Raw genomic sequence first — 70,365 nt, forward strand, 5'->3', positions numbered from 1 at the left:
AATCGGATGTTAAATAGGGAATCAGGGCATCCAATTTAGCCTAAGGAGGTCAAGTGGTGGTTCGGGCCGAGCGTCGCCGTCCCAACTCATTAGAAAATTTGACTTTTTCCAAAAATTATCAAATTTTACATGAATGTAGATCTTAATGAGAGGAGTAAGTTTTATACATGTGGCCAAGTCCAATTTGACCGAGAAATGCTCCAATTTGGCTATCACCCGTCGGAAACCCTAAGGTGGGTATTGTTCGATTTGACTTACTCGGTGTTCCAACGCCCCTATAACTGGTTGGGTCTTATTCCTAGGTCCAATGGGAGTTGATTAAGGGTGGTGGTGGGTGGTGAAACTCGCCGGATCGAAGGAATCACCGTCGAGCACCTCCAGTGCTCTAGTGAGGTTCTACACATAAATGGACCTTAAAAATCCTCAAATTTGGGTGGAGATTGTAGATGGGAAGTTGTGAAAAGGGTTGCAGGTGTTGGATGGTGGTGGTTTGACGGAAAAAATGGTGAAAACCGCTGGAAATGGGGTCTGGTTGGTGCACAGGTGACAGGGAAGGCTGGGAGCTTCCCTTTTTTTTCCCCTCTCTCTCTTTTTGATTGGTCATTTGATCTTTTAATTTGATTGGTCCCTTCAACAACAAATACCTGATTGGGCCGAAACCAAGCCTCTGATTGGTTCTCATTCCCACAAGATGGGAGTTTAATTAATTCAAAACCTATAGTTTAGTAAAACGATTTCAAACGTCCGTAACTATACCGTTATAATTAGGACTCGCAAACAACTTTCGCCTATGCATTCGTAGTTTCGATATCTATTCGAAAATATTACCCGTGACCTCAAAAGGTCAACGAATTTTAAAGATTAATTATGAAATTCAAACCCGATAACTATTCGATTTAATTCCTAAAATTAACAGAATTAAAAATTAACTAAAAAAATGTAACCCAAAATATGAAATTTAATAATGAAAATACGTAGTCAATAGTGAACTTTTGGGGATGGGATTTCACAGTTGGCCTTGAGATCACGCAACCCAAAAACAGTTAAAATCGTAAATTAAACCATAATTATAATCCGCACATGTTATACTAACATGATTTTACAAGTCCGTTCAATGTTTAAGATTCTAGAATCAATTATTAAAATGAATGCGTAACACGAGGTCAACATATCATAAGGTGAGATAGGATCCTCATCGGATTCACTTTGTGAGGATTTCGGAGATCCTGTAATCCTGTCATTTCATCGTATATCGTGCGGTCAAAAATTATTTTAAATTATATTATTTAAATTGAACACAAACAATACCTGATGAAAACTGATCGCACGATATACGATAAACGGACATGATTAAAAGATCCTAGAAATTCTCACAAAAAGAATCCGGGAATGATCCTATCTCTCATAAGGTGTTATATTCACAAATTTTATATTTCTTTATATTCGTCAACACGCATTACACATGCAACTAATATGGTACAATTAAGAATTATGATAAAAAAATATGAAGAGGTGTTCGGATTTTAAAAAATTGAGTGGCAAAGTCACTCACATTCAGATCATATATATTGTCGAATGTGGAGTAATGGCGTGTGGCCATGAATCTCCGAAATGCCAATCTTTCCACACACTTTTTGGTGTTCTTTTTGCTGCCGTGGAGACTTGTATGTGCATGGACCACTGCAACTTCACCACAACCATATATATGTGACAGGGGAGACTCCATTATTTGTGATTTTGGGTTAAAGACAATGAACCACTTGGGTGGTTGGAAGAGAATTCAAGTGTAGGCATGAGAACAATTGGAGGCTGCGATTTCCAAGTGTTTACTTGGAGCTAAACGTCGTTTTTCTTGTGGACTCCCTTGCCTTGTGTCATGTACAGTCCGGGTCACTCGTAATTTTGGGTTCTAGCAGGATGTTCGGAGACTTTCTAGTATATTCTGATTATTCTATATTATTGAGTTCTAACGTTAATTTTTTGGTTAAATATATCATGATCATTATCAATGACCGATTCAGGACTCTAACCTTGTACGGATGAATAAAAGATCTATGCACACGCAACACAAAATTTATTTTTCAGTTTTTTTATTGAGGCATTTTAATACTTAGTGTGCATGTCGCTATGCCTAGATTAGTTGAGGCTTTTATCTCTCCAGGACTCTGCATTGCCTACCACGGTTCCCAGGATTAACAAATAAAAGAGGCCATTGCACTTGCACGTAGAAGAAAGCTATAAGACACTCGCTCACGCATGCTTGGCTTGTTGGAGCATTTTCAAGATAGTTCACAAAACTGAATTTGAAGTGTTACATAAGATTTTTTTATGCTCCAACAGAGTTGTCAAATAAATCTGCAAATTTTAAAAAATGTCCTACACTCTCTAGAAGAGTCTCTATCCCACTCTTCAAATGTTTTTTTTCTTCTGATTATTCAAACATGTCTTTGTCAAGGTATATTAAATGAAATAATATAAAAAAAAAAAAAGGTCACATGATGGAAATATATAGTAAAAATAATACTAAAATTTGTGAAGTATGTTGGGATAAAGTTTTGAATCAGCGACTTTTAGTCTTCAAATTATCACGTGGTTAACAAACTTGTATTTGAAAAAGTCACATTTAGGGACACGGTTGAAGATGCTCTTAGGTAACCGTTAGTTATACTTTTTTTTTGGGAATATATACGATAGTATTTACATTAAGAAATGAGAGAGTTAGCTAAGTCTCACAATGATTTAGCCATAATAATTTAGTTCAAATTCGTTTTGACAAGAATCAAACTCTTAGCTGTACTTAAGTGTAAATAAAATAAGTATAACAATGAAATCCATATTCATCAACGACTATCTGTTAGCCAAACATGCATGGAAGATTATCTCTTAACAAAACGCTTGCACGTATTCAAACTTGGATGTTACTAATTTCTTTCAATAAAAATGATGAAATTTACACTCTACTGACGACAACATAACTAGATAGGCTGTATATATAGCTCATTAGTTTTGAAAATTTGACAACTAGAACCAAGAATATCTGATATAAAAAAGGTCAAAAGGTCAGGCAATTTGCTCGCTTTGTTAAGTCCAAATTCAATGCTCTCCCCAAATTGGACTCCATTGAAAATATAGTTTGGAAAAAATGAAAACGAAAAACAGGACTTTATTAGCCCAAGTTTCATAATAGTATAGTTCGGCCTAGGACCATTCTTCAAGACTGAGCTAAAACACCTTTGAGGACCTAATAACTCAACTATCATGTACTGTCCTCATTATAGATTTCCCCCCCTAAGCATAGCACCATGTGCATGGTTTGCACATGAGCGCAGTGACGGAGCCACTAAAGGGCCATAATGGTTCTTGTTTCATACTTATTTTTCTTCTTCTTCTTACTACACAGATTTTATTGATGTATATCAATTTAATATCCTTAAAACTCCTTTATGTTCCAAGCCAAACCTTATTTTTCTCTTCATCCCTCTTAAAGCGGTGCAGTCTTCCCTTCCACTCGTCATTCTATCAATTTTTATGCAAATTACTCAAATCTCTCAGATTCTGAATTCAAATTACCTATATATGTGAGCAGCCTTCGCACACATGAAATCTTCGTTGAGCCACTGCATGGGGAACTCATCACATCCGCTCGTTTTTAATTAAGCTATGAAAATGGAAGGATGGGATTTGATTGTGTTTGGTGCATGCGCACTTGATGCACACATGTGCCCAGAAGAGAAAACCTCGTCTTCACTAAGCTTATGGTGCAATGAACAACTTGGCTTCAACATCTCATAGTTTAGAACTTTGGATGATTAGGTCGCCCTCGTGATCTCAGACCCAATGACTTGAAAGAAAGTAACTTTTAGTATGTATCGTGGTAACCTTTGCTTTTCATGTCCTTTGTTTGTATGACATGCCACCCCACACAGCTACTTCGCACTTGCATAGTGCACAATATTACACATCATGAAAAGGGGTAAGAAAACCATGGGGCTAGCTTTACTTTTGTTGAAACAATCAACAATTGGTAGCATACTACAAGTGTAGTTTAATTAGGCCAATTAGTCAGGATGATGTGTTGTGTTCCTCCCTTAAATTTAAGTTCAAATTCTCGTATTAGAGTGTGATATAGAGAATATCACATTATAAACTAAAAATTTTTGAGGTTATACTATAAAACTAATTGACAATATAAGAAATAGTCTAACTACTTATAAGTTCATGCACAATCTTTCTTTTCCTGATGTGAGATTTACACTCTCAACATAAACAAACAAATAAAAAATGAATAACATACTAACCAAGATATAATCCACTTTATATATTTATTGTCAATTCGGTCTCCCTCATATTCTCTTTTTAATAAAAAAATTTGTTATCACAAATGGTGAATCGTCCTGATAGCTAGATAACTTTCTTCTTCAACTCAATGCATTTCAGGTTCAAAGTTCAAACACTCCCTCATAATTTATTTTAGAGGAGTAAAACAATTTGTAATAAAAACAAGAATAAACTTGATATAAGTCTAATTTTGTGAGTCATTATTGGGTTTAGTCTGCTTTGTTGGGTTAGATCCATTGAGTGATTATCCACATCATTTTCTTTTATTATCTTTTTATTAAATTGTGATGAATGTCATTTATATGTTTATCTTTTACTCAATTTTAGGATTAAATATAAGAAAGTTGTGGCCTTTTTCTCTAAGGAGAGTGCGACAAAGAGAGAAGAGAGAGTTGATATGGGATGTGTATTTCCTGAAGTAAACCGGAAATGATTACTTGCCTTGCATGTAACTATCGTAAAAGGATAATATCTTCTAGGATCCTAAATACAATCTATTAATGATTTACACAATCACATGCTAGAATTTTTATGTCACAACAAAGAATTAAGTATTGTTTCTCCTTTCTTATATACCTCCATCACAGGTTAACTTTATTAACTAATGTTGTGGGTACTATATATATCAACATATATACTAGTATGGATTTAGAAATGTATGGAAGATGAAATTTTTCATGGATGACAGGTAAATTAATTTTTTTTTAAAATTTTGTAGATACATTTATCTCATGTTAATTGTATTTTATCAATTTGTGACATAGGTTTTATACATAGTAACATATAAATTTTGATAAATTTTGTAAATTCTATGTGGGCAGAACGTGGGATGATAATGTGCACGTCTCTATTATTTATTTTAGTTTTTTTTGTATATATTTTTTTATGACAAAATTATCCGTGCGAATTTTGTTCTATTATTTTCAGTAAGGTTTGAATTTTTTTGTTTTACGGACTTTTATGTCCAAATTGTTTTGGTGAAGCCTTGAGACACAAAAACTCACTTCTGACGTTCTAATATTAGAAATGACTATTTACACTAAAAGGGAAATGATGGATTTAGTCTCAAAATGAGTTAACAATAATATGGTTTAAATTCATATTTGACAAGAATCGAGTCTAAAACCTCGCACTTACAAGTAAAGAAGAATATTAGTAAACCGTAGTAAGTGGTATGTATCCAATTATTAAAACAAAAGAAGGAAAATAGTAACGACAATTTGTACAGAGATACATACAGAGACGTTATTTGTCCAAACAAATAAACCTCTAATCACAGACATTCTTACTGAAGCATCTTTAATTCCCTACACCCTTCACTTCCATATCCAACAAATACTCGCGCTTCCCCATAAGCTTATTTTCATTTATGCCCCAATACTTCAACATTATTACAAAATCATCACAACTCGCTCCACGTTTCACGTCCACAGAGCGAGTACATTGTACCTCGCACTCGATCGAGTACCTTCACACCCAAAACGCACCCCGTCTGGCGAGGCGTATCTGTTTCCCTTTCCCTCGTTTTGTTTGTTCAAAATTCAAAAACGACCCATCAACTCCAATTCGTCACTCTCTCTCTCTCTCTCTCTCTGTCTATCTCTCTCTCTCTCTCTCTCCTGAACCAATAATTCACCTAAAAAAGAAGAACCAGGAACAAGCTAGGGTTTTGGATTCTCCCCTTTTTTCCCCATTTATTTTACGAAATCGATGTTATGCCCGCTGTTGAAGCGCGGAATAGGGCATCTGTGCAGATACGCGTTGAGGTTCCTTGACAGGTCGATTTCGCGAGCTATGGGCTGCTTCTTCGGTTGCTTTCGGGTCAAGGACGATCGCCACCTTCGCTGTCGGCCTCACCTTGTTTCTCAGTCCTCTCGTAACCCCCAGACGGTAAGGTTTCCGTTTGGTTCCCGAGAAAGTCCGGGAAAATGTTTTTCTTTTCACTGGCCATTTTTACTCTGCTGCGAATTACCAGTGTTTCTGTGAAAATTTGAGAAATTAGGGTCAATTGAGTGTTAAAGTACTAATCTTGATCTTGAATTTAGCCTAAGATTACAGATTTTAGATTTTTTGTAGTTTCAATTTTGATCTGGGTGCTGCCGGTATCATTGAAATTGGAATTAAAAAAAAAAGCTCTCTTCTAAAAAGCCCTGAATTCGTTCTGGTTTTTCCGCTGCCCTATGCGGCGGCACCTCTTCTTTTTCCAACTTCTTTTATGGCTCTTCCATCCACAGTGGTGATGGACTTTCCACCCTATATGGTGGTTCTCTTCTTTCTTTATCCCTGTGTAAATTTATCCTCCCACTTCAATCACTTCCTCCTTCATCTCTTCCTCCCATCTTTCCATTTCCCACCTCCTGATTCAGCTTTTGCGCCCTCTATTTTCCCCAAATCAATAACCCAACAATGAAATGTTGCTTATCGTTATTTCAATTTCATTTTCTCAGCTGCCAAACAGTAGATTAGTGGGTTGTGTATAATTTTACACTGATTTCTTGTTTTTCTGTTTCCTTTATTTTATCAGGAAGTTGTGATATCTCAAAACCGTTTGTCTTCTCTATTTTCAGCTGAAGGTAGATTATCTTTAGTCCATGCACATAAACTAATTTATTCGATCTGAATCTATATATCTCGTTGCTGATTTTATTTTTTCTGGTCTGATTTGTATATAACTCTCAAAGAGAAAGAAGGTTCTCCAAGCAAAGATTGGGAAAGTGCTTCTTATGGGACTCCACAAATTGACAAGGAGCTCAGGAAGGAGGTACGTTTTCCCTTGTGAGCTAGCGGATTCAAAGTTTAATGTAGGTAATATATTAAGTATAACAGTTCAGATTAAATTATTTCCGATGCGTAGTGCTCGGAAATTACATAATTCAAATGCCCATTTTTGCCAATCAATTTTCTAGGTGGTTTCAAATGTTATAACCTTACCGTCCTTATCTCAATCGTTTGAAGTGAAATAAGGCTACATTGTTGTCATGTACTCCAATTTATACTCTGAAACAAAGACTTTGTTTTCCAGTACATGGTGTTTAATTGGAGCAACACGCTTCAGTTCCAAAGTGTTGCTTCACAAGTTAGAACTTGTGGAAGTCAGTGGAGCTTTGACTCCCGTCTTGTGCAGTATGTTTAAGTAATGTCATTGTTTCTAGGTTACACTGTTTTGGATACATTTCTAGATTAAGTCTTTAGTTATATGAATTTTGCGTACTGCCAAAAAGATAATGCTTTTACTTATGCACTGCACCTTATTCTGCAGGCCAAGTTTCTTAAAGCTTGTGGTACCATAGCCGAAACACCAGCTGAAATTCATAAAGTGTCTTCAACGTTGAATGGCTCACCCCATCGTGATAGAGATTCAGAGCCTCCAAAATTCAACTCACAGCTTCCAAAGACATCCATTAAAAATCTTCAGCAAGAGTTGGATCAACCAGATCAGCCCCCTACGCCTATGAAGTTCAATGAAGAGTGGGGAAAGGGTTCAGGTCCTTCTGAGCATACGCCTAGCAGGTTCTACTTATAACTGTTTTGAATGCTTGAGCATTAGTACATTTGCTGCTTAAAGATGGGATGGGAGGTTTGCTAAACCAGAATTTCACTCTGTATTATTATTAGCAATGAAGTTCTTTTTGGCCATCTCATTGTTTTTTAGGAGAGAAAAATTGGTCTTTTTTTTGTTGGTGTGTTGCCTGGACTTTGAGGAACTATTTAGTACAAGTAAATATAACTGACATTTTCCCAATTTCATTTTGTATCTATAGTTTTGTATCGAACCAACAGAATAATGGTAGGACCACAATCAGCTCTTCTGGAGGCAGCGGAATAGGTACTGATTCAACAGTCAAGAGTCATACTAATCGGACTGAGAATATTACAACTCCAGATGTCCAGTTCAGGGGCAAGGCTGTTCGCTTTGATTGCAATAATGATACAAATTCCTCCAGAGGTTCTTCATCCGAAAATTATAACCAGAGTTCAAAAGTATGTGAAACTCCAGGAAAACAGAGCATATCAAAGCCTTCAGTTTATCCAACCCCACTAACCCTTTCTGATGAGATGCAGACACCAGGAACTGTTTTCCCTGCAAACCTGGAAAACTTTCCAAATGGAAAGGCTCGAATCAGGTCCCAGTACGTGTATTCAGTGCAAAACCCTGGAGACGGCATCTCTCAACAGAATGTACTGAAAGACGAAGATCCTATCTCACATGGACTTTCTGTTGAGCAAAGAGAATCTCTTAACCACTGGGGAAATGCAACCCCTATATCAGAAGAGGGGGCGAAACAAATTTCATCCGGACAAGAGGTCAATGTGGAATCAAGTTTGTCCACCTGGTTGAAGCCAGTAACTCAAGATAACAACAATCAGTTTGGTTATGTTCCCGGCCGAACTCGTCATTTTGGAAGAACTCCTGGGGACAGGCCTATCATTGGGCTTGTTGCTACTCACTGGAACGAAGATGAGCCTACTCGTGTCTCACCCAAGTGGTGGGATGGGAACGGAATCCCAAACTCAACAAACAAATACAAGGAGGTTTGTTTGACTGCCTTCTACTTCTTTTTTCAGCTTTGGATCTTTAAAGCAGTGTGTGAAGGTAGATTTTGAATTTGCAGGATCAGAAAGTGAGTTGGCACGCTACTCCATTTGAAGAAAGATTGGAAAAGGCATTGTCCGAAGAGAGTTTCATCTCTCAGAGGTAGGCATTGCAATCTGTTTTCACAATGTTCTTCAGTGCTAAAGAAGCATTGATTTTCCTTGACAGAAAATCGGACAATCAACTCTATTTGGTTTTGCAGAAAAAATATTGAGGGGAAGCCGATTGTTTTTGACGAGAATGATGAGAGCGATACAGCCCTTTCTCAGTTGCAATCTTCATCGCAGCCGAAATCAGTGGTTTCGTTCTGATGACAGTGGTGGTGTTATCCCATTTTGTTGCTTGCTCCACAAGATATTTGTTGTTGGTGAGAAAAATGAGCTCTTTAGAAAAACCCTAGATTTGAAGTTTGTTGGATATATGGTGAAATTGGTAATTGGCTTTTGCATCAAAAAGCCAATGAAGTGGATTCTGGAAAGTTTTATTACTGTGTCAATATAGTCATGCTACGGCAGCATACTGAGCTGTTTATAATGTGTACAGAGGTATTGGAATTTTTCTCTCAAAGTTCTTTGTGAGGTTCTTAATTTTCCGATGTGGGACTTTAACTTCTTGGCACATGACAAAACTAATTGCTCGTTAATATGGTTTGGGTGTTTACAGACCATATCAATGGAAAGAGCGATTTTCTCTTGCAACCATATCACCACATATTAAAGATTTATTGGACGGTTTCACTTTCTAAACACATGACAATTATGAATTGGTCCAGGAATGCCATTGAAATAAAAAAAACACGATTGTCAGAGAGAATCTCTATTGAAAGAGAGAAGTTTCTTACATCAGAATGCCAGTCTGACAGTATCAAAAGATAATTGAGCACTACGACATGCTTTAAGATATTTGTCAGCATAATAGTTCTTTATATGTACAAAGATGTCACAATTTCAAGAAATTTGATGTAATTTTCAAGTTTACGCAACTAATTTCAAACCTACCTAGTAGCCACCTACCTTTAGTAGTTTTATAATTTGATACTCCCCCTTGTGCTAAGCTAAGAGTTTATCAAAGTAAAAGAACTGGAGAGTCTATATAAGAACTGGACACAAAGTATGTTCTGCACAGACGAAATTCTCGGTTTAGCAATTTTCAACAACATTTGCAATGGTGGTAAAGGTGTATGGCCCTTTCTACGCTTTGCCGAAGCGGGTGCTAGTGTGCCTTGTTGAGAAGGAGATTGAATTTGAGACCAGCCCCATTGATCTCTTCAAGGGTGAACACAAAACTCCTGAGTTTCTCAAACTACAGGTTAGCTCTAGCTATTTAATCAATTTTTCATTGTTATTTCCTTGTCGTAATCTCTTTCGGAATTATGTACATTGATCTTGTCTGCATTGCTTTGCCTTTGTTTGTAGCCCTTTGGACAAGTTCCTGTCATACAAGATGGGGATTATACTTTATATGGTATATGCTGGTTTTAAATTGCCAGGGTTATGTAGTACTCAACCCAGTAATTATGTTTTATGTATTTAGTTTGCTTAATCTACAAAGTTTGATCACTAATTACATCCTGATGTATAAAATTTGGACGTGATTTTAAATATGTGTGAAGCATCAAATAAACATTTGAATGTTTGTGCAGCAAGAAATTTTGTGCAAATTGTTTGATGAAAACCTTGTTCTCCTTTTTCTTTTCTGCATAAATATAATGATCTAACAAGTTCTGCGATAAAACGGGTCAAATTTGGTCTGCAGAATCACGCGCAATCATAAGGTACTACGCAGAAAAATACAGCTCACAAGGGACTGATTTACTTGGAAGGACGATTGAGGAAAGAGGCCTTGTAGAACAGTGGCTAGAGGTTGAAGCAAGCAACTATCACCCGCCACTCGACAACTTAGTGATCAACATTTTGTTTGCCTCGGCATTGGGATTTCCTTCAGACCCGAAGATAATTCAGGAGAGTGAAGAGAAGCTTGGGAAGGTGTTGGACATTTACGAGGATAGGCTGTCGAAGAGCAAGTACTTGGCCGGTGATTTTTTCAGCCTTGCTGATCTTAGCCACCTTCCGTTCACCCACTACTTGGCAAATAGTATGGGGAAGGAGTATATGATAAGGGACAGAAAGCATGTCTCTGCTTGGTGGGATGATATTAGCAGCCGACCATCTTGGAAGAAGGTTCTCCAGTTTGGTGCTCCGTTTTAAGGTATTCGAAGAACTTGTTGTATGTAACGAGTGTATACAATGTTTGTCTCATAATATTGTCACGTTAAGAATATGATGTAAGAAGTTATTATGAGATGAACGTTGAATTCACTTATTAAAGGGTCTGGTCAAAATAAATAATTGAAAGTACTGGTGGGAATAGTGTAATCTGCCCCTGGTAAATTGCTTCAACACATAATAAAGCATTTCTGCTGGATGCGTAACTAATGATTTGAATCGATTTATGGATCATGAATGCCTATCACTTAAGCTGAATTTGGGAACTTTTTATAAAGTTGGTGGCCTATTGAGGACTCTGCCAATTTGGGCATAGGGTGGTTTGTCTTTAGGGATATCCTATTCCCGAACTGGCAATTGTTTCACGAGCTTCTTTATAATAAATCGAGCAAATGTACAATGGATTTCTAGGAGTGATTTGAACTCGGAATTTCTGTCTATGATCATTTGACCTATCGGTATTTAGTGTCTACTTTGGCGGGGGTGATTCTAGATCAAATTTCATGAATATCGGTTGTTGAGTCAAAAGACAAGAAATTGAGTTGAATATCAGAGTGCGCTATAAAGAAGAAAGCCGTTTAGTTGGATCATATGAATACAAAAGAGGGCAGATTGATTTCCACGACTTCAATGCATTTCACATGCTTTCTCATCACATTTGTCTCCTTTTTACTCGTTTTTGTCATGACCTCCATTTCATTATACGCCACATACATTGTACGTAATTGTCATTCCCCTGCTACCTTTAGGAAGCTACAAATGGATGGATGTATGCATGTGATGTGAGCAGTCCCACCTACCCTCCAGTCTCCACTCCAATTTTAACTTCTTCCACTCCAATTGTTGGCGCGTCACCTATATAATAATAAGTAGAGAACCAGAAGCTGGAGTTTGCAGAATATCACAAGAATGGTGGTGAAAGTGTATGGCCCTCTGTACGCCTCCCCAAAGCGTGTGCTGGTATGCCTTGTTGAGAAAGAGGTGGACTTTGAGACAGTCCCCATTGATCTCCTCAAGGGAGAGCACAAACACCCCGACTTCCTCAAATTACAGGTTAGCTAATTAATCACCTCTTAATCCAATTGTTTGTGATTGTTTTACTCCTAAACACTCTGAAAATTATATTTTCTTTAAATGCAGCCATTTGGATCCGTTCCTCTCATTCAAGATGGGGATTATACTCTATATGGTATGCTCTGCTTTCTTGCTAGCTCATGATTTTTTTTTTTATTGTTTTATGTTGAGAAAGAGGTGAATGCTTTTAACCAACTAAGCGGAACAAAATTTATCATCTTTTAAGACTTCCATTTTGTGGGTTTACTCAGTTCTTCATTTGAAACTGTATGGAGCATCAGATTGCCATAGGAATGTCTGTGAAGCTAGTTATTAAATTTTGTTTGACAATACACTTGCTCACTGGTTTCTTAACACCAATGATTTAACAAGTTCTTGTTAAAGAATGTAAAGTTGGACATCGGAGACCTGAAAAAATAAAATACAACACATAGTTAGTAATTCCACTACTAATAGCACCAAGGGCTTTTGAGATAGAACCCCGCTGGTCCGTCTCTATGAAATCTTACCAGTTCTTTGATAAAATCGTCTTTGATCGCAGAATCCCGCGCAATCATAAGATACTGCGCAGAAAAATACAAGTCCCAAGGGACTAATTTGCTGGGTAATACAATTGAGGAAAGAGGGCTTGTGGAACAATGGCTGGAAGTTGAAGCACAAAACTTCCACCCACCAATCAACAACTTGGTGCTTCACATTCTGTTTGCCTCAGTTTTGGGTTTTCCTTCAGACCGCAAGATCATTCAAGAGAGCGAGGAAAAGCTGGGAAAAGTGCTGGACATTTACGAGGAGCGGCTGTCGAAGAGCAAGTACTTGGCCGGTGATTTCTTCAGCCTTGCTGATCTTAGCCACCTTCCATTCACTCACTACTTGGTGGCTAATATGGGAAAGGAGTATATGATAAGGGATAGAAAGCATGTATCTGCTTGGTGGGATGACATTAGCAACAGACCATCTTGGAAAAGAGTCCTCCAGCATGGTGCCCCATTTTAACGTTGATGTACTATGTAAGAAGTTTTGGCGTACAACGGTTTACACAATGTGTTTTGAAGTAGTAATGATGTGTTGTGTGAGATGTTATTGCGAGGGGAGCGTTATATTCGCTTTTGTAGTTTATAATAACCTTTGTACCTTGGGGTTGGGGAAAATAAATAATAGTGCTTGTTGGAATAATGTGCTATCTTCTTTATCCTTTGCTTTATCAAGTCTTAGCCGATAAAGAGTATTTGATTCTTTTCTGAAAGAGATCACTTCATCAGCTTTTTTAGTGAAATGAGGCGCTCTATGATTAACTACTCCCAAGTTTCATTCAAAGTTCGGCACGTAGACGGCCGAACCATTTTACAATTAAGACACTCATCTCTTTTGAGTATCTATGTTGATTTCAATTAGGCAGACCTATATTCTCATAAATATAGTTGATATTGCCGAACCTGGTACAAAAGATCTAGAACTTCATAGGATTTGCATAACCAGAGGCCAAGAGGGTTCAATCCTTTGCTTAAGTTGCTCGGTTCAAAAGTCAACAACCCATATCACCACATCACCACACAAGATTATTCGCCTCATTGAGAGCGATATAGTATTAATTCATGTGCTATAATGTTGATAGATAATATGATTAATATGTCATTGGAATCAATAAAAAGATACAAATGTTAGCATAAGTGGATGTAATAACATGTGACGGTCGGCCGAAGTAAACAATAACGTTTGTGCAAACAATAAAATTTTGTTCATAGTTGTACTAGGGAAAAAAATATTGAAAGGTGGGTGGATGATCACTTTGGTAGTGATAACACTATACTAGTTTATGTACTTAATTTCAAACTTTTTATCAATTTATTTTGTAATTTTAAATTTTTTTAATAAAGTTATTTAGAGAAGCTTAGTTCACTTTCTCACATTTTAGTTTAGATAATATTATTTGTTAAAAAGAAAAAAAAAGTTGTATTAGGAGCCTAGTCAAGCATAATTTCAAATAACAACGCTTTTAAAGGAAGAGATTTTTCAGTGCGCTGGAAACGCGATTAGTCACCCAAGTGCCACAATACAATACAAGTAAACGGTTGTGCCCTTTACTTCCACGCTACTGCCATCGTATCTTTCTCTTCGTTTTTCAGTTCCTTTTCAGTGCTTTTAGTCGAATTTTTTCCCCATTGCGTTTGGTTCCCTTCTTTTCCAGCGGTTTGCTCTCTCTTCCTCTCTGCTCTCTTCGCCTCGCTTAGTCTCAGAGTGGATAGTTTTGCGGTGAGTTCTTCTAATCTCGCATCTGGGACCGTTTTCTTCGGACTGTATAGATTGTGTTCTCTTGATTTTTAAATGGTAGAAGCTTTTTGGGTTCAATTTAAATGGGTTGTTATCAACCATTGAATTGCTTTTTGCGCATTCTTCTCTGGGATACCTCGACTTCATTGGTTTTTCGCCCTCTATTTTTCTTCGTCTGAGATTTTGTTCTCTGTCGCTCTGCCGATTCATCGGTTTCTTGCTTTGTTCTCGCGTGTTTCGTGGGTTTCCTCGCATAGTTTTTGTGCACGTCTGATGTCGTTTGGTTTTCGATTTCAGAGATTTTTCCCCATTTTTTATTCGATTGGAAATTGGTTTGGACTGATCTAATCCGGCGTTTCCAGGTAAGTATTGCATGTTTATCAGTCTATATGGTTTCGATTTTCTGTGTTTCGTTTCATAGTTTCTCTAAATGTCTGATGCAAATTGGTTTTCAGTTTCAGGAAACGGTGCCTTTGAAAATTTGGGAGTTTCGATTTCGATTTCCCAAGTTCTCTGTGTTGAAGGTATTTGAATGTGTTTTAATTTAGTTTCCTTTGTTTTGCTTGCACCTGAGTTTTTTTTTTTAATTTTGTTTTGCTTATTTGGAAAGATTTTCTGTCATGTTTTTTCTATGTGTTTCGGTTGTGGGTGCGTTCATAGTATTTTTCTTTGTAGAATTTCAGGATTTAACACTGGTGGATTTAATCTTTTTGCTTAAAAAATTGCTGCTGTTGTGATACAATAAAATTTATATTCACAATTTCCAATTTGACAAAATACTTTATTGCCCTGTGTTATCTTTTGTGATAAACATATGAAGGCACAAAAACAACCACACAAGCCTTACCCATTTAGATAAGCATTTGTATCCATGTTTACACATCTATCTTAAATGCTGTCTTGCAAAATGCAGTGGTTAATTCCAAGTTTACCATCTAATGTGCTATTAGATACTTTTTTTCGTGAAATTGGATACTTTGTTTACAACTTAATAATTTGATTACCCCTTTAGTTGCATAAATTCAGTAAAATTTTGAGGTTGTAGACACTTAACTGCTGAATCTCTACGGTTTCTTTTGTTTTGTCCAATTGTTGTCATTATTCTAATTGGGTAATTTAAGGTTTTTTACTGTGTTTATTTATTTGCTGATAAATTAGTGGGTCTAAACTCTTATTTGAATTGAGGAAAACAGAGAACTATCCAAGCTTCGTAGAGAACATGCACCAGTTTCCTGTCATCCTATATTTATTCCTTCATTTGGGTAACACAGCTTAATGAAATAAAATTTCAAAAATATGTTAATTTCATGCTTTTGATTCGAGTTTAAAACTAACATTTACATTCACAGTGTATCTTTTGCTCAGTGGATAAACAACTGTAAATGAGCTTGACTATGTCAAATTGAATGTTTTAGTGCCCACCACCTATTTGATAAAAGATAGTGTCAAAACTCCTCCAATATGTGTTCAAGCTCTCCCCCTTCTCTTTCTAATTTATATTGTTTCCATACACTGAAACCATAACACTAAATTCCCAATTTCTTGCCCACAATGATGTGTCTTATATCTCATCAAGAAGCTCTCAAGTCCACCGCACTGTCCAACTTTTTTGCCCACTTCAGGTACTGCTTTTAGCATCAAAATCCTATGTATGTCTAACCTTTCTTCGCATTTTCAGTTGTTTTAGTGAAATGATGTGCATGAATTAATACAACATAAACTTACATAGTTTGTGAATTCAACCATTGAGGTTTCTAACTGGGTTTTTGATTGTTTCACTGAACTTTTATGCGTTTCAAATGTTTAAACATTGACGCTTCTAGCTGAATTTTCGTTGTTTGGTTAAACTTTTATGCTTCATGGTGAAATATAAGTTCACCATTGGTACATAATTAAGATTTGATTTGATATCATTCAGGTTTAATTCGTTCAACGCTCTTGATTGTTTTTTTTCAAGCCAACTACTACATTTTCCAACAAATTTACAAAGAACAACCAAGCTGGATTACAGCCAGATTCCATCAAATTATATCACTATTGGTATTGCAGCTGCCCACCTTACAGAAATTACAAGGTTTGCTCCACCCTATACTTCTTTGATACATTTCATTCAAATTCGTATATTTCGGTAAGAAACAAACTTCTATCTATTCCTTGAGTTAGGTAGAGTTGTAAATATAAGTTTCTACATGTTGGATGCTGTTTAAAAACCCGCAGCATCGTGCGAGCACCTTTGCTAGTAAGAACTAGACACCAAAGTCCGTTCTGCACAGACGAAATTCTCGGTTTAGCAATTTTCAACAACATTTGCAATGGTGGTAAAGGTGTATGGCCCTGTATACCCTTCGCCGAAGCGTGTGCTAGTGTGCCTTGTTGAGAAGGAGATTGAATTTGAGACCATCCCCATTGATATATTCAAGGGTGAGCAAAGAAATCCTGAGTTTCTCAAATTACAGGTTAGTGTTAGCTATTCAATCAACTGTTAGTTGTTATTTGCCTACCATAATCTCTTTCGGAGTATGTATTGATCTTGTTTGCATTGCTTTGCCTTTGATTATTGTAGCCCTTTGGACAAGTTCCTGTCATACAAGATGGAGATTATACATTATTTGGTATGCCGGTTTTAATTTTAATTTTTTCCCTTCTTACTTGCAGATGATAAATATTAATTTGTGGATTGGGTTTTCTTTGTTTGAGATGTAAGTTGAAGGTGATTGTGTTCTAGACCAGAAGCCAGATAACTTCATAGCCAGGGTTATGTAGTATTCACCCCAGTAATTATGTTTTATAAATTTACTTTTGTTTAATCTACAAAGCTTGATTAGTAATCACAACATACAACAACAACAAAGTCTTTATCTCATCAAGTGGAGTCAGCTTTATTGAATCCTAAAATGTCACTGCGCTTAGTTTTGTGTTAAGTCTTTCGTTAGCTCTAAGTATCCCATATATTTTCTTAAATTCTCTTTCTAAGTCTTCCTAGGTTTTCCTCTACTCCTTTTATCATGATCCCCTGTCTCATAATCGCATTTTAAGTTTGTCCTTCATGAGTTCTTATTGCAGTCCTTGCTCTATCTTACTTATCATTTCTTGCTTAGATATATGCTACTAGTACTCTTTTGTGCAAATTGTTGTATGAAAATCTTGTTCTCCTTTTTATTTCCTGCATAAATGTAATGATCTAACAAGTTCTTTGATATAACCGTTCAAATTTGATTTGCAGAATCACGCGCAATCATAAGGTACTATGCAGAAAAATACAAGTCCCAAGGGACTGATTTATTAGGAAAGACGATGGAGGAAAGAGGTCTTGTGGAACAGTGGCTAGAGGTTGAAGCAAGCAACTATCACCAGCCACTCGACAACATAGTCACGCACATTTTGTTTGCATCGGCGATGGGAATTTCTTCAGACCCGAAGATAATCCAGGAGAGTGAAGAGAAGGTCGGCAAGGTGTTGGACATTTACGAGGAGAGGCTGTCGAAGAGCAAGTACTTGGCTGGTGATTTTTTCAGCCTTGCTGATCTTAGCCACCTTCCGTTCACCCACTACTTGGCCAATAGTATGGGGAAGGAGTATATGATAAGGGACAGAAAGCATGTCTCTGCTTGGTGGGACGATATTAGCAGCAGACCATCATGGAAGAAGGTTCTCCAGTTTGGTGAATGCAACGAGTGTATATGTCTGCCTCGCAATATTGCCACGTAAAGAATATGATGCGGGAAGTCATTGTAAGGGGAACGTTGGATTCACCAGTTATGGGGCTTAGTCAAAATAAATAATTGAGGGTACTTGTGGTAATAATGTGATCTGCCCCTTGTAATATGTTTTCTCTGTCTGCACATAAAAAAACATTTTTGCTGGTTCGTCTTTAGGATAGTCTATGCTCGAACCAGCAATTGTTTCACGAGAACTTCTTTCTAATAAATCGAGCAAACCTACGGTGGATTTGTAGGAGTGATTTCAATTCGGAATTTCCGCCTTTGATCATTTGACGTATTGGCATTCACTGGGTCTATTTTGTCGGAGGAGATTCTTAGGTCAAATTTCATGAATAACAGTTGTTGAATCAAAAGAAAAGAAATTTGCATATCTTATACAATTTTGTGACAAGGCATGTCTTATTTACTGGAAAGGGATCCTCTCTGGATCCCTTCCATCTAATCATTCTCATCAAATAGTCGGGGCTCTTGAAATTTGATTCAATGGCTAAAAACACGAGTCCATTTTAAAAGTTATAATAACTCTAGCCGTTTAATCAAATTAAAGGAGCCGGATTGTATGATGAGGATGATTAGGTGGAAGGGATCCGGAGGAGAGGATCCCTTTCCTTAACTTACTAAGCCAAACATATAGCCTCCCTTCTGATCCGATGTGTGACTAGAGGGAGTCTAGAGATTTTATTGTGTAACCAAAGATATACCATGCGTGTATCTCTCATGGCTGGCTGTAAGGAAGACGGTTGTTTAGTTGGATCATATGAATACAAAACAGAGCAGATAGATTTCCACGAGTCTGGATTCTCTTTGCGAAGATTCTTGATATTCAAGAATCGTGTCCGTTTATCGTACATTGTACCGTTATAAATTATTTTAAATATTTTTTATTTAAAAATAAACATAAACATAAACATTACTTGATAAAAACCAACCATACGATGTACGATGAATGAACATGATTCACAAATTCTCAAAATCCTCACAAAAAAAATCCGGAAAGAATCTTGTAGGGATTTCCACCACTTCCATGCATTCACATGCTTTCTCATCACATTTGTCACCTTTTTACTCATTTTTGTCATGGCCTCCATTTTATATGCCATATATATTTTACATAATAATTATTCCCCTGCTACCTTTGGGAAGCTACAAATCGATGGATGTATCGAATTTTAACTTCCACTCCAGATGTTGGCGTGGCATTAGTTTCACATCACACCTTATCTACGTAATAAGTAAAGAACCAGACGCTGGAGTTCGCAGACTTTTGATCTAAATTCTTTGGTTTACATTGAAATATCACAAGAATGGTGGTGGTGTATGGCCCTCTGTACGCCTCTCCAAAGCGTGTGCTGGAATGCCTTGTTGAGAAAGAGGTGGACTTCGAGACAGTCCCCATTGATCTCCTCAAGGGAGAGCACAAACACCCTGATTTTCTCAAATTACAGGTTAGCTAATTAATCACATTTTAGTCCAATTGTTTGTGATCATTGATGTGTATTTAAACTAATCTAAATAATTAATTAATTTAAACCAAATTAAACTCGCAAGCGCACGAATCAATTTTAGAAATACATGCAAATACGAGATCGATCCCGCATGGATTGCTTTTAATACCAATTCAACCAGCTGATTACGAAAAAAATAATTAAAACTTCAACTTAAAATTAAACCAAGAATGTGAATAACGAAAACACACAACGAATGATAGTCTAAAGGAATTAATGGGATGAAAGCCTAAGGTCATGAATCCACCAATAACAATCCTATTCCCTTTTCTTCAAGCCGATTACTATCCAATTACCATGCCAATATTCTAAGGTATGAATTAATCCATGGTCAGGCATCAACTTGTGTGTCTATACGTGATAATTATATCCTATTGGTTAGGCATATAGTTAAACACATAAAAACCCATTAAGCACTGAAGAATAATTTCAACCAAGTATGACTAGTTTGACATTGGTCATCCTCACTAGTTTGTCTACTCTTCTTAATCTTAGTTCCAATAAACCTAACTGATATTGGTTATCCTCTTGGATTTATCTAGTTATCTAGAAACAAGTTCACAATGATGGCCAGTCACAAGAACGTTCGAAACTAGAATAGATTAAGCACAAAGATTAAGAACTAAACATGGCATGTAATTAGATAATAATCAACAAGATACTTCGGAAATAATCATATCATGGTTTCATCATAAAAAGTAGTTTAGTTACACATAGTCATAATAAAAATCACAAAAGAAGTCATGGAAAAGATAAAACCCGGAAAAGAATGGTAAAACATGCTAGACTTCCTTCCTTCCTTCCCTTTGGACGACTTTTCTCTTGTTCCGTTCTTAAGATAGCCTAGGGCACTCTATTTATTGTAATAAAATTCTAAAAAGTCTGATAAAAAAAACTCTCCTAAAAGAGAACAAATTCCTAAATAATCAATGAGAGAAACCAGGAAAGAATCCTTCTTGACTTGGGAAACATGGCATTTGACTTGCACGCTAAATTTGAGGTTGATTTCTCTTCTGGAAAATTCTGTAAAAATATGAGCAACATATCTTTGTCTCTTATCTTTCCAGGCATATATCACATGCCACTAGAAAAAATCGGGAAAACCTTCAAATCTTCATTCTCTACAGTCGCACAGTTCTGATGGGAAAACTACTTCTGCAGGATTAACTTTGAAAACTGGAACGTTTGGCTCCATGGAAAATTATGAAATGTGGACACAATGATCTTCCGCCTCCTAGCTTCCTTCTCCATTTATCCTTTCATCAAAACTCTTCCGAAAAGTCGAATTATCACCAAAAACGTCCTTCATGCGCAGATTGGCTGAAACAGAGAAAATGAAAGTAATAAGGCTCTTTTAAGACCAATTCCTTAAACAAAACTTAGGGATAATTAACATGAAAATGTGATAAATAATGCACCTAGCAATCGTTTTACTCTTAAACACTATGGAAATTATATATGTATGTATTGATCTTTGTATTGCTTTGTCTTTAAATGCAGCCATTTGGATCAGTTCCTCTCATTCAAGATAGGGATTATACTCTATATGGTAAGCTCTGCTTTCTTGCTAGCTCATGATTTTTTTTATTGTTTTATATTTGTGATACAAGCGATAGTGGTAGGGAAATGAAACACGGGATCTCAGTTGCAGAGGTGAACGCTCTTAACCAACTGAGTGACAAAGATACATCTTTAATTTTGGGGACAAATTTATCATCTTTTGAGATTTCCCTTTTGTGGGTTTACTTCAGTTCTTCATTTGAAACTGTATCGAGCATCAGATTGCCATTGGAACGTTTGTGAAGCAAGTTAGTTATAAAATTTTGCTTCACAATACACTTGTTCACTGGCTTCTTAACATCAATTATTTAACAAGTTCTTGTTTAAGAATGTAAAGTCGGACATCGGAAACCTGACAAAATAAAATACAACACATATTAGTGACTCCACTACTAATATCACCAAGGTCTTTTGAGATAGAAACCCGTAGGTCCTTCATATTCTGTTTTCCTCGATTTTGGGTTTTCCTTCAGACGCCAAGATCATTCAAGAAAGTGAGGAAAAGCTGGGAAAAGTGTTGGATATTTACGAGGAATGGTTGTCGAATAGCAAGTACTTGGCTGGTGATTTCTTCAGCTTTGCTGATCTTAGCCACCTTCCATTCACTTACTACTTGGTGGCTCATATGGGGAAGAAGTATATGATTAGGTACAGAAAGCATGTCTCTGCCTGGTGGGATGACATTAGCAACAAACCATCTTGGAAGAGGGTTCTCCAGTTTGGTGCCCCATATTAACGTTGATGTACCTATGGAAGAAGTTCTGGTGTACAACGAGTGCATACAATGTGTTTTCTCATAGATTATGTGTTGTGTGGAAAGTCATAAGAACGTTATATTCACTTGTGGGTTATTAATACTTTTGTACCTTAGGGTTGAGCAAAATAAATAAACAGAACTATTTGTTGGAATAATGTGCTATTGTTGACCTTAAAAACTACCAAGCCTACGTGGCGCGCAAGACGAGTTATTAATAAGAAAACTACGTCATTCGATTATGTGCGGGGCGTGCCAACTCGACAGCTGAGCTCGGCCGGGGAGTAAAATTTGTTAATGTTGCGTTAAGCGCACTGCTGACTTCTTGATTTTGCAACTGCGGTCGAGGAAGGAACACGTCTCGGCCTTCAAGTTCTAGAGCCTGAAGACAAGGCTACTAGTCTTGCGAAATTCATGGATCGTCGGCACCGGGTTCGGTCACGGTGATTATATTCATGAGAGTATAAGCATGCCGAACTGGCACCAAACTATACGGACACAAGTACTCAAAAGAGATGTATGTCTTGATAGTAAATGTCGTTTGGTCGTCAGAATGCTGAACTCTAAAACTTACTTGTGAATATCCAATCATAAACAACTCGGCTTTTAATATGCTAAGCCCAATAATCTGTAACACCTCACTTTGCCGAGAAGGCTAATGAGATGACCTCTGCCAACAAGAACTAAAAAATGCTTCTTGGCCGAGACTTGGATAGGTAACCAGTCGGCCTCGACGCAGTGCTGTTTATCCAAATTGAAGGTGCTCCATGGTCAGCTGATTCTACGACAACAATGTTGTTTATCCAAACTGAAGGTGTTCGCCGGTTGCCTTCACAGTGATGTTTATCCAAATTGAAAATGTGTTGGTGAAAGAGAAAATAAAAATCTCAAGGTTGTTAAGAGGTTTCGTGTAGAGCAAGAGTTTGCGCATGGCAGTTTATTTGAGCTTAGAATGATGCACCCCCTTCTTATTTATAGTAGCCAATCTTATCATGGCCAAACCAGAACTATACTCGGATTAGGATTCCTTAACCTAATCCAACCAGGTCTTGGCCAATCCTACCTCTATTAGGGCTTTGAACCAACCACTTTATCCGGCCACATTCACCTCTCAAATTTTAGCATGCTCATCCCATTGAGACTTCTTGTTATACTAGGATTTGACTTACCCCATCAATCTGCCTCATACTAGGACTCGGCCGAACTTAACTAAGCGGCTCATAATAACTAAAATTCGTGATGATTCTAGAAACATATTGACGGGCCGAGAATAACTCCTAACTCGGCTCACACCAATATTTTGGGCCCAAATAGCTATGTTCATCTTCCTTATCCTTTGCTTTATGTAAAGGCTTGTGAGAATTTTCTTTATTTTTTATTTCTCTGTAAGACACACGCATTTCACCTTCCATTTGCTGATTTTCTGATCTTTGATCAAGTTTCTAATTCATCTTTTGTTTATTTTCACTTAATGGTCAGTGTAAGAAGAAATTCTAACGTACAGACCCCAACGAGTTGAGCATAATAGTCACCGTATTGATATACGTCACAGAAGGACAATCCGCGGACATTCTTGAAGCATAATTGTTGCATGCCTAAAGCATGACAGTTACCGCATGGATACAAGTCCTAAAAGGATAATTCGCAGACATGAGAATTTTGATGTCTCATGCATGAAGCATGATAGGTGTATAGGTTCCAATGACTTAACTCCCGGAAGTGGAGATTAAAATCCAAGCTCTATAACACTCAAGAGGAGGTGATCCGCATTCTCTAAGTTATGACAGTCCTGGAAGAGATAGTGTAATGTCCTTGAAGAGGCAATGGATATCCAAAGAAATGAAAAGCTTTTATGTATGCGCATGCATATGAGAATATGGGATCATGGATTGATGATAACCAATAGTAATTTTGGTTTTTACAAGTAGCTACTAAATTCATCAATAAGATGTGTTGATATTGAGTCCCGTTCTTTTTTTGTCGATGAAAGGAAAAATTATTGGCCAAAAATGGAGAAGGCTTGTAAGAACATGGAAAAATGGACCTATATATGTATATAATACAAATGGCCAAAAGATGTTGAACCAAAGAGGTTACATATGTGCATTTGTAATACAGTGAAACACACTCACATGAGATATGACACAAAGGTTACTAATTGAAAACTGAAATTATACTCTTGTAAACAAGTTCATATGGATGGAGAATTATATACGAAGGGTTGTGAGTCGCCCACATCATATCTCCACATGTAAATTTTCTTAAGTATACATGGGAGCAAATTGCTCTGTATAAATCCAAAGGAGAATGTTTCATGAAGTGTAGAAAATCCGTGAAGGATTCAAATTACTTGAAGTAAACCCTGGAAGGGTAAAATATAAATTATGTACTCAATACCAATGGATGAAATAAATTGCCTTAGTGAATACTATTATTATGATATTGTTGCAACATACTAAAATCTCTTGCAAGAGTTTGATGATATTAGATTAGAACTCCTGAAGAGTCTAGAAAGATTATAAAGAGTTGAAAGAAATACTGTCTCGAGCTGCAGATCGAATAATATGCCAACACGAATCTTATCCATGATGTTTATGATATTAAAGGACTATATGGATTGAAGATTATGAGTTGATTACTCAAATGATTAACCAATATTTAGACACTAAGAAGGATCATTTATCTTTGTGAGGGAGAAGATGAATTGATATTTGGTCCAGAAGTACCACATCTTAGTCAAGTATATGCTTTGTTGTATTTAGCACAACATTATTCTTATTCGTTAAAAGGTTCATTGATTTATATTCTTAGAACTAGAATATTTCATCATTTCCTCATTTATTTATTGATTTTGGAACCAGAAGTTTCCATGTGTTTCTATATTTAACAATCTGGAATCAAAGTTTTCAGGCATAAGGGAGGAAATTTTTATACATACATTACTTGGCAGAACCCTGGAATGAGGAGGCACTGGAGACAGATCATGTGAAGCCTCAAGTACTTGGCAGAACCCCAGAATAGGGAGGCACTGGATATTGATCATGTGACGCCTCAATACTTGGTGGAACTCCAAAAAGAAGAGGCACCAGAGGTTGATTATTTGGAGCCTCAAAACTTGGTAAAACTCCAGACGGTGACGGTAATTGGTGCATTTGGAATAAAGCTACAAACCTCTGATGGTCACTATGAATCCGACTTTTGAATTCCAGCAACTGGTTAAGCTTTCTTTTCATTATTGTTGAGTAATTATTTGTAAGCATGTGCAACTCTATATTCTCATGCTTGAGCCATCTTGTATCTTGTCTAAGACTTACCTCCTCAGCCATTAATGATTCGACTTGACGAGTTCGAGAAAGTAGACGTTGACCCATATTGGACACAGAGCTCACACATTGAACACTGAAAGCCAAATAGTCTTGAACAGCTAATTCATCTAACCGTTTTGAAAGTACCCTATTATCCTTGGGATTGAAAAGATTCCTAGCTACCATTGTAGTGGTTATGTCATTCTTCATCACAGAATCCCTAACTGTTAGAGGACCATTAACGGATAAAAAGGATGAGTGCCATATATTGTCTTGAGTAGACATGTCTGCATCTTCCACAACATTCAAATTAAAATAACGGTTAGATGGGCAAGCCATTTTCAGAAATGATAAAGGAAAATGAGGTCAGATAAATTGAAGTCTCAGAAATGAAAAAAGGAGAAATTTCTACAAGTAGCAACTTTCTGAGTGTGCTTTTGGACACAATTGATGCCTCTATAAAAGAGGAGGAAACAAGGCACTTGTTCAAAAATCGAAGAGACACCGCTTTCCAAATTTCAAAAGCCATATTTTCCTGAATAAAGTTCGTTGACACTTTTCAGACGCAATCTCAGTTTTTCGGATATCACGGGTAACTTTGTCAAAAATCTCTGACAAAGTTGAAACTCGTGAATTTTACAGTTCCAATTACACACTATTGCCGACAAGCGTAAAGGAACAACACCATTACTTGCTTAAATCCTTATATATGTTGACCTCCGTCTTTCATGGCAAGGCATACCTGAAAGAATGCCTAACTCTTCCTCCTCTCTGAGAGTGCATTTTCAACGAAGCATCTCGAAATACTCAGTTTTCTTCCTCACATCTTCAACCAAGTCACTCAAAATGCTCAACTTATTTCCTCGACAAGAAAATAGTTTTGATCAAGAAGTTTTGCATCAGTATCAAAACCTTCTACCATTTTCTTCAAAAGCAAAAGTATCTCATATGATCAGGGTCGAAAGCAAAGTATCTCATATCATTCTTTTTTTATGTCTTTTCCTTTGTCCTTGCTCTTACCTGCAAGACAAGGAGAAAGAAAGCAATCAGTCGAAACTTAAAATCAAATTTTCAGTCAAGAATCGATTACCTGAAACATTTCCCTGATTGCTTACCTAGCATTGCTTTCAAGTAGTCATCTTCAACTGTTGATAAGTCTAGGATTTCCTCAGCAAATGTCTCAGAACAGTTGATATGATGCTGACTCTTTACACTAAAGATGCCAAGTATGGATAAGTCGTTGAGAAGTGATGTTTTAAAGGATCACTCAAAGGAAAAAGTTGCGCATCACTTCTGTTATGCAAGAGACTGAAGCAGAATGATAAATGATAAGCCCACATAAGTTCAAGTATGGCGTCGATACACATCATCCTAAAGAATTTGAAATCAGAAGGAGATACTCATCAGGGGGAGCATCCAAAACAAATCAAGATTTTAACGAGTCAATTGAAGATTTGTGACCATCCAAGGGGGAGTGTTGTAATTCATAAAAATGTGGATGGCCATTCATCCATTACAACTCATCCCACTTCCACTCTACAACTTATCTCACTACCACCTACAACTCATCCCACTACAACTTTGTCTAAAACTTTGCCTATAAAATGAATGAGAAGGAGGAGAGCATACACACACAAAAACATACGGATGGAATAGGAAAGGAAGGGAGGAAGAAGAAAGGAAGAAGAGAGAGAATAAAGAAAATTATCTTTGTACTCATATTATTCCAGATTATAAATAAAAGAACCAGTGTTGCCCCGAAGACGTACTACAGTCACACTGACTGTAGATGAACCTAGTAAATATTGTGTCTTGTTTCATTTATTCCACTTAGGGATGGGCAACGGTTATGGCTGGCGGGTAACCGCGGTTATTTACCCATAACCGTTTATGCTCATACCCGCATAACCGTTTACCCGTTGGGTAATTGCCTAAACAGTTATATCCATACCCATAACCGTTTATAAACGGTTAACCATACCCATAACCGCATACCCATTTAACCGTAACCGTTTAATACCATTTTACCCATTTATCTTTTTTTTTTTACCATTACCCCTTTTTCACCCGTCTATATGTTTTTTAACAACTTGAAAATTAAAAAAAAATTGTCATAATTTTTTTTCTGACAATTAAACACCGTTATAGGTACATTCATCATATATTTCCATATTTTAATTTTTTAAGTCCTTATACCATTCCAATAATTGAAATATTAGTTTATGGACGATATTTTTAACTGTTACCAATGAAGGTAAATATAATATTTGCTAAGTATTATTGGGTTACAAAAATTGTTTAGAAGACATTTTTGTCAAAGTATTTCTGTCAATTTTACGGTTACCCGGAAGGAATTTAAATTAATTTGGCCAATTCCTTGATGATGAGAATCATCATTCCTGTAGCAGTGTTGTTGAGAGAAAGACCGATGAATTCCTTGCTAATTTATTGGGTGCTAAGTATTATTGGATCGAGAACATGATTTGTGTTAGTTTTACATATATAAAATAAATGGGTAAACGGTTACCGGTTTATAACAGCGGTAAATACCCATAACCGCCCATTTAAATTTTACGGGTAAACGGTTATACCCGTAACCGTTTATTTATCTAAACGGTTACTCATAACCGTAACCGTTTAATTTAAATGGACGGGTAACTGCAGTTACCCATAACCAATAGGTATTTTTCCATCCCTAATTCCACTGCACACATACCGCTGATTTTACAACACTATATAATATGTATGATTCTAACATTATGTGGCATTGTCACCGTTATCCCAAAAAAATCTTTAGTTTGAAAACTTTGGAGCTTGGTTTTGCTAGAAAGGGTCATGCTTGTTCATTGTAGGTTTATGGGCCTTTTTTCAGGCTGGTTTTGTTTTTGCAGCTTTCCTGGTTTATTTTAATTACTTTTGAAAGCCTCATTAGTTTTGTGAATGTTTGATATCAGATCATTACGAACAAAGCTAAATGAAATTATTTATTCAATCTAAATATGAAAAGCAAATGTATTCAAGAGTGCATGATATTAATCAAAATCAAATTACAGACATATACATCTAGTACATTTGGATTATGAGCTTTACATATAGAATAATGTTCGACTCCTCACAAATAAAAAATATTTTGACTTTATACTCACAAAAAAAAAAGTCTTACACACTTGTTAAAACTGTAATTTGTCTAAAATATAAATTTCATACATGTAAAAGTAAAATATCTTTGTTATGTTAAACCTTAGCCATGTATATGCGAGTCAGCCTTACGAACTCCAGAATTCTTGTAGTAGTTCTACGAGGAACAGAAATCTTTGTCGTGCACCTATCAACTTGAAACGTAACATAGAAAATGATAATGGTCAAACTGATCAAGCAGCAGTAACATCAGAAGTCTTGTTTAATTGTCAAAAAAAATAATAATAAACCAGCAGGTCTATGTTCCCCACAATACAAGAAATGCTTTCTCATGAAGTTTACCTTAGGGGGCTATGGACCATTTGGTTCACCAATGAATGAGATATCTACGACTTTGCGTGTTATGCCCGACATATGGGTGTTAAATTCCCACTTTAGGGTTTTAAAGTGTGGAAAAAAGGCTGCGAGTTTGTTGTCCCGGAATGCATGTTCGTGTCTTCTTATCTATTTTTTCACACGTGTCTTTACATTTCACAAAGCACTGACACTGTTAAGTATTATTAAAACATAATAAAAAAAATTAAAATTCTCGTCTTAACCCAGTTCACCGCAATCTTCTCCGTTCTGATTTGCTGCCATTTGTCTCTTGGAGCTCCAAGTAGAAATCCACTCTTCCCTCGAATTGAAAGCATAATATTTTAATTGATGCCACAGAACATAACTGGTATGCATGCAGACGGGTATAATAAACCTGACAAATCCTCTGAAACTGTACTTGTAGCTCCCAACTGCTCAGTTAAAGACGAAGAGCCATCACTTTGGCTGTCAGGAACAAGCATTTTCTTCGACGCAGCACCGCAAAAGATGGCAAATCAGAATCATACGAAGACTTACCAGCTAAGATATTCCCTACAAACAAGCATCAATGTATCGTAACACACACACACACAACAAAACATCGAACAAAAAGTACGCATTCATGGTAAAAGAAAACATTTTTAAGCTAATAAATTCATCCCTTAAGCACAAAACCGACTAAAACAATACCTTTTTTTTTTCTAAAATTTTAATTCTTTTCAACAAAAATAAATTCAAAACCGCGTAAACCCAGATTATGCTATATGATCAGTTGCAAATTCAAATCCAATATAATGCTACCCAATCCTTCTGTTCTGAATCATCATTGCATAATCTGGAATTGTAGTTTCATACCCAAATTTTTCATTCAACTATTTATCCTTTTAATGTTATCATTTAGATTGATCCTAACAATATGTTTCAAAAACACGGTAATGGCGTCTCGATCATACTCCCAGATCTCTAACTTGCAAATCAAACGCCAATCACGTGTTTTTTTAACTATGAAGTGGAGCTTTGAGGAACTTATTTGTGAAGAGCCCATATTTATTCGAATATATACTTATCAAATACATGTTTGTTTTTGTCATTAAAAGGAATCAATACTCATTAACCGCTATTCCTCCCTACTGAAAAGATTGATAATCTCGATAACCTAAACCAAAATCATAAGTGAGCGTACCCCTTATTTTTAAATTTATTTTTTTAATATTTAGTTATTTTTATTTGCCACGTCATTAAAACAATAGATATTGTATTTGTCATGTTATTACTTAATGGTCAAATTGACAGTTTGATTAAAGAATGTATAAAATTACAAAAAATAATAAGTAAATGTATGAGATTGAAATGTTTTAAAGATGTTGTATGATGTTGTGCTTATACCCAAATCTGAGAGGATAAAATGTAATTTATTCTTTTTTTTATTAAACCTCACCCATCTAAGTTCACTTTACCAATAACTTTAATTTTCTTTTGTTTTTTTTAACAAACGATATTATATACACTAAAAGACTGGAATGGGCTAAGCCTCACATTGGGGTTAGCCATAATAATGTGGTTCAAATTCGCCTTTAACGAGAATTGAACTTAATTTCTCACTTACAATTAAGTGAAGAGAAATACCACTAGACCGTAGTACTAAAAAAAAATATTTCCCAACATATTGCTAACCCATTGTGAGGCTTAGCTCACCTCCTCTTCCTTTAGTGTAGATAATATTATTTACAACAAAATTGGCAATATGAAGTAACCCAACATCTTATAACCCACAAAGTTTATACTTTCACCAATATGAGACTTTTTCCCTTTACATTCTCACATGTGAGTATGTGGTGTGTGGTGTGTGAGTGTTTAAGGGTAGTTTGGGAACAAATGTGGTGCACTAAGAAAAAATTTAAATTCTAATTTTTTTAGTGGGGTGTAAATAAAATTGTGGTGAACTAGATACGTAGTGGGGTTTAAATAGAAAATTCTTTTGTTAAAGTCAATATAAAGCGTGGATGTTTTTGTATTATTTGGCTGCAAAATAATGCATATATATATGAGCAAGAAATATTTATGCAATTAAGGTCATGGTAATCATTTTACTTTAGTCTTTAGTTTAGGTTTACTTTTTGTACTTGTGATGTAAGGAATTAAAGAATACAAAGTAATGAGAACAATTTGAAAGTAAAACCAACTTGAGATAGTTTTTGTTTTCAAGTTTTATTTTGGGTGTCTTTATTTATTTATTTGTTTATTTTTTCGGGCTGTATCCTTATTTGTAAATGTCTTTTTCATACATCTCTTTTACCATCCTTCCTCGTATCTTTCATTTTTTTTCCATGTAATTCCTCTCTATTTCTAACAAAAAAAAAACAAAAAACAAAATAATTATCAAACAACTCTTACTTAGCTCTACATAATTAAACGTTTAGCTTTTCAGTATATGACAAGATGTTGAAGTATCACAATCATAGGAAGCGTCAAGTTCATATCCAATGCAATTATTAAGCTATAATCACGTACGATGAACTTGAATTGAACATATCAATTATCAAGTTCTATGAATGAAATTATTTGTAGCATATGTACATGTATCTATTGTATAATATAAGCGCTTTGCACTTAATGATTCAGTCATGGAATTACATTTCTATACGGTATTAGATGTTGGAATTACATTTCTACACAAGAAGAAGAGGAGGCCTCTTGACTTGCCAATTCTTCGTTTGGCCAAATTTTGGTTAGGAAATTTTTATTTGAAGCCTAAAAACTTCTTTCCACACTCAACTTAAATATTTTTATCATTGAACTCTCCATTTTACCCCTAAATTAATGTGAGATAAGAAAAATATATTGAAATTAACCTATATCAGCCCCACCAATGCCCATAGCTTTCCGACGTCTTCTTCACTGACGCAGGTGAATCTTTTGTGTCAACGTCTTCTCTTTTCAGGCTTTTTTCTGTTCTCTCTGTTCTCATCCTCTATTCTCCTCCTCCTCCTCCTCTTTTTGCTCACTTCCTTCAACCGACAAATCTCTGGTGGGGTTCGAGGTGGAAGATGACGGTGGGTGTGGAAAGACATTTTGTTTTGCTTTTTGTTTTTAAGTTTTATACAATGGTGAAGTAGGAATTTGAACAACATATATATATATATATATATATATATATTATTTTTATGTATGAATTCTTACCATTATCTTGTTCTTAAAAAACTCATTACCTAAACATTGGACGTATACAATGAAGTCATTATACCATCCTCTTGTTCTTGTAAAAGCACTTTGCAATCATTTTTGAGTCAAAACATAAGTAAAAGAAAACTTAGAGCTCGTTTGGAAGTGCTTTTAATTGAATGAAAACATTTTCGAAGAAAATATTTTGGGTTCAAAAAACACTTGAAGTGCTTCTTGGAATAAGCACATAACTTGTGCTTCTTCCAGGAAGTACTAATGTTTTTTCAAAGAAGCACCTCAAGTACTTTTTTTTTAGGAAGCACTTGAAGTGTTTTTCCAAGATTCACTTGTATTTTTACTAAGGATCGGTTCCAAAAACATTTTCATCAAAAACGCTTTTAGTCATTTTAAAAGAGTTTCTAAACGAGCCCTTAGTTTAGGTCACAAATACTTTCGGAGATTTAAGAATGCAATTTTCAAGAGGCCCTAGTCTTGTTTATGGAAATGGAGGCAGATTCTCTGCCCTTCCACTTCTTGTGCCCTCCCATTTTGTGTGGTCATGGTTAAGCCACGTCAACATTTTATATTATTTTTTTATAGAGATAATAAGACAAAAAGGAATAGTAATATAAAATGTTGACGTGGCTTAACCGTGACCACACAAACAGGAGGGCACGGGAAGTGGGAGGGCATAGAATTTGCCTCCCATGGAAATATTCCTTCCCTTTTTCGATTGGTTGGTTTTTCACCATATATACGCAAAGGTGAGACTGTTCTAACTTCCTTTACAAAAAGACTGTTCTAACTTTCAACAACTATCTTTTACAAAAGGTTGACACGTTTGCTCTCTCTCTCTCTCTAGAAGCCCAATTGCAAAGCCTTGTCTTCAGCTTCAAGTTTCAGTCGTCACCCCTTGCTCTTGCTCAGGGTAGGTGGCAGTCTGTTACTTCCTCCTTCCTCCTTCTTTTCTCCTTCCCTTGTTAGCCTTTTCCATCTTTTTCCTCTCCTCTCACTTCCTCTACCCCATCCCTCTCCATGCATCAACCACTTCTTCCTCTCCCCTTTCCACTCTCCTTCTTTCATTTTATTCCCGGTTTGTCCTAAGTTTATCTCATTTTTTTCTGAGTCGAATCTTAACTATCCCTTGAGCTTGTCTCAGATTTAGGCTTCATGCCCCTTATATGACGTCTTTTGCCTACATTTACTGCTTTATGTCTTTTACCTTTTCTTCCTCCTTCTTCCTTAGCTGTGATACTCCATCCCCATCCCACATGTACTCATATCAGCGAGCTGATCAGAAATTGGATACAAAATCTACTACACCCTTCACTTCCCCTCCCCCAACCGGCATGCCGAATCCTTATCAAGGCCAAATGTTAGGTGTTTTACATACCCCTTTGCCTCATTCTCTACCCATATGATCATTTGTTTGTATATATTTGCAGGGACTCGTAAAGGGGACTTGGATCTAGTGTCTACTTTCTCGGTTCAGAGTTTGACTTCCTCCAAGGATGTGACGATGGCGGTGGTCTGGTTTATGTAGACTGAGATTAGGGTTTTTTTGTTGTTGTTTGTTGTTCTAGCCTTCGGGCCTAAGTTTGTGAGGACCTCCTGTGTATCTTAGGTTGCAACTCTCATTTTACTTGGACCTTTTACCTTATCTGTTATTTGTCTATCGGGTTCCTTTTGGACCTTGTACTAGTTTTTTAACGTAATGAAAGTTATTTTAATGTAATGAAACTTCTGTTGACTAAAAAAACAAAAAAACTTCTAACGACTAGCTAGCTAGGGTGATGAACGTTGTCTCGAAGAAGAAGCTTCTAAACAGACCTGACTTTTTATTGTATGAGACATCAATTCTCGATAAACACACACACACACACATATCTATTTATACAGGGACTTTTCTTGAATTATTATTTTCAGGGTAACATTCTTCAATTATTTTATTTAAAAATGAATTAAATTGTTGACGTTGCATGCATGTTTGACTTGAGAATTTGCAATCAGTTTTGGTCATTTAGAAACTATCGGGGCTTCTACTTCAACCGTCTGTTTTGTGTCTCTGCATTATATGTACTATATTTTCTTGTTTCCAGTGTGGTGTGCTGGTGCTGGTGTGCGGACCACATTTGATTTTCTAAGTTACTACTTATGGTCTGATGCTCAAGCTTTCTTGAAAGTATATACGGAGAAGAAATTTCTATGTTGCTAAAATTTCTAAAATGCACATGCAACATCGCAATCCGGCGATTCTATTAGTAGGTGGTGCCAGAATAAGACAACTCGAGACCATGGACGGCAGATGCCCCCACTTAAGTATTTTTCGTTGAAAAATATATACTCTTTTAGTTACTTGTGACATTAGCATTAACTCTTTGATGCACTATTGCCATTGTTGGATGAGCATTAACTCTTTGATGCACTATTGCCATCGTTGGATGAGCATATTCAGCCGTAAAATTTATGTTGAGAAATTGGATGAGAGATCAATGGATTAATGATAACATGATTATGTTTTTATAGAGAGAGATTTGATGGTATTAGTAATGAAGTTGTCATTCAACATTTGAAAACATGAAACGCGTCAAGGGATATTGTAATAAGTTGTATAAAAAACCAGGTATAGATTAATATATAAGTGTTTTGTTGAGTACATTCTTGAACTTTTTAATTTGTTACTTTGTTATTTGAGGATGCCCCCATCCATGCAGATCTCTAGCTTTGTCCTTGCTCGAGATACAAAGAAAATGGGCAGGATCGATGTAAAGAAAGGATATATTGAAATATATTAATAATAAAGTGAGATTTGTGAAATACATAATACATTTTAACCAACGAAAATAAGATATATTTTATGTGTATGTGTGTGAACACACTTGCACAAATTTTCGTTTTTCTCCCTTTTGTGCTTATCTTCGTGTCAAGATCTTGCACAATTACAGATGTGGAATTTTGGACTGTACATTTGTACTAGCAAGACTAAGACCCTATCATATCATCGAATATCATTTTCGGAGCTTTTAAAAAAAATAGGGTCCAATTCCTTAACCTAACTTTGTTATAAATGCAGGAAAACCTAATAGGGAGTTGCGGTCCAACCATTTAAAACGTATGCCACGTAGATATATAATAGGTTTTCATATCGTCTTGATTTTACCTTCATACCATTAGCCCCCAAAAATAGCCTCCGTTCCTCATTGTCAATGACAGAACAAGAAAACCTAACAATGTCCGTAGTGATAAAATGATATTTTTTTGGCTATTTGAGGTGAATTTGCAAAAATCGTTAAGGTCGTTTAGATTTTTTGATACAAGTTATTGGTTAGTTGAGTGAAAACTTGTTATCCAATATCTATATGTTTCAATGAACTTAATATGCAGATAACCTTTCTGATATATAGGCAAGATGATTTAAAAAACTTATTCATGTGCATTATAATGTTAATGAATCTGCGTTGAAAGGTGGTGGACCTTTAGTGTAAGTTTAATATGTGAATCAACCTCTTCCTATAGGTCCTAATGTTAAGTACCTATAAGTGAAGGGGATGGTGGGTCTCCAGGGTTAGTTGATGATGTGACCTGATGTAAATATGAGAATTGCAACAGCAAAATCAATAAAAAGTTTGTATATACAATGCATATATTAATGCCTCAAAACATATAAAGAATAAAAGTGAAATTCAAAAGTTGTAAATAAAAAGTAAGTAAATTGTTGTTTGACTTCTTTAATTGTTTTTCTTAGTTGAAATTGATCTCTGAACTAATTTTTTGGTACATCAACTCCTTGAATTATTTGAAATTAGCCAATTAACCTCTTACCGTCTGATTCGATAAAATTTTATTCACTTTGTCGTCAAATTAATACTAACACGTGACTAGCACATAATTCTCTATTAAGTAAAATTGTGCCAATATTAACTCAGAAAATAAAACACAATTTAGTAACTTAATTTATTCTTTTCTAACAAAGAACAATACTTGGTAACTTAAAAATGAATAGGAACTCCTACTCAGAAATTTTCAAAATTGTTCGTTGTCAATTTATAGAATTTCGTGTTTATAATCAGTACCGTTTATATTATAAATCAACCTATAAAAATCGCCTCTACAAAAAATCAATTAAAACTAAGGTCGTTTGATCATCAAACTATTTAAAAACAAATGAACGGTATTGGTAAAAGTATTACGAACCGTCTATATAGTTGCTACAATAGATTGACTAAACAACCTTAGTTTTAATTTATTTTTTGCAAAGATGATCTTTACAGTGTGATTCATAATATGAACTGTTCTGATCATAAGCACAAAGCTTTGTGATTAAAACACTAAGAATTTTCAGTAGGAATTCCTACTCATCTTTGAGCGGCCAAGTATTGTTCCCTAATAAAGGGGAATAGCAAAGTTTATTTAGTGATAAAAAGTATGAATAATAACAACTCCATAGTTACTTTCACATACAACCTCAAACCCTATCATCGTAAAAAGAGAATGACGTATTATGAGCTCAAAACGAATGTCGTGACTTGTTGATTTAGAAAATTTATTATATGTATTTAGAAAATTAACATTAAGATGAAAGAAACATAATTATATCGTCCAAATGTGTCTAACTTGACAATGGCCTGATGTGTATAGGAGGGCATATAAATAAAGGTAATGCTAAGGATATCAAATTTGGAGGCAAAATTTGCAAACTAAATTACGTATCATCAATAAGAAATAAGCACGTTAACCAACACTTAAATAACAATTCAATCTCAACTTCTATGTCATTTAGTTTATAAAATTTTATCTATAAATTTAATCTTCTTAATATTACTCTATAAATAATTCTGTTTGATGCATTAAAATGGGTCAATATACATTCTAGACGAAATAGATTTATATGGTAGATTTTTAAATGTCTCTCTCATCAATAGTTAGTCTTTAACCAAGCTTCTGGTTAGCTCTAATCAATATGGTCCCAATGCAAGAGGAAAGATACGTGGCCTATATTAGTCAAGGGTGATGCCCACACAGGTGGACTTTATACTATTTCTATATCATCCGTAGTACCAAATTTCAAAATATCGTACATCACATGTTTCTTTACTTATCATGATGTATTAACCTTTGGATAATACTTGGATCCTCACCGGGGAGGATGCAATATACTGATATTATTATATGATCCAGTTACATATAGCCACGTGTAATTTATAAAGCTCTCTAAACCTATAACCAAACAACCAACTATAACCTTGCACCTGTAACCAAACAGCCAGTTTCTCCTTCAAGCCCATGCCCCAGATTTCATCCCGTCCCTCTCACTTCCGTCGAACTTTGCTCCGTCGATCTCCTTCTTCCAACCTCTGGTTACGTCAAATCCAACCAAATTTTTTCATCAATCTCTCTCCTCCGTCTACCTTATCCTAATCCCTATCTTCTTAGGGTGACCTCACCCCGAATCCCTCTTTTCTCCATCAACCTCATCCCAATCCCCTCCTCCAACCCGTTGCCCCATCCACTGTAGCAGCTCTCCAAGACAATGAATACAGAGATTATGAATATTAAATTTTTTGATCTCAAAAATCGATCTTTGGCCTTTTTGATTAATAATATTTACAGAATGATTTTCAAAAAATACAGAGGAAAGAGAGGGACTGAAGGTGCGTCTCCAGAGAAGAGAGGACTGGAAGCGGGTCTCTGGAGAAGAGAGGGATTCAGGGTCAGGTCTCCCGGAGAAGAGAGAGATTGGAGGCAGGTCTCCGGAGAAGAAAGGATTGGGGCTGAAGAAGAAGCCCTGTCATAGAATAGAAGCACTTGATAGACTTGTTGGAGTTGGAGAATAATGAAGACCGGGTGTGTTTGGCCACGTGTTTAAAAGAACAGTCGCGTGTTTGGTTATAAGAATAGTAGAGTGCTGGGTGAAACTTGAAAGGACAGGTCTTTTAAAATGGTTGGTCGACATAAGAAGTCACTGAAATTGGGTTCTCCCCGGTGAGTACCCAATTATTATCCATAACTTTTTCAAGCTTTCTGATGGAGGAGGATTTAAATGTAGCGGTTCTCTGCATCGTGACGACATTAATAATTAATATAAGATTATGAGAAGACAATCTTATACTTTAAAGATACATTAATTAGTAAATTACAATAGAGTGCAGTTCAGTGAATCGGTGAAAACAATCTTATACTTTAAGATACATTAATAAGACGTTCCAATAACTTGTAGTGCAGTGAATTGATTTCATGAAAATCTTTTCTTTTATTCATGAGTTACTAGTAATGAATCCCGTCTTCACTTTATTCCGCAAACACAATTAGTCACACATAATTAGTACATAAAAGACTTGATTAAAAAGAACAAAGATAAAATTGTACTTATGGTCAAAGGCTGGAACGGTGGAGCTCGATCGAAACCCTTCATATATGCATGTGTGGACAGAGTTACACACGGACCAGCATATCAAATAGACGACTACTTCCTTCCAAGACCTTTTACGAATCAGCATATGATGACTTGACTATGGCAATGACCGCTTGAGACATTATAATTATAATATTCTTTGATTTCATTATTTAAAATTTGTGTGGGCAGAAAAAAATAAATTATTGTTCTATATATAACTAGCTAAGCGCAGAGAAAAATAATAGAATTGAGAGAGAGAGAGAGAGAGAGAGAGAGAGAGAGAGAGAGAGAGAGATGGACGTGACAAAGGCGGTGAGAAATTCAACAGAGAAGGTTGAGGATGAAGAGGAAGTGATGCTTCCAGGGTTTAGATTTCATCCAACAGATGAGGAGCTTGTTGGGTTTTATCTAAAGAGGAAGGTGGAGAAGAGAGCCATTCGTATGGAACTCATCAAACAGATTGATATCTACAAATATGATCCTTGGGATCTCCCAAGTAAGACCCCTCAAGGCTCCAGATGTTTAGTTAATTATTTTGAGTTAATTAGTTCACATGTGTACTGATGGTGTAAATATATATCTTGGCATCTTACCATACTAAAATATTTTGAAACTAATATCTATATACAACTAGTATATATAAGCGATACAGAAATTAATATAAGAACTGCGTACTGAATATTTAAAATTATAGTTCTAGGGTTTAGATTAAATTCCGAAGTAAACTAGTGATGCGTTCTTTCAAGGTTAGTATGAGATTGAACTAGCTTAATTAGCTTATAGTAATTACTTGGAGATCGCAATAAAATGCTCAAAGCTATATAAAAAATCTTAGTTATGATTAAGGAAACTTCTCAATCTAAAAAGTTTTGTGTATCTATCATGATTAATGTTATTCATACCATGTTTTTTTACTTGTGGTATACGAGGAATCTTTCTCCTTTATTTCCTTGGATTTTGCAAAATTTTCAAATGGATACTTTGGATGCGGTCCCTAATTCTTAACATTTTTTTACTAAAACCTTAATAGTATTCAAAGTTTGATCAAAGTCCCTTGACTTTGTACACCTCATTATATTACAATTAATATTTATATTTTTATAGTTTTGACATTAATTGTTTGATATTTTATGAGATTTATAATCTTATAAATTTAAAATCCCTCATTATAATACTATTAGAAACGGTTACAATTCAAACATTTTGATTGAATAAATGGATAAAAATTATGTAAAATTAAGAAATAATAAATGGCAAAAGAATGTATCCATAGTGTTAAAAAAATTGGTACATTTCACATATAACAAAGTGGAACATTAATAAAGAAGAATGGGTACATTATAAATATATTAGGGTACATATAAAAGATTAAAAAATTATGAGTACAAATGATTTTTTAAAAAATATAGGCGCTAAAAGAAATTAATACATGGGTACAAAATAAAACTAAAAAGAAAATACTACAAATTTAAAAAATGTTGCAAATTAAAAGTGGGTACAAACTAAAAATATAAATATATGATACAAAGTTTAGGCATAAAATATAAATATACCATATGTAATTTTTCTATAATTGATTAAATATACAATGTTACATGACGATATACACATGGGTACAAACACAAATAAAACTTTAAAAAATATGGGCACAAAAAACAAACTAATATATGGGTACAAATTAAAAATGAAAAAAAAAATGGTACAAATTAAAAATAGGTACAAACTAAAAATAAAAATATATGATAAAAAATTTAGCCATAAATATGAATATACTAATTGTAATATTTTTAACACTAAAGGAATATATTTAAAAATAAAAATATTTTATTATTCAAATAATTAATGATGTTATTAATACCAAGGACCTTGATAAAAAATTAAAAATGAATAGAATTTTAATTAATGGAGTAGCAAAAAGAAGAATGTGGACCTAATTTCTCATTTTTCAAATGATGTGGTTGTCCATATAAGATGCCACCTAAGGTGATATAGAAATGTGGTATAAAAACATGGTATGAATAGCATTACTCTTCTATCATATGCTATAAAAAGTTGTGTCCCACTATTCATTAAGGAAACTTATCAATTCTAATTCTTCTTAGAATGTAAGGATTAATTAAAAGGAATAAATTTATTTCGTGTACAGTCCTCTTTTAATCATGTCAAAATGAAAAATCATTCTCCTATGCCTATATATACCTACACACACACACACACAACACTAGTGCTCAAGCGTCAAGCGTAAACATGCATTTCGTCCATTGACTTAATGAATCTCCTTTTCCGGTAACAATGAACAAGCTAGCAGCGTGGGGGACAATGAGTGCTACTTCTTTTGCAGAAGAGGAAGAAAATATAGGAACAGCATAAGACCTAACAGAGTCACAGATTCTGGATTTTGGAAAGCCACTGGGATTGACAAGCCTATATATTCGGTTAAAGATCCCCTCGAGTGCACTGGCCTCAAGAAATCATTAGTCTACTACCGTGGGAGTGCTGGCAAAGGCACCAAAACTGATTGGATGATGAATGAGTTTCGCCTTCCTCCTAAGGGCCATGGGAAAAATGCCAAGTTCCTAAAGGCCAAAGTCGACGTTACACAAGAAGAAGCTGTAAGTTTCTTATAATTCTTATGCTTTTTATAATTACTTGAGAACCCAATCTATGTGTTAATTTTCATGCCATGTTGACAATAGTCGAGTTGGATTAAAGAATTTGGGGAGTCTAATAACACTTTTTTTATTAACCGTTTTTAGTATAATTACATGAAGAGTAAATTGTAACAATGTCCCTCAACTTTAACCCAATTGGAGCAATGATTCCTAAACTAAAAATTAATTACCATTAGTCCCTCAACTCATCAAAATGTGCAACTATGATCCTTTTTGTCAATTCCGTTAGAACTTCCGTCAAAATGAGTCACGTTTCATGCATCTTAGGCTAAATCAAGTGGCAAATATGGAAAATTAAATAAGGAAAATTGTATCAATAGTCTCTCAATTTTAACCCAACTAGAGAAATGATCCTTTAAGTTTAACACAATTGGAGCATTGGTCTCTGAACTTTAACCCAATTGTAGCAATAGTTCTTCCAAAATAACTCATTTTGACGGAATTGATGAACATGGTCATAGCTAGACGTTTTGATGAGTTGAGAGACCAATGGTAATGAATTTTTAGTTGAGGGACTATTGCTCCAATTTGATTAAAGTTGAGGGACCATTTCTACAATTTACTCTTATGTGAAAGTTTAGAATTTTGTAAGCCAATTACATAGAGCCACATGTACGTAGGTTGGGGGGAAATGGCCACTTCCAGTCTGCATGTACATTCGCCTCTACATGTTGATGGCTAGTGTAGTTAGAATTATTAATTATCCTATGAATGTAGGGAAAGAATAGTATTTGCATTACCCTTGGGGCAAATCCCCCACTTGCAAATAATGCATCTTCACCATAAAAAGTTCATAATTGGAACCGTTCGATCTCTTAGTCTTTATTTGAAGATCATCCCTATAATAAAATCATTCTAATTGAATACTGTTCAATCTCTTAATCTTCATTTGATGATCATCCAATCATTCGAATTTGGACATTGTTTAGTCTGTCATACACCACATATGCGTTCATGCTATATAAATTAACTTATCAATATCTTTTCTATATAAACAAAGATTATAGTGGAAGTCCAAATACAAACACCAATTATATATCATGACTCATGATAAGATAGTTGCTTACTGATTGTAAATATATGAAATTCCCACTTCAGTTGAGATTAAAAAAAATTGGAATATCAGTTGCTGCGCTCCCCTAGAAGTATACTGTCCTTCGGTTTTGATGTTCTATTATGCAATTTTGCATCATACATGGAGTTGCGTTACCCTTAAGTTGCCTTTTTCTTTAATTAGTACCGTCTTCTCATGCATGGAAAGTGGTCCAAAACTAATTACAACGTACAATTACGTGAATATGATTTGCAGGAGGTCTGGACACTCTGCCGAATTTTCAAACGAATCCCATCTTATAAAAAGTACACACCAGACTGCAAAGAATCCACGACCAGACAAAACCCTACTGATTCAAGTTCTAAAACATGCAGCTTCGAATCTGGGAGCTACTGCAGTGAGCTACACTTTGGTCTCGAAGATTCGGTCATTCAACGCATTGAAAGATCAAAACCAGTTCGTGTGGATGAACAAGTTGACGAAACAAATCACTGGCTTGGAGGGGAGTTGGACCCTATATATGACCCGACTCCATTTGCAACAACTTATTCAAGCTTTAGGAACCCGAGCGAGGGCGATTTCTTTACTAATGGAAACTGGGATGAGCTCAGATCAGTGGTTCAGCTGGCTGTTGATCCGTCGTCCCAAGTTTATGACTGTAGAATGCAGATAGGCTAGGTATACTTGAAGGGCTAGTGTGCACTTGGAAGCTTCGTTAATTTCTTTCTGTTATTCTCGTTTTTTTTCTTTCCTGTGAGCCTTTTTTCCGTCTCATGGTAGTACGTACATAAACTTGGTTTTATACTGTAATAACATCGTAGCAACTATCATATATAAATAAGGGGCGTTTTGAGATAGGCGCCTTATTTTTCAATTTCATTGATTAAACATCTTTTCCTTTTAAGAATTTGATTGAACATTTTTTTTACAATTTTATTTAGAGGTACGTTTGATTACCTATAATAAAGGTACATTTGATTGTATGGTGCATTTGGATTTTTGGTACATTTTTTTTTTTTGGTACATTGAGAATCTAAACGTACCAAAAATTGTGTACATTTATTTTTAAATGCTTACCAAGGAAAACACAGAAAATATGAAAGTGAGTATTAGAGAAAATGCTTACCAGATCGTCCTTGAAATTTAGGATTTCTGGGTTTTTAGTCTTAAAGAATGAGTGCGCATTCTTCCTTAGCGCATCGTTTGCACATTTATTTTCAGGATTGCCAGTTTCAGATGAAGAAATCATACAGAAAAGGCATGGAGGAGAGTGTTTTGTACGGAAGACAAAAATGTGTTTGAGAAAATCATCCAATTTTCCCTTTTGTATGCTTTGTGGGGATCGAGAACGTGCGATAAATGGTTGTTCCATGTCGGGTCTATCAACCGCTGCAGTTGCTGCTCTGATCGTGCGATAGATGGTTTCCGTCTTTCTACCTGTGAGTGTTTATTCACACAGGATGTGATCCAAAGGCTGAAAATGAACTTAAAGTGTGAGTATCTTATCCAATGGTTGTGATTTAATGTCGTTGAGAATTCAGTTCTATTATGTTTTTAACCCTATTTTTAGGACAGTTATTTTTTGGTTTTTTGTGTACGAAGTGAGGGCATTTTAGGCATTTCTGAATGCTTCACCAAACTGGCCTTCTCCCTTTATATATATAGAAGATTCCTTTTCTTTCTCTCCCGTGGGCCCTTTTTTTCATCTCACGGTACGTAGTAGGTATTTAAACATGGTTATATACTATAATAACATTGTAGCGACTACCATTTATAAATAAGGGACGTTTTGATATAGACGCCTCATTTTGTAATTTCATTGATTAAACATCTCTTCCTTTTAAAAATTTGATTAGACATTTTTTTACATTTTTTTTTACAATTTTATTTAGAGGTACGTTTGATTACCTATAATATAGGTACATTTGGTTTTATAGTATATTTGGATTTCTAGTACATTTTGTTTCTTGATACATTGAGAATCTAAACGAAGGTTTTAAATACATTTTTACGATAGTATTAATGGCTTATTAATAACATTTTTTAATGAAGGTAGAGAATAATTAAATATAATAACAGAAATAAAAGTTACTTTTTTAGTGATAATGAAGAATTAATTAAATTAGTTTAATAAAACCATAAATTTAAATTTTTTAGATTGTAGAAAATTAGTTGTTAGCTAGCTTAAGTGGATATATATAAAATAAATAGAAAAATGCTAAGTTGACAATTGATCAAAGCATCTTAATCAAATTTTGTAAACCAATAGATGTTTAGTCTAAACAGTTGGAAAAAATGTAAGGGATTCCAATTAATCCTATAAATAAAGAGTAATCCTACACTTACCTTCTATTTGTACAATCTCTCTAATAAAGGGGCTCACAACACGTGTGGAGTTTCTTCTTTATTAAAGAGATAGTACAAGTAGATAATAAGAATAATATTTTTCATAAATAAATAAGAATGTATACTTGTCCACCTTATATAATTTGTCAAATCAAATACTTGATTGTTCAATAAAACTTAATGAAGTTTTCCATACAAGTTAGATTTTAAGTTTACAAGCCAATGTTCTGATCAACAGTAACTTTCAAGGGAGATTCAAACTTGAGCGCAATATCTATATTCATTAGTACTATCATAGCAATCTATGTTGCCACCCTCTGTAATATTTAAGAGCATGATGGTCCCCATTACGTGAATGGAAAGATCGAGTTGATCGAACTAGATGCCTCATGATCACCATTTTCAGATAGGGGGCTCATGAAAGGAATGAACAGCTGCAAGAAAGGATCTGTAGTTCGTACGATTCATGTGAAGTCACGTGATTATACTTCGATAAACAAGGGAGGGAATAGAAACCATGTTGAATTTCAGGATTTCTGCAACACCTTTGGCAGTGTAGCCCCGGTTTTTCAGAGTCACGCAGTTTTCAGGTCTAAACTAAATTACAATCCGTGAAAATTTCCAATTCGTTTACTTGGTGGAGGACTTAGGAGGACTGAGGAGCATGCATGCAGTGATTTTGAAAGCGTCAAACTACTAGCACCAGCCACCAGCTGCGTGCAAGTGGGCATTGCCACCCTTGGAGCCACAATTGCACTATTACAATATTAGCTTTAGGTGGCGGATGATGGTGACGGATATTAGAAAATCCTGTCGGATAAATTATATCCGACACATCATTTAAGTACTAGCGGATATTAGAAAAATCATGTCGGTTATATCCGACATAAATTCCTGGCGGATATTTACTGGCGGATATCAAGAAAATATTGTCGATTATATCCGACAGTATTTTTGAATCTTTTTTTTTTAATATTTTTTTTCATATTTTGGCGGTTTTTAAGTTAATGGTGACGGTTATAACCGACAGAAAATGACTATTTTATTATTTTACTTTATGGCGGTTATTATTTTAGTATTCTGGTTGTTATAACTGACATAAATGAAAATTTTATTATTTTAAAATGTTATATTGATTAAAAATAAATAAATAAACACATATTTTAATTTTTTTTTTTTTTTACTCATGACCCTAAAGTCTAATGAACCCAATTCCCACGATCCATAAATTTTCTGAGGGAATAATAACAGACTAAAATCTAAAGCTCTATCACTTTTGTAATGAGGATTATGCTCCCTCACAGGCAAGCAACAAGATACAAAGAAATTTAAACAATTTTTTCCAATGCGTCACAATGCACATTGTCTGGCACATAAACACACATGAACATCTGGTGTACTCTATCATGTCTGATTTTATTATTTTAAACTGTTATATTGATTATAAATAAATAAACACATGTTTTAAATATTATATTTTTTTGCGATTTTTTACACATGCTATCTCGGAGTATATATGAACATATTTGACGGTTGGATTGTTGAAAATAGTTTCGTAGAATGCATATCCTATCAAATTGATAGATTTAACAAACACTTAAGAGTTAATGTTATACTTCCATTAAGTACTAGTGTAAATATTTTAAATTGAAGATGAATTCATTCATTGCATTCTTATAGGATCGAGGAGTGTAGCTGCAAAAAATCATCAAAATCAGAACTAAAATAACCGTTAAATTGTGATTTTTCATTTATAACCGTCGAAAACTTTTGTTTTGTTACCTAATCTCTGAACGTTTGTTTTTTGTGATTTTTTACGTATGTGATCTCGGAGTGTGTACAAACAAGTTTGACGGTTAGATCATTGAATAAAGTTTCATAGAATGTGTATCGTGTCAAAACGGTAGATTATGGTAGATTAAATAAACACTTAAGAGTTAATGTTATACTTCCATTAAGTATAAAATAAGATTTTGTAGTATCCACTAGTGTAAATATTTTAAATTGAAGATCAAATTCATTCATTGCATTCTTATAGGGTCGAGGAGTGTGGTTGTAAAAAATCATTAAAATTGGAGCTAAAATAACCGTTAAATTGTGATTTTTCGTTTATAACCGTCGAAAACTTTTGTTCCGTTACGTAATCTGTGAATGTTTGTTTTTTACGATTTTCTACGTATGCAATCTCGGAGTGTGTACAAATAAGTTTGACGGTTCGATCGTTGAAAAACACTTCGTAGAATGCATATCGCATCAAAACGGTAGATTAAACAAACACTTAGAGTTAATGTTATACTTCCATTAAGTATAAAATAAGATTTATCCACTAGTGTAAATATTTTAAATTGAAGATCGAATTCGTTCAATGCATTCTTATAGGGTCGAGGAGTGTAGCTGTAAAAAATCATCAAAATCGAAGCTAAAGTAACCGTTAAATTGTGATTTTTCATTTATAACCGTTGAAAACTTTTGTTTTGTTACCTAATCTCTTAATGTTTGTTTTTTGTGATTTTTTACGTATGCGATCTCAAAGTGTGTACAAACAAGTTTGACGGTTGGATCGTTGAAAAACGCTTCGTAGAATGCGTATCGCATCAAAACGGTAGATTAAATAAACATTAATGTTATACTTCCATTAAGTATAAGTGTAAATATTTTAAATTGAATATCAAATTTATTCATTAGACAATATTTATTTATGTTTTTCAAGTATTGATTAGACAATATTTAGTTTGTGTGATGACATTTTCATTGTACAATTCTTTTTTTGTTTCTTTATCGCATATTTTACATGGATTATTCTCTATTAAACCAAAAGTGTAAAAATTACCTATTAAACCAAACAATTATTTATTTAATTTTTAAAAACATACTCTATGTAAATACATATTATTTATTTATTTATTAAACCAAACAATTATTATTTTATTTTTAAATGGAATAATAAATAAGTTAAGTTCAAGTTAAAACTTGAAGTAGAAAGCAACTAGCGAAATTAAAAAGTGTCACATCTCGGCCCGGGCTTTCACCACATTCTGGGCTCGACTCCGCCGTAACACGATATTGTCCGCTTTTGGCCCCAACCACGCCCTCACGGTTTTGTTTCTGGGAACTCACACAAAAACTAACCAATGGGTCACCCATCCTAGGATTGCTCTTGCGCGAACTCGCTTAACTTCAGAGTTCCTACGGAACCCGAAGCCAGTGAGCTTTCCAAAGGCCTTGTGCTAGGTAGAGATGAGAATATACATTTAAGGCTCTTACAAGATCCTCACCCATGGGCGATGTGGGATGTTACAATACATCCCTCTTAGGGGCCCGACGTCCTCATCGACACACTTTCGGCTAAGAATTGGCTTTGATACCAAATTGTCACATCCCGACCCAGGCCCCCACCACATCCCTGGCTCGACTCCGCCGTAGCACTATATTCTTTGCTTTGGGCCCTGACCATGCCCTCACGGTTTTGTTTCTGAAAACTCACACGAGAACTTCCAATGGATCACCCATCCTAGGATTGCTCTTGCGCGAACTCGGTTAACTTCGGAGTTCTTACGGAACTCGAAGCCAGTAAGTTCCCAAAAGGCCTCATATTAGGTAGAGATGAGAATATACATATAAGGCTTATAGAATCCTCACCCTTGGGCGACGTGAGATGTTACAAAAAGTTACATCCAAAAACCAAAATAACAAGTTACAAATTATAACCCAAATAAAATAATAAGTTACAAACAAAAAAATAACACTAATATATTATATACTCATAATAAGAAGAATAATGATGATGATGATGATGATGATGTAGTTATAATAATAATAATAATAATGATAAAAATAAGTTTGGTTCTGTTTTGATAAAACCGTACCCTACAAGGTTTGCTTATTAAAACTGAACCGAAAAGTTCAGTAATTTTTAGTTTCTGTAAATTTCGGGTTCGGTTTGATTTTGGTATTTAGTTCAGAAAACGCATGTCCTAATTGTACCATGTAATGCAAAAAGAAAAAAAAACTCATGCAAAGGGCTTCTAGCTCAACTGGTTAAAAACATTCACTCTATGTCCCAAGGTCCCCAGTTTCATTTTCCTCCCTCAATATCGCATAAATACATACATATATATATATATATATATATATATATAAACATCTTGGAACGATTCTCAGAAAAGAGAAGACAAAGAAAGGTAATAAATTAAATGAAGCCAGCAAGTTGGAACAAATTTCAGATGTCATGCATAAATTTTCACTTTAGGTTCTTTACAGAAATAAGACAGAAAAGATAGTTGAGGGAGAACGGGAGAAGCTCCACACATAAAATTTCCATCTCAGTATAAGAAGACCTCTGATAAAAAGGATTGGAGTACCACAACATTATATGGAGACAATCAGGAGGATTCTTTTATGTGCTCAGCCAGATCACATGGAACTCATTACACACAAAGATACTCAACACAACGCGCCGGTTGATAAACCCTCGTATGATTGAATCTTTGCTACATTAGGAAGGTCCTTCTTGGTTGATTTAAGAAGGGAAATAATAATTTTATTGGAGCAGGTAGTGTTTTAAAAGAAAGTTTCTAGGTTTTGCACCAATCTTGCCAATGCAACCTTCGGCATGTCAACATTGAGTTTTTTTCCGGGTAAATTACACAAAACTACCTCAACTATTGGGTCAATCACAGTTTCATATCTTATCTTTAAAACATTTTAATGTCATACCTTATCTTCAAATTTATTGCAATGTCATACCTTCTGTCAGTTTATCAGTCAATTCCTCCTTTAAATGCTGGTGTGGCTTGATGACACACCCTGACCCGGAATGTCCACTAGGACTTCGAATCGAGTTGTGCTGGCCGACACTTGGAAGGTGATGAAGCCATAAAGTGTGATGATGTGGAAATATTGTGAATATATTTAAACCTAAGAGTGCCTAAATACCAGAGTGTACTGGTGAGCGGGAATGAACCCATTTTACACGTGACGTTAAAGCATAAGCAAGTACAGAAGAGTGAATTAAGAATCGTACCCTCGAATGATCCCTAATACTAAGAACCGCCACGATTCCTCGACGATAAGAAAACTCAGCTAAGAAGACCTGGAAGGTGAAGACAAAACAAAGGTGAGTGGCCCAGTAAATAAAATTTTAATAGAAACCATATAATTTTCTATAACCTCTCGCTACAACACCTGTATAATTTCCAGACTTAGAATATAAAAATATACATACATATATATATATATATATATATCAATTCAAGTCATGCTTCACATATCTATAATCATATGCTAACTTATCGCATAATCATCATGTCTGCTAGCTCATCACGTATTCACCACATATGCTAACTAATCACATATATTCATTATGTATGCTAGCATTTCATCACATATCCCATCATAATTATATGCTAGCAATTCATCACATATCCCATCATAAATATATACTAGTATTTCATCACATATCTCATCAATCATGGCTAGCATGTAAGTCAGAGTCACCTCTAGTGACCTATACGACATATTCATATCTCATCACATATCTCATCAATCATGGCTAGCATGTAAGTCGGAGTTACTTATAACATAAATGTAGTCATACCATAACCCCATCAGTTCAACTAATACTGTAAACTTCCTTGAACTTACCTAAACTTACCTGAACTTACCTGTGTGTCCTGTGTTCACCTTTGCACTTCAGAGCGTTCACAATAATTATGTGCAAGGAATATACGTATGGATATGCCATGATGAAATCTAAAATAAAAACATTTCATAGTATTTTCAATTATATAATACGATGTACTAACTATTAATCACCAAAACATAAAGTTAAAACACACATTTTTCACCAATATCCCTCACATTGCTCAATTCCTTAAACAAGGCTATTGTCTTGATTATATAATCTCATTTCTTATATGGCTGCATCTAACGCCTCGTTAGACTGCTTACGTACCGTAAACAGGGATCAAGACATTCGTAGTTCGCAATAATCATTTATTGTAATACGCATATGGATGTATCACGATGAAATCTAAACTCAACTATCTCATAGTATTTTATAACATATAAATATATATATGTCATGGCATAAATTTCTCAGTTTTTATTTAAAAGCATTTATAGAATTTTCAATCATGAAAAATACAATAAGCAAGGAAAAATTCACTCACTTGGAGTTTACGCTACAACTTCCTAGCACAAACATCAAGGCATCATGAATGATCGGCGCCTGTGACCAATTATCAAACCATATCTCAGAATTCTTGTCGATACAGTAAATAATTTACATCGCATATGAGTCTACGTAATTCGATCTAGAAGATCTACAAATCAGATCTCTGATTTGTAACTTCCAAGGATCTAAATTATGCTTCTAGAATAACATACTACAGTTTCAGAACGATCCAACGATCGGATCTCCGCCAATTGCCAAAACCAAGTGACGGTTAATATTTTATTTTACGAACTTACAAATCTAATTCGAGAATATTCGTACGTCGGATTCCTAATCCGTAAGTTCCTATATTCCTCAAATACTATGAATAATAACCTACTAAAGTTTGATGACGATCCAACGGTCGGATCGTCAATTCATATAATGGCTTATTAACGTATCTTAGAGAATTTTGGTTCTAATGATCAATCTACGTCCTTAAATTCTCAAAACTGAATTCCAGGCATCAAACGGCCCTCTGGCCACGCGCCGCTGTGGGTGGCAGTTGGCCGCCCCTACTCACCAGAAAAATCAACTTTCTCTAAAAATTACCAAAATTTGCAGATTTGAAGATCTCAATTAGTAGAACAACTTTCATACCTATGACAAAGGCCAATTTGGCCTGGAAAGGCTCCAATTTCATCAAAACCCGTCGGAACCTAGCATTGGGTGTTCTTGATTCGTCCCCAATTTGACTCCAACGTTCTAACCAATGATTGGGCATTGTTCTAGGCCTCAAGGGAAGTCTATTGGTGGTGACAATTGGAAGAAATTGCTTCAGAAATGGGAGAATTTATACAAAACCCGTCGATGTCACCATCACCAAAAGTCACGGATTTGACCCAATTTCCATTGAATCTTGATAGAAGAATGAAGGGGAAGAGGTATGGTGATGATTGCAGGTGGAAATGGGGTGAAATTCGCCTAAAAAACAGCTCGAAAACGCCGGAATTCCATCGGTTTTGAAACCTGGTTGGGTGCGGGTTCAAAGGATACGCCCGATCCTCTCCTTTTCTTTCTCCCTCATTTCCCTTCATTCCTTCTTCTGGTTGGTCACTCACTTTTCTCTCTCCTCTCCTCATTTGGTCTCTCCTTCAATTTCCAAATTGGGCAGCTTTGCCTAATCCCTTTCCCCCCTCTGTTTTTCCTTCCTCCCGACGCCTTTTTTTTTTTTTTTCCCCATAATTCTAACAAAAATTAATAAGATAATAATACTTCTAATATATACATATAAATATATATATAAATAGTAATCAAAATAAAACTATTTCTCGGTTTAGAGTTCTGTAGAACTTTAACCGTAACTCCAAATCCTCTTCTGCTTGCGTCTACGAGCCCGTGTTGTCGAATACTTAGGGGATACGCTAAAGTAAAATTTCATACGCATCACTATACCCTGATCAACGAAAATCAAAATCCTCGCCTCTAGGGCACTTTCGTAAAATCATGCCTTTAAAAATCATAAAATCGTAAAATTAGGGACGGGCTGTCACAATCTACCCACCTTAAAGAATTTCGTCCCCGAAATTGAAAATCATTGTTATACTACACTCGAAGATAGGAGTAGAAGATATATATACATAAAATAGAAATCAAGTTAGAACGTATGCCAATGGAAATATGGCATTCTGTTGCGGTTAGAATGTAATTATTCCTCTTTTATGTCTTGGAGCTCAGGTCTTCCTTCTCTTTCTAGGTATAATAATGCTACATAATAGACGGTAAAATAATTTTCCTCAAAAACGGTCGTCCTACATGACACCGTTTTCAAGGGCCTTAGGATACTACTTTCGGAAAACTGAAGTGACCAGTATACCCAAACAAGCTCAACCAATTTGTAAGCCTAAATCTCCCTTTCATAAAACAAATAAATAACTGTTGCACTTGTTTGGAAAGGTTGCTGCTCGCTCATGGGGTTTTGATCACTGGCTCACGTGCTTGCCAAGTTGATCTATTATGAATTCCCTACTAATCAAGTGTGAAATCATGTCAATAAGGCTAACAAGACACCCAAGAATTTAAGCGTCAAGACAAATTCAAGAAATCTAGAGTATACGGTATCTGAATTAATTATGCAATGTCAATGTCTAAACGGTCTTCTTGGACAACTTATCAATCTCCTAAATCACATGAGGAATATACTAGTGACTCAAAATCAACCCAATTACCTTTAACAGCATGAGGTGAGACTGAGAGCACAACCATAACTGACGCGGACTAAAATATTAAAAGTTGAAAATTTCAAAAGTAAGATAATAAAATGAGATGAATTACGACGGAATACTAAACAATTCCGCCATTGCCTCAGACCAAGAAGTAGGAAGGTCGAATTTAAGAGGCAACTAACAAGGTTTCTTGATGATCAAAAGTCACATCACGCATTATTAGAACTACCATGGATCAAAAACAATTTTCCCAAACTGTTCTTCCTTCGATTGCTACCACTTTAGAACCATCATCGAGCAAGACAGTTCTAGAGTTTTGCCATAAATAATTTCGCAGGAATTCTAATAGATGATATTCTAACAGATACTACAAAAAATCAAAACTAGCTGAAATTTCCAATCTCGAAAGGATCAATACTAACGGCGGAGGAATTATGATAGAATTATTTGATAAGAAGTGAAACACGTAACACGATGTAGTATAAATACACCAAGATGATAATTTGTTGGGTTTCTGATTGTCTGAACTTGTATAAAGATTTAGAAGTAACTTTTTCATAATGCCATCATCCTCCAAAAGTAAATAGAAAAGAAACTGTGGTTATTCAGTTTGTTTGGACCTTCTTTCCTCAACATCCCACTTCTATCTTAGTTGTTTTCACAATTGTTTTGTTTGTTGAAATTTCAACGCCCATTTTAAGGAAAGAAATCATTATCAACACTTTTAGCTTTGAGACTGAAAGAATATGGCTTTCCACTTAAGTAAATCTACCACCAATTGAACAACACATGAGCATAGCATTTGTTCAGCATCATAATTATTGGTTTTCACATTCTCAATACATACAAAATATTTCGTACTGAAAGTTGTATAATGGTACTTCCCAACTCCATTCATATGACAAATGATTATAATCATTCAAACCATTTCTCGATAGGTTAAAGATAATTCCATATCGATACTCGTATTTTCCAACTAAAACAGAATAGGACAAACTGAAAGTATTTGAGAGTAAATATGTCCTTCTCATACAACCGGAAAGATACCCTATAACGCACTCATAGCTATTGATTAAATTCTTCTACTGCCACTATCAAAACTCAGTCCTTTCCAAAAGTAAGTGTATTTAAGAAGTTCTAAGATTGATAAAGATTTTAGACTCGTTTTCCATAAGTAATTTTGTACAATTTACTTTTTTTTTTTTTTTTTTTTTTTTTTTTTTTGTAGCGGATAGTTTAATGACCGGAACATCCTGTTTTCTGCTTGCCAAAATGCCAATAGTTTAATGCTCCATGCGGAATCAGCCTGCCAAAATGCCAATAGCTTAATTTGTCGAACGAAACAGGGTAAATAAAGAATACACCGACGAAGTTCACATCTCTCCTGTTTTCTGCTCTACAAACGTATCAGTTCATTTTCAAGGCTGTTGAAAAGAGTGCACTCCTTGCTCATGATGGTTACCCGTCGGTTGGGTGACAACCGGAATATCCAAGCTACTTGCTTCTGGTTGGGGGGTCGACTTCTCTTACGTCGGCTATCCTTGCCTCTTGAGCCTGAATGTCACTCCATTCACGGTCACCAACTGGCTGTAGGTTGACTTGACCGTCAGCCATGTGGACTACACTCTCCCCTGGTACCGGAACTGCTCTAGAAACACTGAGGCATGCTTTATCAACATTTTCTTCAGACAAGTCTACATGTTTAGTCAAGGGTGTATTTCCAATATCTGAGCAAGACTCAGACTTCTCGAACACTTGCTTTGTATCTATGTGATGCCTGATAACGGGAAAAAGGTTGATTAATCAACATTGACGATAACTTGATAAGGGACAAAAAGGATTCAATGCATAATAATCCCGAGCAACTTATATTATAAAAGGCAGAAGGTACTAAACCTCTGAAGTTGTGCTTGCAACGTATTCACATATTCCAGAAGCTCTTGCTTGTCTTTCAGTGCGGCTGATTCTTTCTGCACAGCCTCCTTTATTCTAGCTTGAGCATCTGCCTCGGCAACCCTGACCTTCTCCTCTGCCCTCACAACAGCTGCTTCTAATATCACAACACGCTCTCTAGCTTTTGCGAGCTCAGAACGCCACATGTGTGCCTCTTGGAGAGCAGAATCTCTCTGCCTAGTCAATTGGTCTCTTTCTTTGCTCAAGGTCGCAACCTTTTCTTCAGAATCTTTTAACTACAAACACAAACAAAAGCCATAAATAAAGTAGAACAATCAAAAAGTTCTCCCAAACAAAATTCAGCTTTTCTTTTTCCACACTAAGAATATATTGTAATGGAAGGGGAAAAGAAAACAGATCCCTAATTATTCAAATATACTACACATTTAAGACGTAGCAAAGCTCATCATACCTTTGACAAGGAAGATTCCAGCTGCTTCGCTGAATCCTTTTTTAAGATATCAATTTCTGCACAAACAATTTTCCTTTGTTCATCAATTGTATGAGCTGCAGAGGCTGCAGCCTCAGCAGCTTCAGCAGTCTCAGTTAATTTATCTGCTATTTCTTTAATTGTTGAATCGCGTGAACGAAGGTCCCTAGCCAAATTATGTAGTTCGTCATCTTTGACCCGAAGTGTCTCCTACAGGACACAGACAGTCACATAGATGCTGGGTGAACTGTGAACATAATAATCACAAAGAGCAATTACATTTAAATGACTCTGAGAGCTTTTCATTTAGAAATAGAATATCATTCTTTAACAAACTATACTGTAAAGTGCATTTCAAATGAATATAGGGCACTGTATTCTGAGAACAGAATTATATCACAAGTAGAGTACCTTCATAATTGCAAAATCATCCATTGGCCCATCAGTTGGCTTATTGGTTATCACTCCCAAAGCATTTCTCAAAGAAATGTGCATTGCTGCTTCGATTTCCTTAGAACTCTCCGAAGCAGTTGAATTGGCAGCAGCAACTACTGCTGCAACCGTTCCTAGTTTTGCAGAGCCATTGCCACTCAAGGAATTCACAGCTTCTTTATGGGCCTTTAGAACCAATTGTGTTGCTCTGGTCGCCAGAGGAAAAAAATGAAAAAGAGCAAAAGAAGACAATATATTGGATGAAACATTTAATATCGGAAACTTTATGGTTAATCTGGCCTTAATTGAAATGAGTTGCCAAATATCATATAAGAAATAAAAGGGAAATAAAGGAAAAAGTGGAATTATTGTCAAATATGCATGTGATATATCATATAATTCGCTTATTTCACTACGGTAAGTGGCAACAGAAATTTTCAGTCTTGAGACCATCAAGCCCCTATCCTCATCATATATAATGGACAACAGCTTTCTAGTTTAAAAGACATTATACAAAAAATTCCAACAACCATGTCCATATGATGCTTGAATAATATCTCAGAGTGAAGCAACACACATACTTTATTTATTTATTTATTTCCTGATGTCACATTTAAGATAAATAACTTGCTAATATACACCTTGAAAATGAGGAAAACATGGAAAAGCAATACATTTGAGCCTGTAAAAAAATCCAACTTCACAATGGCCAACCGCATGTAATGGACGATCTTGAAAGAGAAATACAACATACTCTGGAACATAAACAATAAGTCTTCATAGTGAAATTAGACCCTAACCATAGAAAAGTTCAAATTCTAAACCCCTTGTTACTGCCCCAACCCCACATTGATAATCTACATACCTACGTCAGCTAATTCCTCATTTGGACCAGCAGCATATAATTATGTCCTCCAAAGGTATATCCTAAAGCTCATAAAGTCTATATAAGAGAGGCACAGAAAAACGAAACTGTACACTATATAACATCTACACAATAGCTACAGCATATTGTAAAGGGAAATAACTTACTGTAGCGTTGCTACCCAAGCTCTAGCTGCCCCAGGAGTCTCTGCACAAAGGAAGTAGTCCTTTTTCTGCGGGGTCCCAATATCTAAAGAATAGAGTTAAGAAGCACAAACATCCAGCTTTACAAGAGTACCTGTTTCTATAGCAGTTATAAGATACAACCTCATTTTGTTTCAACATCAAGCAAAAGTACAAGCAAAAATAAATGAGGATACAGAAACAGCAACCGTCATACTTTTGCAACCCACTGAAACCACGAACCAAAAAAATAACAGTTCATAATTAATCAAATTGAAGCCTGATGAGATGACTAATGTACAAAACGGACTACTATGAAATGCATCAATCTTACTGGAAGTTCACGGGAGATAGGGTTATTGTGCTATTCGCATCAAATGGAATGGTTCCCTTGACAGTCGGCTCATTTCTCCTAATCCTAAACCATAACAAGGTATAATGTTGGTCAATGCATTTATAAGACTTGAATTGAAGCGAAAGTCAGTGCAGAACTAACTTGTATTCCATTCTCCCTGTCGTCGGGTCTAAGATCACCCACCGCTCATTCCATTTTCTCAGCTGTTAAAGTACAAAACACAAAAAATAAGCCAATTTCCAGATTCCAGAACAAGGAGCACCACACAGACCAACCAACAAAAATCATCCCAGTATCCAGTTTCCATTTAGAACTCTTTCAAGCATGATTCATCCAAATTTCGAAATTACTGAACTTCGAAAGATTCAACCGGAGCTTATAAAACCTTAAACTGATCAAACATTCTGTAATCCGCATTATAATTTGTGCAATGAAAACTCAACTGAATCGAAATTCGGAATTTGACCCAACAAAAAAAATTTGAACTTTCGCCTAAAAATAAACTTCGGAATCACAGAAATACAATTAAAAGAAAGTGACAAAAAATGGGAGGTCCGGGGAGGATCGTACAGTCTCGGATCGCTTGAGAAGTGGACCCTGCAACAAGTTCCGACCCGAACCCGATGCGAGCTGGCGCTTGATCTTCTCCAAGCTGTTCTCAGCGTCCGCAGCTCTCTGCTCGATCGCAAAATTCACAATTCAGCTAACCCGCGAATATAAAAAAAAAAAAAATCGATAAATACATACATATATAAATGGAAGAAAAAGTAAATAGAGATAGAGAGGGGCTGACCGGAGAGGCGCCATTGGTGGTGGCCATGGAATTGGGAGGATCGAGACGATCGAAAGCCTGAGAATTTTGGGGAGTTTTTAAAGGGCTTTTGCTATGGGTGAGGTTTCTGCAGTCGTTCAGAAGGCTGTTAGGTTTGTTTCCCGGACTTGCAGGTGGAGGTGATGACGATGATGCTCTTTAGCTTAAATCACAAACTTTCGTCACTTTGTACGGTAGACCGTTAAGTATTGCAATTTGGAAGGTACCTTTTATGCCCAAATATACTAGACATTCAGCAATGCTAAGAATATCAAAAATTTTAAACTAAATGATATAGCGGTGGATTATTAGATTATTACTTAAGTATTGATTAACGTGTTTATTTTCTATTGGTAATACATCATTTGATTTACAAATTTAGTTTAAAATTTTGGTTTCCCTATCATTACCCGTACTATATTATAGTGTAAATTGTAACAATAATCTCTCAATTTTAATTCATTTACTAAAAATTCGTGACCATTGATCCCTTAACTTATCAAAACATGCAATCATAATCATTTTCGTCAGCTCCGTTAAAACTTCAGTCAATATGAGTCACGCTCCACGCACGTGAAGCTGATCCAAGGGGCAATATGGAAAACCAAATGAAAACAATTGTAACAATAGCCTCTTAACTTTAATCCATTTGGAGAAAATAATCTCTCAACTCTAATCCAATTAAAGTAATGGTCAGTCATTTTAACACAATTGTAGCAATGGTTCTTCTAACATGACTCATTGTGACAAAATTCTGAATAAATTGATGAAAATGACCATAATTATACATATTAATGAGTTAAGGGACCATTAATCATGAATTTTTAGTTAACGGACTATTACTCTTATAAAATTAAAATTGAAGAACTATTGCTACAATTTTCCCTATTATATAAGTCATCCTCTAAATATAGTGTTAGGATGGACACATAAGATTATGCAGTAGGATGTTTGATTTTTTCAGTTGTTTTCATGAACTATATACTTCATAGTAATTTTGTCCCCACAAAATATTTCAACCCAAATTTACCACAATCGAAAAAAGAAAAAAAAAATTGTATAAAATGGTTATCTTCCTCCCAAGGGACGATGAGAGCAGAAAGGAAAATAAAAACCATAATAATTTCCCGGTTCTTTTTTAAAATCCCATTTTCTTCTCCAAAAACCCTCCCAAACCCCCAAATATCAAGTGAGACCTCACTCCCCTCCGCTCCGAGCTAAACCTGCGACGGTGAGAATGGCGGGTATTGTCAAACCGCCGGGGGCTTTCGCGGTGACGCCGCACAAAGTCTCCGTCTGCATACTGCTCCAGATCTACGCGCCGCCCTCTCAAATCTCAGTCCCGTTCCCCTTCTCCACCGTCAGCCAGCACAACCGCCTCGGCCTGTTCTTGCTCTCCCTCACTAAGGTGCTCTTAAAGTTTCGCCCTTTCCCCCCAATTTAGCTTCAATTTTCGGAAATTACTTGCAATTAAGTTCTTCTTTACGTTTTGCAGTCTTATGATGATATGTTCGAGCCGAAATTGGATGAACTTATACACCAATTGAGGGGAATTGGGGGATTATTGAACTATTGGTTAACCGATCATCTGACCAGTAGGTTGTCGGCTCTGTCCTCGCCGGATGATTTGTTTAACTTCTTTAGTGATATGCGAGGTTGGTTAATCGTAATTGCCCTTGTTTTTGCTAACTTTGAATTTTACTTGCTTGCCGATGCTCGTTTGGTTTCGATATTTCTTTTTAGGGATCCTTGGGGGCCCCGAAGCAGGTGTTTTGGAAGATGACCAAGTTATTCTGGATCCAAATAGCAACTTGGGGATGTTTCTCCGACGTTGCATACTTGCGTTTAATCTTTTATCCTTTGAGGTAATGTGAGTTTTTATTTTATTTCACTTTCTTAATGCTTACTATATGTTTTGAGTTCATTTTGTATTCCATGTCGTTGCGCATCACAAATGCATCCCCACCCAATTATTTGAAAATCAGGGGAACATGTACTACGCAGTTGTAATGTCTTCTATGTGGGCTCATGAGAGGCCAAAGGGAACGGCTTTGTAGATTAGATACTAAACTTTCAAATGAATGTCTTTTATCCTGTGTGTATTTTTAGCAACCCAATGAATACGTGCATCGGTGGAAATGAGTGTTGTTTTGTCTTGTGTTCGTTGTTTTAGATTTTATAGCAAACAAAGCTTTTACGGTTAGCTACCCATTTCATATGATTTTACCATTGATGCAGGGTGCGTGTCATCTTTTAACAAGTATAGGAATGTACTGTAAAGAAGCCATCACAAGTTGTCCTCCATATGAGTCACCTCACTTAGATGATTCAAGTAATGATTTAGAAACACCTCCGGAATATGAAAACATGGAACTGGAGAATCTTGTTTTTGAAAAAGTCACTGAAGAAATCGAAGCAAGAGAAAGAGCTGGTGGAAGAGTTTCTTTTCATCTTCATGCACCCAAAGCACTTGTTGGATTGGTTGAAGGTATAAATAGTATACTAAGCGTCCTTCTCTTGAAGCACATAGAAATGCTACAACATCATTAGGTCTTTTTGATTGACACCAATAATCTTGAAAGCCTATTGTATAAAATTATTTCCAAATCAAGTAGGATGACCTACAATTTATACTTATATCAATAATTTATGTTACTCTATCTGTTTAGAACGTCCAATAATCCTTTAGTTTTGAGAGCAAACCCGGCATGCTTGTTGGGCTGGACATTCCCTGCCAACAAATAGCCTAGCACACTACTTTTGGGTTCCTTTATTTATGGATTTTCTTAAAATGTGATGTTTACAAATTCTGTTACAATCATAATTGTGCATAATATGAACTAAACATGCAGATATTGAAGTCCCTGGTGATCCAGAATTCAAACATGGTGGCAATAGAGAAGATTGTCATTATGCACATCCTACAAGCAGTACATTCAGTGATCTTGATCCCAACGGTGGGATATTCCTACGGACAAACTGGCAGATACAGGGATTTCTACAGGAGCAAGCTGATGCACTTGAAAAGTATGTGGCATATACATCTGTCAATCTTTTGGTTTTCCTATCTGTTTATGTACTTTAGGCTGTACTGCATCTTAATTTATATTCGTTTGGTAGGCAGGGGAGCTCTTTCTCTTTAAATGCTTTTGAGCTCATGCTTAGGCAGCTTCAAAAACTGGCACCTGAGCTACATCGTGTTAGTAACTTGCACAAATATTTTTCTTATTTGGTAATTTGTGTTGCACTTGCACTTAAAAAGTGTTTGTCTTAACATTTTGGATTTTGGTCCAGGTTCACTTCTTGCGTTACTTGAATGGTCTGTATCATGATGATTTTTTTGCTGCCTTGGAGAATGTTCACCGCTATTTTGATTACAGGTATATCAGAACTCAAATTTCTTGATCAAATAATGTTGTAAAAGTTTCTTTATCAATTTGTGACCTAATTTTGAAATATTGAACAAAAATTTGAAATGGTGAGCTATGACTGTGCTTCGTGTACTCCTATGAAAGGAGATACTTGTTATAATAGGATGCATTACTACTCTTCATGGCTTTTCATGCATGTTCAATGGCATGCTCCTAGTCTTGGCTACCTTTATGAATATAAGTTTGTATTTTGGTGGGCTTAGGTTAAGCCATCAAATGAAAGCTTTAAAACTGTAATTTTATGTTAGTCGTGTTAACATTTATGTCCATCATTTTATCTCTTCTATGTGTTTAACTGTTTATAACAAACAAACTAATCCAATAAATATTGGCACAATAGCTCAGGGATTGAAGGATTTGATTTCGTTCCTCCTGCATCCGGTTGCAATAGCTTAGGAAGATATGAAATTGCCTTGCTTTGTTTAGGAATGATGCATTTCCATTTTGGGCACCCAAAGCAAGCTTTGGAGGTGAGCCCATGTTCCCTACTCTAATTATGAATCTTTCTGTCATTTATATTTTCCTTTGGTTTGAATATTCCTTTTTCTTGTTAAAATGTTCAGGTTTTGACCGAGGCAGTACATATTTCTCAACAGGTAATTTCCTTGGTTTACGTATTCACTTTTATCCTAAATCTAACATATACATTATGTCCGTAGGTATACTGTATCCAATGGTTTTCTATAACCTTTAGGATGACATGTATGCCTCTGAATTAAAAGGGCATCCTAGTATTATCCTTCCTTTACATATATGTTGTCTACAAGAACCTCATGATTTTCAACTTGTGCAGCAAAGTAACGATACATGTCTTGCTTACACCTTAGCGGCTATCTGCAATTTGTTGTCCGAAACTGGCATATCTAGTACAACTGGAATACTGGGCTCATCATATTCACCTTTGACCAGAATAGGCATTTCACTGTCTGTCCAGCAACAACTATTTGTTCTCTTGAGAGGGTCTCTGAAGAGAGCAGAAAATTTGAAGTTGAAGCGTTTAGTGGCATCCAATCATCTTGCGATGGCTAAATTTGATTTAACGGTCAGCATGAAATTGCAGTTTATTTTTATTGATTCCTAATGTAGACTATCTGTGTACTTCCCACCTCAGTAAAGACTGAAGGGTGTATTGTGAGTATCATGCTGCCCATAATGATGATAAAGCTATTTCTCATTGCATAATTTCATTTGCAGCATGTGCAAAGGCCTCTAGTTTCATTTGGACCCAAGGCTTCAATGAAGCTTAGAACAAACCCAGTTACTGTTTGCAAGGTAACGATGACCCTTTGAAGATATTTCAATGTTCTTTGATTTCCTGACATGTTAGATTGTTCAATTTCCTAACAATGCTCCCCCTTCTCCTTATGTTACATGTAATTCTTGCAGGAACTTAGATTGGGTTCTCAATTGATTAGTGAGTTTGGATCCGAAACTTCTTCAATGATAACTGATGGTGCTTTTAGTACTGCATGGCTTAAGAATTTACAGAAGCCAATGGATTCACAAGTCTTGTCTCAAGAAAGTGGAACAGGAAGCAATAATGCTTTCCAGTTCTGTGCACAACCAAGTTCAGTCCCTGCATCTGTGTTGCAGTTAATAGGCTCTTCATACTTACTTCGTGCCACTGCATGGGAAATATATGGCAGGTGATCTTTAGTAAAGGCCTGTGTTAGTGTTACTTTTTCTTTTATGCTAATTTAATTTCTACGGTTGACCGGATCAGTGTTTCCTGTTGGAAAAATCTGAAATTGTGTAGTTGATTGAGTGAGATGCCCCTTGCAGTTTTTATTTTCATTAATTTCTTAATAAAAAATAATATTGTAAATATGTTAACAATATAAACTAACAGTTATTTCATTTACTAAAACTTAAGGTTTTAGAAATAGTTATAAACAAACAAAAATTAATATGATACCAGAGCTGGAGATTCTGAATGTGAATACTTGCATCTACTCTACAGCCTCACATTTTATATGGAATTTCACTTCGATTTACTTTTTCAGAATTTTAAGATTCTCGATTCATTGTAAACAGTAAATTTATTTACTTTAATCCAAACTATTTCTGGGGCTATGATATCTTGCTTGTTTTGATACATTTTTCTTTTTATATGTCATCAGCTCCTCTCTTGCCAGATTTAATGCACTTGTTCATGCAACTTGTTTTCCTGATGTTTCAAGGTAATTTTTAACTGAAAGTATCACAAGATTTACATAGTGTTTATATTCCTTTCCATTCTTATAACTTGAGCCTGACTATTTCGTGGATGTCCTCAGTTCTTCTGACACAGCATTAGCATATCTGAAGCTCATCCAACATCTAGCCGTTTATAAAGGATACAAAGGTTAGATAAAATGCTTGAGTACCTAAAAAGAATATTGTTTTTTTCATAGTTGCTGCCACATTAGTTTATGGTTCGAGTACTCTATCTCCCTCTCATGTTCATCACATAAACAAATGCTGTTCATCCTTGATGACTTGTATTTTTTTTTCTCCTTGTTTAGAGGCTTTTGCTGCTCTTAAAATAGCTGCAGAGAAGTTTTTATCCATCTCAAAATCAAGAATTTTGTTACTGAAACTTCAGCTGCTCCATGAGCGTGCTTTACATAGGTAAGTTTACCATGTGCACTATTTCATGAATATCTTGATCATATACAGTAATTTTTGTGTCTTTGTCGGTCATGACCTTGCCAAATATCATTTAGAGGACATTTGAAGTTTGCCCAACAAGTATGTGATGAGCTTGGAGTCCTGGCATCATCTGTCAATGGCGTGGATATGGAACTGAAGACGGAAGCAAGTCTCAGAAAAGCTCGTACATTGCTTGCCGCAAATCAGTTCAGTGAGGTTTGATATTTTCAGTACATTGAACTTGTTACCTTGTAAGTAGATTTCGTCCTATAAATGTGTGGCATGCTTTTCTTATTATTTTGGCATTTCATTGCAGGCGGCAGCTGTAGCACACTCACTCTTCTGCATGTGTTACAAATTCAATATGCAAGTTGAAAATGCCAGTGTGCTTCTTTTGCTAGCTGAAATCCACAAGGTACAATTGTACATTTGGTACACAATGTGGTCGGAGGTTCAGGCAGACTAAAGTTTTCATGACTCCTGTCTTCTTATCTATCTGTTTGTCTATTAAAATAGTTCCTGTTCTATATTTCCATGAAGGTAAAATTTCTTTTATTTCTGTTTTCCAGAAATCGGGTAATGCTGTTTTAGGTCTTCCGTATGCATTGGCAAGCCTCTCATTTTGCCAGTCGTTTAATCTGGATCTGCTTAAAGCATCGGCCACACTCACACTAGCTGAGTTGTGGCTCTCACTTGGATCAAGTCATGCAAAAAGGGCCCTGAGCCTTGTACATGGGGCTTTTCCTATGATTCTTGGTCAAGGAGGTTTGGAGCTCCGTGCTCGGGCCTTCATTGTAGAAGCAAAATGCTATCTATCCGATCCAAGCTTTTCCAGTAAGTATATAGAATGCATTTCCTGATCACATGTTTCATTGTCGTTGATTCATGAAGAGTTATCCTTGGCTTTGTGGCTTCATCAAACATATTTTATTTGAAGTCCTAATTAATTTCACATTGCTGTTGCAAATTTGACTCGCCAGTTTCTGAAAGCTCCGATGATGTGCTGGATCCGCTGAGACAAGCCTCGGACGAGCTTCAATTGCTAGAGGTAAATATACTTCCGAGTTTGAGTTTTCTGAAACATATGCTTTTTATTGGTTGTGTTTAATGGGAAGAGATCATCTCCGGATCTCTCCCACCTAAGCCTAGGGATCAAGTGATCCGGGCCCTTGAAATTTGATCCAACGGTTACAATTATTATAACTTTTAGAAGGGCCCCCTGTTTTTAGCCGTTGGATCAAATTTTAAGGGCCTGGATCACTTGATCCCTAGGCTTAGGTGGAAGAGATCTGAAGAGAGGATCTCTTCCCGTGTTCAATGGCTATGAAAATGGTTCCCGTGCACAGTATCACGAATTGGCGGCCGAAGCTTTCTATTTAATGGCTATGGTGTTCGATAAACTGAAAAGAGTAGAGGACAGAGAAGACGCTGCGGCTTCGTTTAAGCAACACACTTTGGCTCTTGAGAATCCGCAACATGAGGAAGATCCTCTTATCAACATGTTTTGAAGGTGGATTTATATGTCATCTTGTAAACCAGATATTTTAAGATGAATTATGATTCATGTAGGCTATAATGTAAGCTTGTATAGGCATGAGGAACTGAGGGAATCTGATTAGGTTGTGTGCTGATCACAGCGTTACATTTAGGTTTGGTCGTATTTTTCATTTCATTTTGAAATATGTGGATTAACGAAAAATATTCTTGTGATCTAGAGGAATATTATTTGGTTCTTTACATGTACGACGACTTCTTACCGTTACCAATAAAAAAATTTAATTTATACACACTTGTTAAACAGATTTGTCCCGTCAGGATTTAGGTCTAGCTATTCACTTGTAAGCGAAAGATTTTAGGTTTGATTCTTGTTAAAGGAAAATTTAAATTATATTATTATTATGCTTAGTCGATTTCATCGTCTTATCTTTACAGATTAAAAAAAAAAAAAATTCCCGAAGGGCTATTCTGGCTTTTCACCATTTTAACAATCATAGTTTTCACCGCAAGACAGCCTTCTGACCGGATGAAGTCGAGTCTCAGATGTTAGTACCAAGCCCATACAAAAGTTATATAAAGGGGAACCGAATTCTCTTCACATCCTAATAATCTGAGCCCAAAGATCATTTGATTAAGTTGAAATTTGATCCAACGGTTATAATTATTATAACTTTTAAAAAGCCTTCTGTTAATAACCGTTGGATCAAATTTCAACGATTCGGATCATTTGATCTTTAAGCTCATATTATTAGGATCCGGTTCCATATTGGGATCTACATCTGCCAACGTGTCACGACAATTAGTTAATTCCACCTCTGCCACGTGTCAGATCACCTTCACCTCCAAGTCCATTGTTTGTCACTGCTATATGACCCATCTCATTCACCCCCCGCCGCCACCACCACCACTATGATAGCCACGGCAACCAGCAGCACCATGGGCCAGGATAACGACACCCAGTTCAACCTCGTTGGCTTCTCCAACTTCGTACGGACCAACCCCCGATCCGACCGCTTCAAAGTCCACCGCTTCCACCACGTCGAGTTCTGGTGCACCGACGCCACCAATGCCGCCCTCCGATTCTCCTGGGGACTCGGCATGCCCATGGTAGCTAAGTCGGACCTATCCACCGACAATCAAACCCACGCTTCCTACCTCCTCCGCTCCGGCGACCTCGTTTTCCTCTTCACCGTCCCGTACTCACCCACCCTGACCCGAACCGCCGACCCGGCCAGGCCCAGAACCACGGCCTCGATCCCCACCTTCTCCGCCACCCACGGCCTTGGGGTCCGCGCCGTCGCCATCCAAGTCGAGGACGCCGTCTCCGCCTTCACAGCCAGTGTCGCCCACGACGCCAAACCCTCGGCGGCCCCCATCCTCTTGGACAACTGCGTCACCATCGCTGAAGTCCAACTGTACGGTGATGTCGTTTTGCGATACGTCAGCTATACGGACCACAACCACCTCACAGACCCGGACCCCCACCTCTGGTTCCTCCCTGGATTCGAATCCCTAACGTCGTTGTTCCCAATCGATTTCTGAATCCACCGCCTCGACCACGCCGTCGGCAACGTGGAGGATCTCAAATCGGCAGTGTCCTACGTCATAGGCTTCACCGGATTCCACGAGTTCGCCGAGTTCACCGCCGAGGACGTCGGGACGAGCGAGAGCGGACTCAACTCTGTCGTCTTGGCGAACAACGAGAAGATGGTGCTGTTTTCGATAAACGAGCCGGTGTACGGGACGAAGAGGAAGAGCCAGATTCAGACGTACCTGGAGCACAACGAGGGTGCAGGGGTTCAGCATTTGGCGCTGGTGAGCGAGGACATATTCAGGACGCTGAGGGAAATGCGGAGCTGGAGCAGCGTCGTCGGGTTTCAGTTCATGCCAGCACCGTCGCCGACGTATTACAGGAATTTGAAGAAGAGGGTGGGGGACGTGCTGACGAATGAGCAGATTAAGGAGTGTGAAGAGTTGGGGATTTTGGTGGATAGGGACGATCAGGGGACTCTGCTTCAGATTTTCACTAAGAGCAACTCCACCCATGTGGATTGCTCGGGGGACAGGGGAGAAGAAAGGGCTTGAGGCCCGGTGGACAGTGCTCCAGCCATGGAGAGCCCGAGTGAGGGTAGGAGTTGAGCACAAGGCCCGTGAGGAATCCACCAGCCTGCAGCCCGAGGGCCAGGCATTATTTAATTTTTTTTTGTCAGCCCAAGGGCCTGCAGCCCTATTTCCAATGTTTTTTTTATATTTTATATTATTTAAACAAACAAAAAAAATTAATATTTTATTACATATTGTCAGGGGAATGGCTCTAAGGGTGGAGATGCAAAAGGTAATTACTGTTCATTAATGGTAGTTACTATTCAGTAAAGGCAGTTACTGCTCAATATGGTGGATTCAATAGTGAATTGATAGGGGGAAGGGCTCCAAGGGTGGAGTTGCTCTAAGTCTGTTAGAGATAGGTAAATGTCATAACTTTCTGTGCTCTTTGTTCTTTGTGTTTTTCGATATTCTAAACTACTCTAATTTACAAAAAGCGGGCATTGGACAAAAAGTTCATATATTTTTCGAAAAGTTGATAACTTTATGCTTCTCTGTGTATTTCATGATTCAATTCTTGGTGGGGGAATATGGTTTATCATGATTCTGTCAAACTATATGCCTGTCGAGTTGGCTTTTTAGTGTTTAGCTTCGATTTTAGTCCTTTCAATTCGAGTCTTGTAAATCTTTGTCCTTTGAGAGAAATATCGAAAAGTGGTCATTCGGAGTTATGTTTTGAAGCTTATGCCTTTGTGTGTAAAAAGGAAAAATTGATCACAAATATATTAATAATGCAAATTGCGTTTCCCCTGCTGTATCTATCGTCGGATGATTGGTTCTTGTATAAAATGGGCAGGCCAACCATATTCGTAGAGATCATTCAGAGAGTGGGGTGCATGCTTAAGGATGAAGAAGGAAAGATACACCAGAAGGGTGGATGTGGTGGGTTCGGGAAGGGTAACTTCTCCGAGCTCTTCAAGTCCATCGAGGAATACGAGAAGACGCTTGAAGCCAAACAGATCGCTGAGCCAGCTGATGCGTGATTCGCCTTTGTCTTAGATACTGTAAAATAAGGTAGTTGCTGAACCCAGGTTCATTGTACTCTACTCATTGTAAGGCTGTCACTGTTGGTGCCTATTGATTTATGCACAATGACACAAATTTTAGTGCTTTATTATATTTGTCGAGTGCAATCATCAATCACCGACCTGTTGCACCCTCGACATGCTTGTAATAACCAACTTTAGCGAGGAATAAAGATCGAAATATTCACTCTTGTACTGTAATCTTGTGTTCTTGTTTTTCTTAATGTTGTTGAACCGTGTACAACTTTGGTAATTCCGTTCTTTTATTATCAACCAGATCGGTTGTTTGGAGCTAGAAACAATTGAATCTTCACTTGTACATTTTCTATACCAGGCTTCCAGATGGAGGTGGGTGGTGAGAGCAGTTGTTTCCCGTCATTCATGAAATTGTTTGATAGATTATCATAGATTGCGATGTTGAAACAAACTGATCGTGATAAGTGTAGCGGAAATTTCGATAGCTTAATCTAGATACATGTTTGGTGACTAATTTAGGTCATTCTTGTTAGAGAATTGAGACTGCAGTTCGTTTCGGCTGACGAAAATGCAGTGTGGATGTTCGAGTTATGGTGACTAGCAGGAAGTAGCATGCTGTTTGAAGTTTCAAACTATATGCCATTGCTGTGGATTTTCAGGCAGAACTTCAACTGGTCATTCAAAACACCAACTCACTGATCCCGGTTCAAACCCAAAACTCGGTATTACAGGGGATGAGCATTGTAGTTACCTGTGTGAGATGAGTCTCCAGCACGGAAGGATGAAAACGTTGGAAACATTTGGCTTTGATTCAGCAATGTGCTTGCCTTAATTTTACAAATTACACTTGGAACAAACATCAAATTAAAGGAACTTTGCTAGAGAAGTTTTGAGTGCATATTCTGAGATGATTCGATTGGTTTTCTCAGAAGGATGGAAGGCATCCCAAAACACGTATTTATTTGCATCCTGACAAGTAAATGGATTGAACTGATCGCAGAGGAAACTCATCTCAAATGTTCCTGTGCCGCAGCATCCCACTCTTGCTTCCTCCAATCCTGTCATCCAGAAGAGAACACACCTTAAACCCAGAAGATTTACTGGACAAAATTAGAGAAAAAGGAAGCTAAACACTCGCAAGTTTTCTTTTCTCCAGATGAGGGTTGGACAAAGAAAACCTATTTAATTTATTAATTTTAAAATTGCAGAGAGAAATGAAACGGATAAGTTTTTTGCTTTAACGTCGTGCAAACCGATTCTATTTGAGCATATTTTTCCAATTTTGTAGTTCTAAGTTGCTTTAATAGGAAATATGCGTAAATAGAGTTAGTTACAAACTTTTAATAAAACAAACACTAAATAGGCTTTTGTGTGCTATCATTTTAGCACTATTTTTTTGTTAAACGTTTTTTACCGGTCTATTAAATCATGATATAAAATAGTGGTTTTTCACATATTAGTCCTTTGATAACATTACAGTAAATAGAAAAATATTTCAAACTAAATACTTTAAAGAAAAACCTAATTGACATCGTAACGTGCACAAGAGTAATTTCTCAACTGAAAATCAATTAAAACATAATAAGTGGATAGATGAGAGGTTTTGTTTTTCTCGAATTGAGTTCTTGACTTATTTTTGCATAAAGCTTATAACTGCTAGAGTATTTTTCTAATATCTACTAATTAATAAATCATTTATTGTCAATCAAAATTATATGAAATTACCAATTTAACCCTCTAATTAAAATATGGGATAGAAATGTAATTTCACACAACCAAATTTTGCTTTTTTTTTTCAAAACTTCACCTACATATTAAAAAAAAAAA

The 70,365-nt window shown here is 36.1% G+C and overlaps 7 protein-coding genes and 2 pseudogenes across 19 annotated transcripts in view; 7 read left to right on the forward strand and 2 right to left on the reverse strand.

Moving 5' to 3' along the window:
- The first annotated feature begins 5,872 nt into the window (after positions 1-5,872).
- Positions 5,873-9,519, forward strand: LOC126582348 (protein JASON-like). Of its 2 annotated transcripts, XM_050246475.1 has the most exons (8): positions 5,873-6,228; positions 6,863-6,911; positions 7,020-7,099; positions 7,598-7,848; positions 8,100-8,319; positions 8,401-8,871; positions 8,952-9,034; positions 9,135-9,519. In XM_050246475.1, exons 1-8 carry the CDS (start codon positions 6,049-6,051, stop codon positions 9,241-9,243), a joined length of 1,443 nt encoding a protein of 480 aa, XP_050102432.1. In that variant the 5' UTR covers positions 5,873-6,048; the 3' UTR covers positions 9,244-9,519. The 2 variants fall into 2 exon arrangements, with proteins under 2 accessions (XP_050102432.1, XP_050102431.1); XM_050246474.1 differs by having other exon boundaries at positions 5,874-6,228; positions 8,100-8,871.
- A 273-nt stretch (positions 9,520-9,792) lies between these two features.
- On the forward strand, positions 9,793-18,473 carry LOC126582349 (glutathione S-transferase F9-like). Of its 12 annotated transcripts, none has more exons than XM_050246478.1 (8): positions 14,302-14,481; positions 14,797-14,861; positions 14,955-15,023; positions 16,079-16,121; positions 16,418-16,627; positions 16,717-16,955; positions 17,063-17,111; positions 17,723-18,473. In XM_050246478.1, the coding sequence occupies exons 6-8, from the start codon at positions 16,812-16,814 to the stop codon at positions 18,205-18,207; spliced, it is 678 nt and encodes a 225-aa protein (XP_050102435.1). In that variant the 5' UTR covers positions 14,302-14,481; positions 14,797-14,861; positions 14,955-15,023; positions 16,079-16,121; positions 16,418-16,627; positions 16,717-16,811; the 3' UTR covers positions 18,208-18,473. The 12 variants fall into 12 exon arrangements, with proteins under 12 accessions (XP_050102444.1, XP_050102443.1, XP_050102435.1 ...); XM_050246484.1 differs by having other exon boundaries at positions 14,961-15,023; XM_050246476.1 differs by lacking the exon at positions 16,079-16,121.
- Positions 11,991-13,404, forward strand: LOC126582350 (glutathione S-transferase F9-like). Its single transcript, XM_050246488.1, has 3 exons — positions 11,991-12,210; positions 12,298-12,346; positions 12,773-13,404. The coding sequence occupies exons 1-3, from the start codon at positions 12,067-12,069 to the stop codon at positions 13,222-13,224; spliced, it is 645 nt and encodes a 214-aa protein (XP_050102445.1). The 5' UTR covers positions 11,991-12,066; the 3' UTR covers positions 13,225-13,404.
- Positions 18,474-19,525: 1,052 nt separating the features above from the next.
- On the forward strand, positions 19,526-22,022 carry LOC126633795 (glutathione S-transferase-like). The gene is made up of 3 exons (XM_050304350.1): positions 19,526-19,666; positions 21,227-21,275; positions 21,760-22,022. The coding sequence occupies exons 1-3, from the start codon at positions 19,526-19,528 to the stop codon at positions 22,020-22,022; spliced, it is 453 nt and encodes a 150-aa protein (XP_050160307.1).
- A 16,585-nt stretch (positions 22,023-38,607) lies between these two features.
- On the forward strand, positions 38,608-43,010 carry LOC126634220 (transcription factor JUNGBRUNNEN 1-like). Its single transcript, XM_050304716.1, has 3 exons — positions 38,608-38,892; positions 40,698-41,008; positions 42,378-43,010. The coding sequence occupies exons 1-3, from the start codon at positions 38,691-38,693 to the stop codon at positions 42,798-42,800; spliced, it is 936 nt and encodes a 311-aa protein (XP_050160673.1). The 5' UTR covers positions 38,608-38,690; the 3' UTR covers positions 42,801-43,010.
- An 11,093-nt stretch (positions 43,011-54,103) lies between these two features.
- Positions 54,104-58,022, reverse strand: LOC126582795 (uncharacterized; annotated as a pseudogene).
- Positions 58,023-58,916: 894 nt separating this feature from the next.
- Positions 58,917-65,680, forward strand: LOC126582691 (anaphase-promoting complex subunit 5-like). The gene is made up of 20 exons (XM_050246863.1): positions 58,917-59,283; positions 59,371-59,530; positions 59,619-59,740; positions 60,114-60,363; positions 60,728-60,902; positions 60,996-61,074; positions 61,170-61,255; positions 61,647-61,776; positions 61,870-61,902; positions 62,100-62,348; positions 62,501-62,578; positions 62,693-62,952; positions 63,427-63,486; positions 63,583-63,650; positions 63,811-63,916; positions 64,012-64,153; positions 64,254-64,352; positions 64,507-64,771; positions 64,918-64,985; positions 65,284-65,680. Exons 1-20 carry the CDS (start codon positions 59,113-59,115, stop codon positions 65,443-65,445), a joined length of 2,763 nt encoding a protein of 920 aa, XP_050102820.1. The 5' UTR covers positions 58,917-59,112; the 3' UTR covers positions 65,446-65,680.
- Positions 65,681-66,202: 522 nt separating this feature from the next.
- On the forward strand, positions 66,203-68,762 carry LOC126582693 (4-hydroxyphenylpyruvate dioxygenase-like; annotated as a pseudogene).
- Positions 68,763-69,320: 558 nt separating this feature from the next.
- Positions 69,321-70,365, reverse strand: part of LOC126582692 (GDSL esterase/lipase At2g42990-like) — a 2,583-nt gene continuing 1,538 nt past the window's right edge. The window contains exon 3 of the mRNA XM_050246864.1: positions 69,321-69,596. Coding sequence (XP_050102821.1) covers positions 69,403-69,596 — 194 coding nt within the window. The 3' untranslated portion in view covers positions 69,321-69,402. The remainder of the gene's footprint in view (positions 69,597-70,365) is intronic.

Source organism: Malus sylvestris, chromosome 9, assembly GCF_916048215.2.
Source record: "Malus sylvestris chromosome 9, drMalSylv7.2, whole genome shotgun sequence".
Classification (NCBI taxonomy): Eukaryota; Viridiplantae; Streptophyta; class Magnoliopsida; order Rosales; family Rosaceae; genus Malus; species Malus sylvestris.

Excerpts from the sequence above, each read along its gene's own strand:
- LOC126582691 (XM_050246863.1), top strand. The coding sequence starts at position 59,113 with ATGGCGGGTATTGTCAAACCGCCGGGGGCTTTCGCGGTGACGCCGCAC. Across the intron at positions 64,154-64,253 it reads CCGCAAATCAGTTCAGTGAG|GCGGCAGCTGTAGCACACTC; the intron begins GTTTGATATTTT and ends ATTTCATTGCAG. Across the intron at positions 64,986-65,283 it reads ACGAGCTTCAATTGCTAGAG|TATCACGAATTGGCGGCCGA; the intron begins GTAAATATACTT and ends TCCCGTGCACAG.
- LOC126582349 (XM_050246487.1), top strand. The coding sequence starts at position 10,097 with ATGGTGGTAAAGGTGTATGGCCCTTTCTACGCTTTGCCGAAGCGGGTG. Across the intron at positions 10,241-10,347 it reads CTGAGTTTCTCAAACTACAG|CCCTTTGGACAAGTTCCTGT; the intron begins GTTAGCTCTAGC and ends CTTTGTTTGTAG. Across the intron at positions 10,397-10,687 it reads TGGGGATTATACTTTATATG|AATCACGCGCAATCATAAGG; the intron begins GTATATGCTGGT and ends TTTGGTCTGCAG.
- LOC126582348 (XM_050246474.1), top strand. The coding sequence starts at position 6,049 with ATGTTATGCCCGCTGTTGAAGCGCGGAATAGGGCATCTGTGCAGATAC. Across the intron at positions 6,229-6,862 it reads CCTCTCGTAACCCCCAGACG|GAAGTTGTGATATCTCAAAA; the intron begins GTAAGGTTTCCG and ends TTATTTTATCAG. Across the intron at positions 8,872-8,951 it reads CAACAAACAAATACAAGGAG|GATCAGAAAGTGAGTTGGCA; the intron begins GTTTGTTTGACT and ends TTGAATTTGCAG.
- LOC126633795 (XM_050304350.1), top strand. The coding sequence starts at position 19,526 with ATGGTGGTGGTGTATGGCCCTCTGTACGCCTCTCCAAAGCGTGTGCTG. Across the intron at positions 19,667-21,226 it reads CTGATTTTCTCAAATTACAG|CCATTTGGATCAGTTCCTCT; the intron begins GTTAGCTAATTA and ends CTTTAAATGCAG. Across the intron at positions 21,276-21,759 it reads TAGGGATTATACTCTATATG|ACGCCAAGATCATTCAAGAA; the intron begins GTAAGCTCTGCT and ends GTTTTCCTTCAG.
- LOC126582350 (XM_050246488.1), top strand. The coding sequence starts at position 12,067 with ATGGTGGTGAAAGTGTATGGCCCTCTGTACGCCTCCCCAAAGCGTGTG. Across the intron at positions 12,211-12,297 it reads CCGACTTCCTCAAATTACAG|CCATTTGGATCCGTTCCTCT; the intron begins GTTAGCTAATTA and ends CTTTAAATGCAG. Across the intron at positions 12,347-12,772 it reads TGGGGATTATACTCTATATG|AATCCCGCGCAATCATAAGA; the intron begins GTATGCTCTGCT and ends CTTTGATCGCAG.
- LOC126634220 (XM_050304716.1), top strand. The coding sequence starts at position 38,691 with ATGGACGTGACAAAGGCGGTGAGAAATTCAACAGAGAAGGTTGAGGAT. Across the intron at positions 38,893-40,697 it reads TGATCCTTGGGATCTCCCAA|CTAGCAGCGTGGGGGACAAT; the intron begins GTAAGACCCCTC and ends ACAATGAACAAG. Across the intron at positions 41,009-42,377 it reads ACGTTACACAAGAAGAAGCT|GAGGTCTGGACACTCTGCCG; the intron begins GTAAGTTTCTTA and ends TATGATTTGCAG.